Raw genomic sequence first — 72,089 nt, forward strand, 5'->3', positions numbered from 1 at the left:
CTTCACTGTATTAGATCATAACACTATTCAAGGTTTACGGAGTGCACCAGCCTATCCACAGCCTTGCAAATTCATCCTTTTCAGTTTCAATGTTACCCATGTAAGCAACATATTTCACTGATCAGTGTTTAACTCTGCCAGGGATTCAATGGCCACAGCCAAAATAAAAAAAAGCTAATTTTCAGCAAAGATTTCCCAAGCAGTTGCTAGCACTTAAGTAATACATAGGTCTGCCTCAAACTCTCCTTTTTTTTTTTTTAGAAAAAGAACAAACTTTGGAGAGTTTCCTAAACTTCAACAGCACATTAAAAAGAATGAGTATAGCATAAGGGGAAAGTATAGCCAGTTGCTATGTTTTGCAAGATTTAATAGTATACATGCTGATATTATTGTTTTCACTAATGGAAACATTATATGTAACATAATATAGTTACATAGTTTTGATAGATTGAAATAAATTACCTGAGACAGCAAAACAAACAAAAACATGTGACTTGTTTTTGTATGTCCCTTTCCTCTTTCCTTTTCTTCCTTCCTCCTTCTCTTCCTCCTTTCTCCCTCTCTTCATCCCCTCTGTTTCTCCCTCTACCAGTCATTTCATCCTTCTTTTTTCTTTTCTTCCTTCCTTTCTTTGTAAAAAAAGGAATAAATCAATTTATTTTATGTATTTACTTCAGATCAATCAGCCATTTATAAACTGTTTGACTATTTATTCAAAATAACATATTTTTTTTATAAAGTCAAACTATACAATCATTAAAGTCCACTGTCTTATTGTCTTACAGAAATGTATTCATTTTTTCTGATTTGGTTGACTTTTTTGCCCATTTTTGTATTAAATTACAGAGACCGCAATTGAATATTAGAGACAAATATTGTTCCCACTGTCTCGAAGAATGGAAACTTGCTATTTCATTACCTGCAAGTTAACAACAGATTTTAAAATTGAAAAATTAGTTGCAATAATATTCTTATTCACAAACACAATGTGGAATATAATATAAGTATACACTAACAAAAATTTACTAAAACATAACTACTAATGTATTTACATACTGTTTATGATTGCTGCCATAGACAATCTAGATAAAAGCTGCCTAGTCCTCAAAACACACAGAAATTTGTTTGTTGTTGCTGATGTTGTTTTAATTTTTTTTATGTGTATGGGTATTTTGTCTGTGCACATGCCTGTACACGATGTGTATGCCTGGTACCCACAGACATAAGATGAGTTCATCAAGTTCCCTATAACTCGTGTTATAGACAGTTGTGAACCATTAGGTGGGTTCTGGGAACCAAGCCAGGTGCTCTGGAGGAGCAGTCAGCACTAAGTCTTCTCTCTAGCTTCATATAGCAGTTTTTTAAAAAATGTGTATAAGTGGTATATATTTTTTGTGAATGGACTATCTAGCACATATGAGTGTGTATGAGTGCATGTGTGTGTGTGTGTGTGTGTGTGTGTGTGTACATTTTGATGTGTAAGCAGGCATGTGTATACATTATGTGTATGTCTGTTTGTAGAGGCAGGGGGCATGTTGGATTTCTTGCTCAATTGTTCTCCACCTAATTTTTATTTGAATTTATCATGCCAACATATTTTCTGCAATAAACACATATTGAATATATGTGCAGAAACATTGTCAAAAATATAAACTTACTTTGTATAATAAATAAAATATGTACTCTCTAACAGTGCACAATTTTCTTAATAATTATTCATATATGTACATCTGTGTGGAGGGCACAAACAGGTACCCATACGCATTCAAAAATCATTATTAACCCTCCAATGACTATATTAAATACCAACTGATATGAGGATATCATAAATGAAGAAAATGTGATTTGGATATATATATAATTACCTTTTTTTAGAATTTATAAAATGTTGCACACTTTGCCTCAATTTTTCTATAAAGAACAGTTCTCTTAATTTTTCAATTTTATTTAATTTATTTGAGCATTTTTATATAAGGACACTGATTTTCATTTGTACACCCACTCTCATTTTGTGCCTTCCATTCACCCCTCTCAAATCCATGATTTCTTCTGTATCTATTTTGTATATATATATATGCACATATATATAAATAATGTTTTATATATTATATATAATATTAAATGTCAATATACATATATCATACAACAATTATATACATTATCATAAATAATAAATTAAATACATTATCATATGTAATGAATATGGCATATAATAATATATAATTATCATATATCTAATTATTATACTTATCCAAGTTAGAATTTCTCTTATCTGCATATATTTGGGCATGGCCCTGTATAATAAGGGTCTTGCCTCTGAAAAAAAAACAAAAAGAGAAAAGAATTAAAACTGCTTATTTTTTTCCAGCTGTCGATATCCTGTAGCTCTTCATTTAGGAGTAGAGTCTTTGTGAAATGTTTCTCCATCCATATTAGCATACCCATTTCCCAGTCCATTTTTTTCAGACACTCTTTTATTGAACCTGGAACTCACCGAATGTACTGGGGTTGGTGTAACAAGCAAAACCATGGGATTTGGTTTTTTATCTCCACCTCTTTAAAGCTGTGTTATAGGTATAATGCTATGCCAGCCTTTATGTTGATGCTGAGAGTCAAATTTGGGTTCTCATGTTTGCACAGAGAGGAGTTTAAAAAGTAAGATATTTCCTCAAAACCTCATCCACAAAACACTTTTTCTGACCTTTCATAGAAATTCTTTGCTAACACCTTCTATGAACTTTGGATGATTTTATGGGACATTATTAATTATACACTTTGCAGTAACAGTCTGATAGGAAAATTCTAGACTCCTCAGAAGGAAAAGACTGCTTTTTGACTCAGGATGACCTTATTTCTAGTACTAAATATAGGCACTAGGTAGAAATGTCATTTCAACTGAAGAAGAAAAACAAGTTTGCAAACCAAAAGACTTAAATATATTGATCTGTACTCTGTACATTCCAGCTGTAGAATTTTGAGTAATTCATTTAACTTCTCATTTGTAGCACACATGAGTCTAGATAACATCAGCAATTATGCCATCATGGTATTGAGACCCCTGCAATTAAAAATACCTGGATCTATAGGTCAAAATTCCAACATATTCTTCATTTTGTATCACAGGCAACCAATTCACCCTCATTTTCTATGAAAATTGTAATAACTATATAACATGAGGATTAAAATAAACAGATGTAATATGTGTGCAATAGTGCAATATGGAGGTTTCTTTTGAAGCATTTGACAAATTATACACATTATGTGAAGCACTGTAAAAAGTCCACTACTTAAAAGTCCTCTGTGATGCTGCTGGGTTACACTATCATGGTTGCTGTCATCTGTTCAAATACATCCTTCTAAAAAGATAAGTGAAGTCTTCAACTTTTGTAAGAATTGTTTAAAACGTAGCTTTTTCTAGAAACTGGGTAACTGTTGATGCGGATGGTCATGATGATGCTATTCTGGAATAGGAAGCTCCTCTTATCCAATAAAATATCCAATATGCTAACCTGTATGCCATCCTATATGCTATCCAATATGTTACATAATAAGACTGTTTTTCTTATAAGAAGATAATTATGTACTGGAATGATGCCATATGATCATGAAGAAAGAGATTGGAGATGTGTGCCTGTTACTCCTCTCTGGAATGCTAGAGATTGTCCATAAGCCACTAGGAGCTAATATCTAAGTAAAGAAGAATTTCCCTATAATTTCTTTTTTGTTGCTGTTGTCGTTTTTTGTTTTTCATTTTTATTTAATTTATTCAGATTACATACAAATTGTTATCCCCTCACATGTCTCTTCCTACTCTACCCTTCCTCCCTCTTTCACCTTATTCCCCCTCCCCTAGGCCTGTGACAGAAGGGGACCTCCTCCCACACCACATGATCACAGCCTATCAGGTCCATCCAGATAGCCTGCTTCCCCTTCCTCTGAGTACCACCAGACTTCTTCACTTCAAGGGGAAGTGGTCAAATAGGGGGCACCAGATTTCACGTCAGAGGCAGTCCCTGCTCTCTCCACAGCCGTGGAGAATGAGCAGTCCATTGGCCAGATCTGAATAGGAGGGTCTAGGTTTACTGCATACATTGTCCTAGGTTGGCACATAAGTTTTTTTCCAGCCACTCAGGGTCCAGATCTGCCAGCCATGATGGTCTTCTTGTGGGGTCTAAAAAAGTAAGATTATATGTTTCCTACCTTTACCAATGTGAGACAAAAATTTTATATTTTAGTTTTCAGTATATAGAATTTTTATGACAGACCTAGAAAGTGGTCACTCTCCACCATTAGTCCCACTAGTCTGTGAGAAGCTTGATTGACAGACAGACCATGTAAGAAGAATGAACAATATCATATGTAAACACTAATGACTGCAATGATTGAATACCACTCTCATGTAAAAGAGCTTTATTGAGTTCTTGCAGTTTTCGGTATGCAGCCTAATGCACTGTGTGGGGAAGAAGACAATCAGGTCAGAGCTGTTTTTCATACATTTGTATTTCAAATAGTTTAGACTTAAGACAACAAATAATAAGTACTTTATATAAAACAAAGAAGCTACAATCATATCTCACAACTCTCTCAAAATTACAGTATATAAAAAAACAAACATACTGCAATATCCTTTAATCATTACATTAGCATAGCAATTAATTTGCTTTAACTTGTAAAGCCTTTCAAAGTGCATAGTCTACAAGCAATTTGGGCTGCAATATTATCTATAAATAACTATGTACAGAGCAACTCTAATCCTATATTTTACAGCCTAGAATACTACCCTCATTCACAGTTGAGAATGTTGAGAGAGCCAGTGCAAACAATTTCTGTTATAGCAGATTTAGCACATTCCATGGAGGAAAATTAATCAGATCTACTTTCATAAAATGTATGGAAAATGATACTGATCGAAACTGTGAAAAAAAACCTTTATATTTACTTGCAGAAATGTTTTCAGTTCTGTTCTAGAAATACTTTTTTTTTTAACAAAAAAGCACGACATTCTCCTCAAAAAAGTTAGTCCCAACTTGTATTGAAATAAAGTTTGGGATTGGGATCCCTATATTTCTCTTCTTATGCCCTGTTAACAATAAACATTTTTCTATTAATACAAATTAAAAGTCAGTTCTTAGAGTAAACGCTAATAAAATGACTTTTATGCAACTTAAAATAATGTAATAGTGCTTCATGGAAGAAGCTCTGGGTAGGGATCCAAGATGGCAGCACCAACAATGCACAGGGAGCCTAGGGACTGGGCTGGGATCTACAGACCACAAGACCTGGAGAGCCCTAGGTGAGAGGGGCCTACATGGTGCAGAGCAAAGGAGGGTCTGGCCTCAGGCCACCCAGCTGGACCATGGAGGGTGGGTATCCAGTACCCAGAGACTGGCCACATACATGCCTGCAAGCAGCATTTGTATCTCTGACTCTATATCTTGGACTTAACTGTGGGCCGTGAAATGCAAGCATCTGGACCTGCTGGCCCAGGGGAGAACTCAGGAGAATGGGGGGATGTGACCTCAGAATGCCCTGCCAGTCCACAGAAAGCTCCATGGTCCTGTGGCCACAGGCAGGATCTCAAAAGCCCAATGCAGCCTATCAGACAGGATCTGCACTCTCTCTGACTGAACTGTGGACTGCAGAGCACTAGCTTCAGTGTCTGCTGGCCCAGAGAGGTGCCCAGAATGTGGATCTGAGATAAACCTGACTTCAGATCACCCCATTAGTCCATGGAGGGACCCAGGGCTCATGTGGGGGGGGGGTGCAGTTGCGGACACATTCTCCATCTACAACCCAGTTCCTGTACTCTCTGGCAGACTGAACCAAGATCCCATAGTCTGAGTGAGACCAGGCAGAAGCCTAAGCCAGCAGGCGGTTCTTGCACTCCCTGGTCATCTCAGCTAACATCCCCTGGTCTGAGCAACAATGGGCAGAGGCCTAGCAAACTACTACATTCCAGAAGGTGCTTTCCCCACTCTCTGGTAGACTGAACTGAGGCCTTAGGGCCCCGTGTCTGACGGCAGTGTCCCCAAAGCCCAGCCAAAGGCAGATAGTACCTACGTAATCCGGACTGAACTGGCAACATCCTCTGCTTGCCCAGTGAGGAGCACAGGGTGTGGAGCAAAGTCCCCCAAAGCTGAAACCAGGTTACCTGCCTGACCAAGGCAAGTGTTCCCTTGATCCCCAATGTGAGGAGTCTCAAACTATAGACACTTTCCAATGAACTATTTTCAATGACCTGTGAATGACACCAGATACTACCTCACAATGTCAGAAACAGCAAAATGACTAAAGGCCAGTGAAAAAAACCACAAACAACAAAAGCCAAAATAATATGGCGTCTTCAGAACTCAGTTATCCCAAAGATATAAACCCTGGGAATTCAAACACAACTGAAGCACAAGAAAATGACCTCAAATCCATAGTAATGAAGATGATAATGGAGGAAATGAATAAACTCTGTAAACAAATAGAGAAATATGCAGCCAAACAGCTTCAGGACCTTAGAAAGACCATAACAGAAACATGTAGAGAGGAAATGAAAATTCACTGGAAGAAATTCAGGAACATACTAACAAACAGATGAAGTAAACCAATAAAATGCTTCAAGATCTGAAGGTGAAAATGAAAACAAGGATAAAAGCACAGACAGAAGAAAGTTGGAACAGGAGAACTTAGATTAAAAAACAGGAAATGCATAGGTAAGCTTCGCTAACAGACTTCAAGAGATGGAGGAAGGAATTCCAGGTGTAGAAGATACAATAGAAGAATTTGCTGCAACCATTAAAAAAAAATGTTAAGTCTGAAATATTCTCGACACAAAACATCTAAGAAATCAAGGACACCATGAAAAGACAAGGCCTAAGGATAATAGGAATAGAGAAAAGAGAAGATGCCCAGCTCCAAGGCCCAGAAAATATTTTCAACAAAATCATAGGAGAAAATTCCCTCAATTTAAAGAAGGAGATGTATATAAACATAAAAGAGGCCTACAGAACACCAACTAGAACAGACCGGAAAAGAAAATCCTCCCACCACAAAATGATCAAAACACGAAATGTACAGAAGAAAGAAAAAATATTAAGATCAGCAAGGGAAAAAGAACAAATAACATATAATGGCAAACCGGTCAGAATTACATCCAACTTCTCAGCAGAGACCATAAAAGGCAGAAGGGCCTGGGCAGAGTCCTGCAAACCCTAAGAGCCCAAAGATGCCAGTCTAAGTTACTATACCCAGTAAATTTTTCAATTACTGTAGGTAGAGAAAACCAAATATTCCATGACAAAAACAAATTCAAACAGTACCTATCCACAAATATAGCCACACAGAAGTTATTAGAAGAAAAATTCCATCCCAAAGTGACAAACTACAACCAGGGTATGTATCAAAACATAACCACACAAACACGGTACTGCAACCAACATCAAAATCAAGGGAATTGGCAGTCACCACACATTAATATCTCTCAACATTAATGGTCTCAATTCTCAATAAAAACATACAGACTAATAGAGTGGATGCATAAACAAGACCCAATATTCTTCTGCATTCAAGAAACACATCTTAGCCACAATGATAGACATTGTGGGTAAAAGGCTAGGATAAGGTATTCCAAGCAAACAGAATATCTAGTAAAACAAACTTCCAACAAAAATTAATAAAGGGAGATGAAGAAGGGCACTTCATACTCATCAAAGGAAATTTCAACCAAGATGACATTATACATATGAACATCTATGCTCCCAATACCAGGGCACCCACATTTGTAAAAGAAATATTAATAAAGCTTAAACCACACATTAACCATGAAATATTAATAATAGGAGACTTCAACACCCACATTCAACCAAAGGATAGGTCAGTGAGACAGAAGCTAAACTGAGAAATAATAATACTATCCAATGTAATGAATCAAATGGATTTAACAGATATCTACAGAACTTTTCACTCAAACACAAAAGACTACCCCTAAGAAGGGATATCCCTAAGAAGACTCAGCACCTCATGGAATCTTCTCCAAAACTGAGCATATAATAGGTCACATAGAAAGTATCAAAAGATACAAAAAGATTGATATATTACCGTGTATACTATCAGACCAACTGTGGAATAATGCTAGACTTCAACAACAACAGAAATAACAAAAAGCTTAAACACACATGGAAACTGAACAACTCTCTACTCAATAACAACTGGATTAGAGAAGAAATAGATAGGTAAATTAAGGACTTACTACAATTCAATGAAATTGAAGGTACAACACATCCAAATTTACAACACACATTGAAATAGTGCTAAGGGGACAGTTCATAACATTAAGTGTTTTCATAAATAGATTGGAAACATGTCATATAGACAACTTATTGACACATCTTGAAGCCCTGGAAAAAAAGAAGCAGAAATACCAAAGAAGAGTAGATGACTAGAAATAATCAAACTCAGGCCTGAAATCAATAAATTAGAAACAATGAGAATGATTCAAAGAATTAACAAAAGCAAAAGTTGTTTCTTTGAGAAAACTAACAAGGTAGACAAACTGTTAGCCTAACTAACTAGAAGGCAGAGAGACACTATCCAAATCGACACATTCAGAAATGAAAAGGGAGACATAACAAGAAACACTGAAAAATATAAAGAATCACTAGGTCCTACATCAAAAGCTTATAAACCACAAAATTTGAAAATCTAAAGAAAATTGGCAACTTTCTTAATGAATTCCACTTGCCAAAGTTGAATCAACATAAGATAAAGAAATTAAATAGTCCTATTTCTCCTACAGAAATAGAAGCAGTCATTAAAAGTCTCCCAACTACAGAAGGCACAGGGTGAATTGGTTTCAGTGCAGAATTCTACCAAATCATCAAAGAAGAGCTAATACCAAAACTCTTGAAACTACTCCACAAAATAGAAATGGATGGAACATTACCAAGCTCCTTCTATGATGCCATAATAACATTGATACTAAACCTCACAAAGACCAACAAAGAAAGAGAATATCAGATTAATTTCTCTTATGAACATTGATGCAAAAATAATCAATAAAATCTTCACAAACCTAATACAAGAACACATTAAAAATATTGTTCACCATAGTAAAGTAGGCTTCATTCCAGACATGCAGGATTGGTTCAATATATAGAAATCCATCAATGTAATCCACCATATAAACAAACTAAAAGAAAAAACACATGATCATCTCTTTAGAGGCCAAAAAAAAGTATTTAACAAAATCCAACACTCCATTCCTGTTTAAAGTCTTGGAGAGACCACGAATTCAAGGCACATACATAAACATAAAAAAGGCTATATGGAGCAAGCCAATAGCCAACATCAAATTAAATGGAGAGAAACTCAAGGGAATTCCACTAAAATCAGGAGCTAGACAAGGCTGCCCACTGTCTCTATATCTCTTCAACATACTACTTGCTGTTCTTGCCAAAGCAATAAGACAAGAAAAGAATATCAAGGGGATCCACATTGGAAAGGAGGAAGTCAAGTTATCCCTATTCACAGATGATATGATAGTATATATAACTGACACCCAAAATTGCACCAGAGAACTCCTATAGTTGATAAAAACCTTCAGCAATGTGGCAGGATACTAAATCAACTAAAAAGTCATTAGCCCTCCTATATACAAATTACAATCATGCTGCGAAAGAAATAAGTGAGCCTATGTCCATCACAATAGCAACAAGTAATAGAAATTATCGAAGTGTAAGTCTAACGAACCCAGTGAAAGTCTTGTATGAAAACAACTTCTAGTCTCTGAATAAGGAAATTGAAGGTAATATCAGAAGGTGGAAAGATCTCCTATGTTCATGGATTGAGAGAATTAACATAGTAAAAATGGCCATCTTACCAAAAGCAATTTACAGATTCAATGCAATACCTATCAAAATACATACACAATTTTTTAAAGACCTTGAAAGATCAATTCTCAATTTCATATGGGAAAAGAATGCAAAGTAGCTAAAACAATACTGTACAATAAAAAATCCTCCAGAGGATTCTCCATACCTGATCTCAAGCTGTATAGAGCAACAGTATGGAGCATATAGTATAGAGCAACAGTAATTAAAACAGCATGCTACAGAAATAGCAATAGGCTGGTTGATCAATGGAATCATATCGAAGACCCAGAAGTAAATCCACACACTTATGGACATTTGATTTTTGACAAAGAAGCCAAATCTATGCTATGGAAAAAGGATATCACTTTCAACAAATGCTTCTGGTCTAGCTGGATGTCTACATGTGGAAAAATGCAAGTAAATCCATATTTATTAACATGTAACAAACTCACATCAATTGGATTAAAGACCTCAACATAAAACCAGAGACACTGAATCTGTTAGAAGAAAAAGTGGGGATGAGTCTGAAACTCCTAGAAGGTCAAATGGGACCTCATGAGGCTGAGAATATTCTGTAAGGCAAAAGATGCTGTCAAGAGAACAAAGCAGCAGACTACAGACTGTAAAAAGATCTTCACAAACCCTACTTCTGACAAAGGGCAAATTTCCAAAATATATAAACAGCTCAATAAAATTAAACACCACCAAACCAAATAACCCAATTAAGAAATGAGGTTCAAAGCTAAACAGAATTCTCAACAGAGGAATATTGAATTGCTGAGAAACACTAAAAGAAATGCTCAACGTCCTTAGTCATCAGAGAAATGCAAATCAAAATGACTCTGAGATTCCATCTTACACCCATCAGAATGGCTAAGATAAAAAACTCAAGTGATAGCACATGCTAACGAGAATGTGGAGCAAGGGGAACAGTCATTCATGGGGAGTGCAAACTTGTACAACCACTTTGGAAATCAATATGGAACTTTCTCAGACAACTGGGAATAGGGCTACCTCAAGACCCAGCTATTCTACTCCTTGGAATATACCCAAAAGATGCTCCACCATACAACAAGTACATATGCTCAACCATCTTCACAGCAGCATTATTTGTAATAGTCAGAATCTGGAAACAACCTAGATGTCCCTCAATCAAAGACTAGATAAAGAAACTGTGATACATTTACACTATGGGATACTACTCAGCTATTAAAAACAAAAAAATCTTGAAATTTGCAGGAAAATGGATTGAAGTAGAAATGATCATCCTGAGTGAGTTAGCCAAGACCCAGAGAGATGCAGATGGTATATACTCACTTATAATTGGAGATTAGGCCAACATGGATGTCCTCTGAGAGGGTTCACAAAAGAAGGGATTGAGACAAATGCTGGGACTTCCTATTGGATATCTAGGTGAGAGTAATATGGGAGCATGGGGATATAGAAGGACCCAGAGGGCCCTGGAACCTTACAAGAAGAAAATCAAATTTGGCAAATCTGAACCTAGGGGGACTCACAGAAACTACTCTACCAACCAAGGATAATGCATGCAGTGAACCTAGATCCTCCTATTCAGATCTAGCCAGTGAACAGCTCATTCTCCATGGCTATGTTGGGAGTGGGGACTGCCTCTGACATGAATTCTGGTGCCCCTATTTGACCACTTCCCCTTTGTCAGGAGGTCTGGTAGTGCCCAAAGCAAGAGTAAGCATGCTACCAGCATGAGACCTGATCGGCTGTGACCATATGGTCGGTAAGGAGGTCCCCTTCTGTCTCAAGCCTACAGGAGGGGAACAGGGTGAAAAAGGGAAGAGGAACCTGGAAGATACAATTGATAGGATAACAATGGAGATGAAATCTGAATAAATTATGCAAATAAGAATGAAGTAGTAGTGTTTTCTAAATCCCTACAATATTAATTGCAAAACATTTCAGAATGCTATTATTCTAAAAATTAATATTTTCTTCTGAATGAAAAATAAGCAGTTAAATACAATGGTTCTGGTTCTGAACAAATATGACAACTAGGCTGCATTCCTATACACACCTATTATCATATATTGCTATCAAATTTTCTTTAAGAATTAGAATTTTAGAGCTATGAGTTCAATTACTTATTCATTAGACTAAAACATTAAGTAATAAAAAAATCAATGAATTAATTTATCATTGATTTAGTACACATTTGCTATTCTTTGTTTAGATTTTTCTAATAGAAGGGTCCATTATCTATCCATGAATTACACAATGCATAATTTTTAAGGTAGTAAGCACAATGCATTTTGATTAATTTATGTCTGTATGAATTACAGCGTGGACAAAGTCCAAATTAAACCGTATAATATGAGAAATTACTCAGCAAGAGTCAAGTTGACAAAACATAGAGTTAATTATAACCTATCATAATATTACATAGCATTTTCTTGCAGAATGAGCTAATTTGAAGTACAGGGACCCTATACATTAGCCCTAATCACAAAAGTCAGAATTTTTATCCTGTTTTATAAAATTTCATACCTATATATGTATGCCCTGACTAAATGATGATAAGTCTAATGCTTACATGAAAGAAATTAAAATATCATCTTGAGAAATATCATTTAATTTCACTTCTTAACATTTGGTTAAAGTAACATTTTCTTGAAAATTTATAGATATTTTCATAGATTCTGTAAGTATAAATAAAACTTATAAGAGAAAAGAAAACCAAGTGTGTCCTACAGGCTACACTTTTAGAAGCCTCAAAAGCACATGAATTGTTTCTTGAAACATGAGGTTGAAATCAAAGGTGACAGGAAAGAGATACTCAATAATGTCCTCTTTCTTATTTTTATCTCATTCAATGGAGTGTGAAGAGCACAATTCCCAGCAAGAAATATATGTTCATGATATTTGGCTTCTGAAATGCTTTTCTTTTAAATTAATATTCTAATCCCTGGTTGTCCTTAATCTTAATACTGTATATCTGAACACACACACACACATATACACACACATACATACATATAATGTGTGTAAGGTATATATGTATATATACACATATATTGTATCATGTATGTGTGTGTGTATTGTGTGAAATTTCCTTAAAACTATAAAGTAATTTTATCTATGTTTTCATTTTTTCACTTTTATTTTACTAGAATTAACCATGATCACATTTACACAAAATAACTATTTTTTTGGAAGAAAAAAAAGAGGGAACTAACCAAGTGTCTTACCCAACTATGATGCCTATAAACCACACCAATGACCAGACAGGCATGGTGCCAGGGAAGTAGGGAAGCTCATTTTTTACAGTACCGAGTCCTCTTTAATTGGACTTAAGACTTGTTATAAAAGAAGGGAACCAGGAATGTTAGTGGAATCCTACCTAAATCCTCCGTGAAGTCACAGTTGTTGTAGGGAAATTTAAGTCCTAATTCACTAAAGGAGCAGAAGCTCTAATAACAACTTATAACCATTTGTCCCTAGATCCACAGGTAAGTGTGATCTTCTCTCCTCATCAAGGGAACTTCCTTTTGACACAAATTGAGACCACTACAGAAGACCACACTAACCAAATTGCAGAGTTGTGGAGCACAGTCCCCATAGAGCCATCTACAGTGCAACTCCTGCATCTAAGGGTCACAGTACATTGCAGAATGGGGCAGGGAGGAGCAGGAAGAGTTTAAAAGACAGAAGATCAAGGAGTTTGCTGTGAGATTGGGTCTCTTAGAGATATCAGAAGATACACATGAAAATCACAACAACATGTGTGCCTAAATGTGGGCTGAACAAAGAGAACATGTCAAAGTAGATGAAGAAAAGCCTAGGAGGCATTACCTCTCCACAAAGAATTTAGGCAACTGAAACAAGCTGGTAGCTGGAGAAGTGGGCTTCCTCAGAGGAAAGCACATCAATTGGCTATCCAGTGACAAACGGTCAGCACTGAAAACATATATACAAGTAACATTACACAAGCAGAACAGATTATACTCAGGAATATATACGTATAACAGACTATATGATGCATAATGTGTAATATGCATTACGCAATATCCATTTCAACATATACCATCTGACATAATGTATTATGTATGTAACACAACACACAACACATATAAGATTTAATATAATATATATGCATGTAATAACAAAAAATGGTCTTTGATTTAAAGAGAGGCAGGAGTGGGGAGAGGTATGTGGAAAGGGTTTAAGAATGGCCACTGATGGAGACTGATTTACATTCAGAATTGTAGACACACCAAGATAGGAAAGATGTTTTCTTCAAGGCTGTCAAATACAATAGCCAAAACACTAAGAATGTAACATTTATATAATTCCTGATTGTGTATGGTTCTTCTTGCTATAGGTAGTATATATGTGTTATAATATAAATGTATATGTAAAAAATTAAAATGTTTAATTAATTTGCAGAAATGGACATGAAAGAAAAATGTAATTATGTTATAATCTCAAATTTAAAATATTTTATATTAAAAGTTATATTTCTTTTAGTTTGTTCAAAATTTTGTATAATGTGTTTTGATCATATTTACGTATGCTTTCCAATTCTTCCCAGACAACCTTCTCTTCCTATCTACCTAATTTTGAGGCTTTTGTTTTCCCAACTAAAACAACTTTTTAAATTATTGATTAATATTCATTGAGAAAATATATAAATACTTGAAAAGCATACAGGAGAAAATAAAACAATATGAAATACCTCCATATGGAAACCAGCACTGTTGGAAAGTTTGCATACCAGACTTTTCAAAAGTCTGTGGACCCGTGGACCAATGCACATATAAACTCATAGACTGTGGTTTGGGCCAGATGGAGTCTTAGCACTAAGAAGGGAAGTGGTCTCAAGACTCCCATCTCTAAACAAAAAGCTAAATCAAATTAATAAACCACTTGTAAATGAAAACTTAATTTTCTCCACTGAAGTCTCTGAAACTGTGAGTCAAAAATACCTTTTCATATTATAGAAGTATAGAAATACACCAAGTATTTTGTCTTCGTCTCAGAAAGTTAATTAACAAAAGTCCCTTTAAATATCTTCTTAAAATTCTTAGTAAATGTAACTAAGTTATATTTATATTAATTTTTATATTATAGTATTATAGTAACCTCATAAATTAATATGTGTGAATATATAAAGGTTCTACAATCTTTATATTTACAATTTATTACTTATGTGGCTACAAGGCTCCTGTGATTTATACCTGTCTCTGCACAGTGTCAGTTGCAATACTGGAATAGGAGTTGCTGAATCATACTGTAGGAGGACACTCTTCATAAAACCCAAATGATTCTGTTAGGGAACCTTGGCTTAGAAAACTGTGTGCTCTGATTCTCATTTAGATACATTATGGATATCAAACTGTATTTTGTTAACTGAATGCAGTAGGATACAAGTTCTATTTTCTAATTCCATATGGATATTTGATTATCATAGCACTATTATTTGTAAAGAAACTCCTTTGCTAACTTCTCTGAAATATTAATTTTACTTAAACAAGTAACTAAATAGGCATGACGCTTGACTGTTTTTCATATTCATATTTTAATAGTATGAGCCTTGTAGTTCCTCAATCACTGGGCTTCTTAGATGAATGCCAGCATATGCTCCCTCTCTCTTGGGAATGATGGCTTAATTTGGCCACTTGTATTTCCATACAAATTTTGCAATCACATGTATTTAGTTTTACTTTTTAAGAAAGCTAATATAATAAATACATGTGGTACTTTTTATTAATATACTTTCCCATATATCTATGTTTAAATTTTTTATGCTTTTTCTTTTATTGATTTTTTCCACCTATGTGGAAGATAAATTGCTTTTCCAAGTATAATCTGTGTTAAATTCTCTGTTTAATACATTTACTGCCTATCCTTAAGCCAGCACACAATACATGTAAGATTTACAGGCACTCTAACTACTCTACAATCATTATTATTCAGGTGATTTTGACTGTATCTAATACTGCACATTCTCAGATGCATTTGATTATGCTCAAACTAAACTTATTTTTAGACAATTTGGTATTTCAACAATGTTGGTTTTTCTCAACATGTATATGTATCTGTACTTTAAATTAGACTAAAATGTTTTCAGCAATAGCTTTCAGTTGTTACTGTAGCTTCACAAATTAGTGTTCACTTTCTTTTAAGACATGCTTTGTTACAAATGGAAAACTATAAATTTAATTTTTAATCATAGTTCATAGTAAAGAAATGATATATTTGATTTGTATTGCCTTTATACACTCAGACATTACTAAATTCATTAATTGAAGTAAGTTGAGGGTTCGTTAATATCTTAGAATTTTCTATAGATATCATCATGCTATTTGTGAATGCTTCCTTTGTACATGGTAACTATTTGCTCTTTTCACTGTTCATACTTCCATTTATAGTGTCTCCAATACATTGTTACTTAGAATGAGTGAAAACCAGGATCCCCACTCTATTTGTGATGTTAGATTTAAAAAAAAAAAAAAAGAACATTCAGCATGCAATATTCAGTGTAATGTATAGATAAGATTTCAGGACTTTCCATGAAATATTTGCATATTGTGTTGTTGAGTTTTATCATAAATGAGTGTTATATTTTTATGTGTGTCGATGCTGTATTCATAAAATGAGTGGCACATGAGAGTTGTCTTCTTATTTTGTTCTGTAATTGTTTTATACAATATTATTATGATTATTTAAATAGGTGATACAATTTTCAAATAAAAATACCTTGGTCTAGTTTTGAAGGTTAGGGGATGACATATTGATAATGTGGAGGAAGGTGACTTACTGTTACTTTTAGGTAGGAGAAAGATATTAAGGTTCCTAATTGGAATGTCCTTGGATTAGGAGAGCCTCATTTCTGCCACTCACATATCTTCTAATAATGCCATGGAAGTTTGGGGTGGTTTTGTTATTTCTAGACAGTGATGAGAACCTGTCTACTCATCCATGCTGACACCCCATAGTCAGGAGAAAGCTGAACACCCCTTTATTGTTCTTGCTGATGGAGGTTGTGAGTCCTTCCTATGCTCTCTGATGACTCTGAAATGGGGTCATGTCACAGGAAACAATAAAGGTCTGAGACCCTTGTCACTTGCCACAATACAGCTTCAGTGGGAAAGCTGGCTCTTTGCTGTCTGTTGCATCAGACAGAAGTATAATCTTTCTGGAATATTTTGCCTAAGTGACAAGTCTACTGTTCTGTTTTACTTTATGTTACAATAAGTTGTTACTGTCTTCTTTTATTAGTTAGAAGAACTAGATTTAGCTGGAATTTTTCTATGTTTATCTATTGGTTTTTCTAAGCATTCAATTTTATCTAAGCACAATGATTAGAGAACTACAAATCTCTTGAACTGATCATATTCATCAAAAAATTGTTTGGAGAAACACTGTATTTTAGATAAAAATAAAATTAATTTTAAACATGTTTTTCCATTCAAGTAAAAGTTTTATTAGTTATACTATGAAAGACATTCAACATTTTACTTTTCTTTTTAGTTCTGGGGATGTAAAGTCCTGGGCCTAGTATACACAAAGCAATTACTTTCTCCAGTGAGCTAAGTTCCCACCCTAGTGTTTCATTTGAAGCTATAAACCTCCCTTTCTTGATAGTATGCTAGATAGGACATTGATAGTTAAATCTGAATAGTGCACCATTTTTCCCCTGGAAGAGAGGGTAGACAATCTACTAAAATAACATCATCTTTGTATTTCTCAAGATTTCTTGTTAATATGAATGGCTTTATAGGTTCTCAAAGCTACAAAATCTTACACTCATTATGGTGAGCTATTAAGCCAATTTAAATTTTGGTACAACCAAGGAGGAAATATAAGAAGAAAATATCTTCCCAGTGAGACTCTTTTGCAAGAACCCTTAAATGACTGTTCCAAGAATCATTTGGCAGTGTGATAACACACTGTTCAAAGGAAGGGAAAGCAAAGTGAATAATAACCACTGTTACTACTGCAAATATGGTGGCATGGCCTCTACACTGTCCAGGAGACCATGTGTTAGAGACTAGCTTGAATATTTCACAGCTTAAATGAAATTTTGCTAGCTTGGTAATTTTAGTCCAGACTTCTGCATCAGACAGCTGCTGCATTTCAGACGATGCCAAGCCACATGAACATGCCAATGTTTGGATTCGTTCAGACCTAGTAAATTCAACCGACTGTCCCTCTAATTGCTAAGATTTCTCATCTGGAACATATCTGGGAGAAGTCCAAAGAGGGAAGAGATGCTGATAAATCAGTTTTTCTACAAAGTTTTTATATTAAGTCAATACTCTATACTCAAGATTTTTTGTCATATTTATGTTTCAGATCTATTTATTTTCTAAACTGAAAATCAAAAGCAAATCTCAATACAGCTACAAGAAGATCAATATAGATCAAACTCACTCAAAAAGGAAGTTGTTGCTTATGAAATGGTTCTGTTCCTCCAGGTGGTGCACAGCTCTCTGATAAACTGTGTAAAATGTACACTTCTAATTTTATTATTTTCACTTATATTATTTTAATACTCTTGGCTGTATTAGGACATTTTAATGTTTATATAAAAATTGAACTTGGCAATATCCCTCCATCGATCCTGCCACTTCCTTTCTCTCTGTTCTCTTAGTCTCTTCTGTTCCTCTAGAAAAATTCACTTCTACTTTCATTCCATCTGTGCACAGATTAATTATGAATGTACACACTATCTAGAATCTACAAATCAGAAAAATATAATGTTTTCCAGAGATCTATTTAATTCATATTTAATATGAATATCTTTAATTGTATCCATTGTTCTCCAAATGACATATCTTCACGTGTTTTTAAATGACAGTTCCTTTCTACCATGCCATTGTGTATATAAACCAGGTTTCCCTCATGTACTCTTCCGTTACCAAATACCTTACCTGGTTCCATAATTTAACTCATAAACATAAACATTTATGTGCAAGTACCTCTATGACACGATGATTTTGAGTCTTCAGGGTCATATGGTGTGCTCACTTGATTTTTTTTATGGGAAGGTACTTTGCATGCTACCAAAAGAGAAACATAAGCACCAACCCAGGCACAGCTTGCATGATATGCCTGAGCTATGGTGGCACAGAACTTGTGGGAATAGCTAACCAGTGTCAGATTTGATTTGAGGCCCGCTTCACAAGACACAACCCATTCCCAACACTGCTTGGGTAAGTAGGAATTGGAGACTGGATAGCTCAGAGACCTGGGGTAAAAGTAAACATTACTGCTCTAAAAAAATAAGTTTTAATTAAATGACTCCTAATGGTATTCAGCTCATAGATCAGTGCCTTACTGAGTCATCATCCACAAAGCTTCCACTTGAATCAGACAAAAACAGGTGCAAAAACACATAGCCAGACAATCTGTGGGGAGGGAGAGAGAGACAGAAAGAGAGAGAGAGAGAGAGAGAGAGAGAGAGAGAGAGAGAGAGAGAGAGAGAGAGTCCTTGGAGCACACAGCTATAGATGGAATGTCTCTATCAAATTCTTCCCCCTCATAGCTCAGGGAACTCTACAGAGTAGGAGGCAGAGAAAGTGTAAGAGCCAGAAGGGATGGAGGACAACAGGAGAACAAAGTCTTCTGAATCAGCTGAGCAAGGCTCATATTAATTCATAAGGACTAAAGTAGTAAGCACATGGGCTACAGGAGTCTGTACCAGTTCATTCATATACATTAGCTTACAACTTAGTATTTTGGGGACCCCTGAGTTTCTGAATGAATGGGTCTCTAATTCCTGTGCCTGCCTTTGGTGCACTTCTCCTTCTGTTGGGCTGCCTTGTCCAAACTCAATGCTATGGTTTTTGTTTTATCTTGCTATATTTTATTTTGTCATGTTTGGTTGTTATCTCTTAAAAGCCAGTTTATTTCTAATGAGAGACAAAAAAGGAGTGGATCTGGAACAGTGGGAAAGTGGGGGCAATGGGGAGGAGGAGTACAAGGAGAGAAAACTATAATCAAGACATATTGTATGAGGAAAGGATCTATTTTCAGTAATTGGAAAATTGAAATTTTGAATGGTTTACTTTTATTAAAAACTAATGGGGAAGGGTAGGATGTAATTTCATCAACAGTATGTTGATACAAAGTAGCATTCTCATCTAGGTCATTTGTAGATCTGTTTCTGTGTAAAATTATCATTTTCTGCCATGTTTTTCTCAGGTAAAATGTTTGTTGATAACCTGATTTTAGTTTGAAGTATGGACACTGTTTTAATAAAAACCGTTTCGTGGTTAACTATTGTCAAAAAGAATAATTTAAAATCCAAATAGCTCACTTTTGCCAGCTTTTTGTTCAATTACTTATGGATCAGACAGAGGTAGTAAAGCAGTTAAGATACTTAGAGATGCTTTCTTAGAAACTATTGTTATTTTAAAATTTTTAACCTGTTGGTACAATGTTAACATTTTAATACAATATTTTGATTATCATTTAGTATACTTTTTCATATATTATGGCTAATATACTTGTATGATACTGCATAGTCTTAAATATTGAGGTTTAATGACTACTTCATGCAATATATAACCAGCTTAAAAGTGAATTTTGAGAAAGGCTGTTCCTGTTGGTAGACACGCACTTGTCTCACTTGGAACACTAAGGTGAATTTTCTAGTAAGGCTATGTAACTTGATTAGAGAACCTTATTTTCATCAGCATTCAGTGTGAATTTTGTACCATCCATTTGCCAAGGAAAACACATGAGGCCTTTATTTTTAGCTTAGATGTTCTGTAATAATGTGCCCCAGAAAATTGCCTACAGAAAAAGCAATCTATTAGTTCCAGGCATTTAAATTTTTACCACTAACTTAAATTATGTTGTTAACAAGCTACAGTATTGACCTACACAGTTTAGGTGTTCTGTATAATTATTAATAAAACATTTATTTGTTGTTTATTAAAATACAATGAGAGTATATGCTAAATACAGTACAGATGTTATCATTCTCCACTGCCCCATGATTACAGAGTATAAACTGACATACATTTCAAGTTTCCATAACCTTAAAGCATAGCAGCAGACTGCTCAGCCTCCTGCAAGCATCATATCTTCAGTCTACACCTTACAACTCAGATCCCTGATGAAATATCCCAACAATGTCTGACATAATAACTGTAGTTAGTCTATTACAACGGGACCTATCAGCTGCCAGCCTTGACCTTTAGCATGTCTTACTTTATTTGCCACATCAAGCATAGCTTAATAGCAGAATCAAGTTTTCCATATGATCCATCCTCCTCTGTGGGTGTTCTGGGCCTTTTAATGCTGGGTCTAATAAGACATCTATAATAGCTCAAGAGAAAAATAAGCCTCTTTTTATCATTTACATTTGGAGGAATTTTAAAATAGCACTTCTTGAATTGTTATGTGTTATCTAAACAAATATTTCATCTTTATACTTTTGCTTTTCCACTCTTAATATCTAAACATATATTGGAGTAGAGGGAAACATGGTAGATCATACTTTTTTTTAAGTTAGCCACCTTGACAACGTTAGTCCTGTCTGGCTACTATCTGAGTGATTTCTAGCTTCCACAGCAATTTCTTAGACAGTGGAAACAAGGCTTTTGCTTCGACACTAAAAACTATATTTATATCTCTGAATTTTCCCTGTAGTCTGATGAACCATGAGTGGGAGAAGGGGAGAGCTGAATGACTATTTCCTCATGTACTTAAAGCTCTATAGAACCTGGATATGCTAACACTTGTCTCAGAACTGAATGAAGTCATTATGAGCTTAGATCATTTTTGCAGTACTAATGCATCTCCTAATCAAGTCAGGAATTAGGTAGACCTTCATTGCCTTTGTTGGCCTGGTGTTTCCCCCCAGGAAAACAAATTTTTTAACTAGGAGAACAAAAGCAGCCAGGCAGAGCATCAGATGCAAGGTTACAAGCTTCACAGTTGAGAATTCATGCTAGCCTCAGTTAGAAGGGCACTACTGAAGGAGGCCGTCCACCCTGTAAGTGAAGGGGAATGCAGAACACAGATTCTTCAGCACCATGTTTCCAGTTTCTCCCCAGCTGCTGCCCTTGCCTCACTGACCTCCAGTTTGTTATAATCTCCTAATTATTTGTGAGACCAACTGATTTACTTTCTCCTCTCTTGCTTAACATTCAGCCTAAAGCTTTGAATTATGCCGAGGGGCTTTGATCTCGAACTCCCTCTTAATGGTTACAGGATGGCATTACTGTGTGTATGTCTGGCCTTGTGACCAAATCTGTAGTGGCAGACACCACAGTAGCATGTAGTAGTATCTTGATGAATGTTTACTGATGATTCTGGATTCAGTACCAGTAATAAGTTACATTTTTTATTACAGAATTTCACTGTTCTACATCTGTTTCTCATCCATTTCTGTCACACTAAATCACTGAGCCACATTCCTCCAGGCTTTAGTTAAACCACATCCTGATTATAAATTAGACATCTTTGGAAAATTGTGTTAAACTTTTTCATGATAATAGTCATCTGGGGATGGAGAGGAGGAAGAATTGTGTTGCTGATGTTATGTGACGGTGAATACAGCTTTGTCAATACAAATCCAAGTTATGTAGCTGGAAATGCCGTACTCAGTTGGTAGAAAAGGCTGAGCCAGCACTGCACATAGCTAAAGGCTTTCCTAGACCTAGCTAAGTACCAAAAAAATTGTTGGATTGGAAGAACTGTAGAAATATGAATTAAATATTTTCTAGTTCCAGTTGAATATATGGAAAGTAATCCTATTCATGTTTTCAAATAGAAATGGCACATTTCTTCTTATAATAACTGACAATCAGTTAAAATGATCAAAAGTTAAGTTTCAAAGAATACTATAGTTTGGAAAACACCAGGAGAGCTGATGAGAGTATCTGTAGTCACAAGCACACTTTAGCAACTGTCTCTGTTTATGCTATGATATTAAAACCATACCACTTACAGGACAGTGAAAGTCAGCCACCTCTATTCTCCCGACTCATGCTTTACACATGCTTTGAACATCTGTCCTTCTTACTCCAAGCCCGAATTCATATCAGTTGACAATATTACCCAGTATCAGGGTGAGATGCATTACTACTTCATTGCAAACTCCTTAGGGGTGAAGGTTTGATTCCTCCCTTGGCTCCATTGACTGGGATATCTATCCACAGTGGGACTGTTCAGTCAGATGCTCCCAAATAAACAGCATTGACTTCACCCATGAAATAAAACTCTTCCTATTTTTGTGTCAAACCTTATAAATCATCAGGTCTAAGAACTCAAGGAAATATTTGCTGAATTGGGAGTCACAAACATTTTTCATTTCCACAAAGCTCTATTGAGATTTACCATCTCATTCTAGTGTTAATGTAGGCACAGCACAAAGCTGTGTCAATGGTATCTATGATTTTGCAGCTGTAGAAGAAGTACTGACATTTCATTCACAATGTAGTTATACTTGCTCTTTAGTTACTCTTACAACAATAGTGGCTTGAAATATCTTGGGGATTGTTACAGTTACAAGACACCACGTTTTCTATACATACCCTTTTACCAATGTTATTAAACATTGGATGACTACTCGTAGGCAGCTCTACCCACAGACACATTAAGTAGCTCACATTAAAGCTTCATGTGTTTACAGAAGTGATTTAGATGTCTATGTTGTTTCCCAGCATTTGCAGACTACAAATACTTGATTAATTTGTAAAATGAGGGAAGAAAAAAAATCAACCCATAGTCAATGCTATTTCATTAGCTAAGCCAAAAATGCACTATATGGATGGATGTGTTTGTCATAAAACTTTTGAACATTTTGTCAACTTTTTGATATGATAGAAAATTTCAATGGATAGAAATTTTCTGATGCTAGAAAGTAATAAATATGAAAAGATCAAGTTCAGATTACTCATCTGAAAACACTCAGGATCATTGTTAAACATATTTTTATTTATATTCTCTAATCTGCTAGTTTCTTGAGCTATGTTTCAGTAAGGGGTCAAATAAGTCTGTGATGACTGCTTTATGTTGTGACTTAAGAGATTGCCCACCTTGAAAACAGAGAATTGTCCTTTGTAGCCTTCAAAAACAAGAGGGTTTGGGAAATGATGAGAATAGATAATTGTACTCAAGGCCAGTTTGGCTTATTGACAAAAGAAATGTTCTTTGCCTAAATGAGACAAGTAATTTCAATTTTGAGGTAGAGATGGAGTTTTTATGATCATTTATATTGATTACACATTTAGGAGTACTTATACTTGGAGATTCACTTTCAAGGTGTCTGTACTATAATTATATCATGAATATTCCCAGTAAAAATTACTTATTCAAGCTGAGTCCTTTGAATGAACATCATGTTCTAAGAGACTATGCTATACTTTGTTTATGAGGCCATTGATAGTTTTCTGTCTTGACTGGACAGCAAAGAATACAGAATACTTCATAAGTAGATTTTGTCATACAATCTAGACATGATAGTCCTACATAGTTGTTGTCTTGATAAGAAACTTTGCCATAAATAAACATAAGGATAATCAATCTGAGACACTAAAATTTATCCTAGGGACATAATTGCTTTCATAAGCTCAGAAATCTATTATGGACTGTTTTTTTTATAACACTGAACTATCATAAGTTTACATAAAAGGTAATGTTACCTATACCTTTCTTATAAACCCCTGAAGAAAACGTTTAGGTTACCAAGAATTTCATTAAGCCTTTCATTATATGTCATAGACAATAAATTAAACTTATTGAAAATTTTAAATTCTAGGCTTAGTTTCTGCTGTACTAACTGGTCATGTTCACAAAGTTCTGTAGCTTCACAAGAGAGCACCAGAAACTGGGGACCAAGTGTTTGAACACAGAGCCCATGAGGTGTGTTTTTCATCAGACTTTTTTTGTTTGTTTTTTTGTTTGTTTTTGTTTTTGTTTTTTTCCCAAGATATATATTATTTTATTAATTTGTTCTTTTTACATCTCAATGGTTATCCCATCCCTTGTATCCTCCCATTCTTCCCTCCCTCCCATTTTCCCCTTATTCCCCTCCCCTATGTCTGTTCCTGAGGGGGATTACCTCCCCTTGTATATGCTCATAGGGTATCAAGTCTCTTCTTGGTGACCTGCTGTCCTTCCTCTGAGTGCCACCAGGTCTCCCCGACCAGGGGACATGGTCAAATGTGAGGCACCAGAGTACGTGAGAAAGTCATATCCAACTCTCCACTCTACTGTGGAGAATGTTCTGACCATTGGCTAGATCTGGGTAGGGGTTTAAAGTTTACCACCTGTATTGTCCTTGGCTGGTGCCTTAGTTTGAGTGGGACCCCTGGGCCCAAAACTGCCTACCATAATGTTCTACTTGTAGGTTTCTAGGACCCTCTGGATCCTTCTACTTTGCTATTCTCCCATGCTTGTCTCATCTAGAGTCCCAATAGGATGTCCATTATTAAGTGTAGATTAAGTGACAATAATTAGCTCAATTAGTTCAATTTCACAATTAAGAGAATGCATGATTATAAATCATAATAGCACTTGTCACCAGACTGGAGTTTACATTTTAAGCCATATTTTTGCTTGTCTTGCCCCCACAGACCTTAGAAACTAACAGGATGTGGATATAGTCTGATTTTTGAAGACTGGATTCACAGAAATCCTTAATAGCTTGTACAAAAGATCTAACCAAATTTTTAGAATTTAAAGTGACTTTGGATTTTGGTTGGAGAAAATTGAATGTCTAATGAGCAAGATTCAGGAAGGAAATTAAAGAAACGATTATAATTTTAGATAGTTGAGATTTGGGTATCCATTAGACATGTAAGAAAAGATATAAATGTGGTCATAATAGTTAGAGAGTAATTGGGACTGAAAGTCTGTCCTAAATGTCAGCATAACAGTTAAACTTAAAGCCAAATCAAAAGATAGAATGTGTTATCTTGATTAGTCAGATTGAAAAACATGAACTCCAACCCTAAAACAAACTGTTATAAAATTGAAGAGCAGATGTGGTAAAGTAGTGCTAGGAAAAGAAAATGATAATAAATAATTATTAACTTAGTGAAAAAAATCCATAATGGTTCTTCTCCTGAGGGACACTTAGGCTGTTTCCATGTTCTGGCTATTATGAATAAGGCTGCTATGAACATGGTTGAGCAAATTTTCTTGTTGTGTGCTGGAGCATCTTCTGGGTATATTCCAACGAGTGGGATAGCTGGGTCTTGAGGAAGCCCTATTTCCATTTTTCTGAGATAGCACCAGATAGATTTCCAAAGTGGCTGTACTAGTTTGCATTCCCACCAGCAATGAAGGAGTGTTCCTCTGTTTCCACATCCTTGCCAACATGTGGTGTCACTTGAGTTTTTTATCTTAGCCATTCTGATGGCTTCTCAGACACTACATATGTATGCTGGGCATGGATATAAATTCAGGCAGACATGCGTATACATAAGAATAAAATAAACAAACAAAATATAGGATGCATTAGAATATATTGTTGAAGAAAATGGAGGGGAAGACCATTACATATATGATCAGGAATATCACAAGTCAGTATTAAATTTCTAGTGTATGTGAAATTGAAATTGTAAAGGTTCACAATGGAGAATTGATAAAGGGAAAGATTTAAAAATATTTGTATTTCATCATTAATTAAGATAAGTGGATGTTAGAACCGAAGAAGACTGGAATAAAGGAACAGGGGGTAAAAGGACAGGTTCTGGAGAGAGTGGTAAGAAAAGAGACACCTACAATATCTCTAGAGATCTCATAAGGGTCATAAAGAGAAACCTAAAAGATGGCCACCAATTCTAAGTCTATCTTGTCCCATTTAGAAAAAAATTAAAGACTATTTATAGATCTCACATTTCTATACAAAAAATATGGGGAGTGAATTGCTTATGAGTCCTGGGCTTCTTTTGGTAGCAAACATAACCAGATATGGATGAGATGGTGGCACTGTAACACTCTCTGAATACAAAATTATGGATGCCCGAGGAGCATGCTCAGTGGGAAAACTTGTGCTTTGTAAACCTCATGACCTGAATCCAAATACTCAGGCCCCACTCTTAATAACAGGTACAGTAGCTTGTATTTGTAGTCCTGGTGCTCCTATGGTGATATTGGAGACAGAGAAAGGAAATCCCCAATGATAGTGGGCCAGCCAACCCAGGCTACGCAGTCATAAACAATACAACTCTATTTCAAATTAAGTGGTTGGAGAGAGCTGATACCTGAAGTCACCTCTGATCTCACAAGCTCTGAGAGATTTACCTGCCCACATTAGCAACTATGCATTCACAGGCATGTACATGTATGCATAATACACATAAATCATATACACAGAAAAATAAAATTGATTTTCTACTTTATTCCTTCTTGAGAAAGTTCTCAAATTGGAGAATGTATGTAGCAATAGTCACCAAGGGTGATGTCACCAAAAACATAGAAAAAATATATTTCTCCTCAGTTTTGTACATAGGGATAGTTAATACTTCAGGAACATCCTTGTTTCACAAGCATTAAAAGTCAAAGGTTAAATAATAAAGCAGATATATCTTATAACTCACCAGGGTTTTGCAATGGGGTTTAATGCGTTAACAGAACACGATGAGGGTCCGTTATTGAGATTTCAAAGAGAACTCTGCGTTTTAGATAAAAGTCTTTCTTCTATAGAAAAAAAATAATAGATTTCTCAGGAAGGCGAAATCTGTTTCTCAGAAAGGAGGCTTAAAATCAGTTAGTAAAATTCCTGCTTTTCACTAATGTACTTTGCGGTTCAACTGAATATGTAGTGGTGATGGTGAGCGATAACAGGTGACCCATGAGGGCGGAGAAAAGGCAAAGCGAATTTATTATCTGAGGAATCATGAATTTCAGGTATATAGATTAGTTTCTGAAAATTTTCACACTAACATTAAAATAAGTACAGTAAATAGTATGTGAAATTAAAATAATCTTTGCAAGAATAATTCCAGACAGTTTTCTCTGCAGTGCGGTACCTATCTGCAGAAAGGTTGTCTAACGTTGAATAGATCATGAGAGATAAGCTGTAGATGATCAATCAATTTGGATTTTTTTTCTTTATGAAACTAAGCCTATTATTCCAGAAGTAGGATTTCCATTTCCATTTTTGTTTTTCTGCCTGCAGGTCTGCAGTGCCCAGAATACAAGATGCTCAGCAGAGGGAAACGGCCTGTTTAGAGAAATTGCATCATCTGTTCTAACTGTTATCAACAGGTCATAACTCTGTTGTACATATAGCCCCAGCATCAAACGGAGACGTCTACGCTTGTCTTCTATCATCTTTATTAGAAAGGGTAAAAATTGTTTCCTAGGCAATTTTTGTGACTTTATTTATATTTATCAATATTTTATTAGTATTTATTTTTTCACAGATTTACTGGATGCTAGGAATATTCAGTGAATATCCTTGTCACACTTTTCTTCTACTTTGTTTTATTCATAGGGAATACATAAGGGATTTGACATCACAATTAACATGGAGACAACTAGCAAATCCGCTTGGAGAAAGTAATTTCCTAATGATCTATGCTTTATTGTAAAACCAACAACGCCAAACTTAATCTCTGGCCTACTATAAGAAACTAACATTGATCAAGTGCTTCAGAAACAACAGAAATTTCTCACAGTTCTAGAGGATGAGAAGTGCAAAATCAAAGCATACTGGCATCTTGTAAAGCCTCACTTCCTGTTACATAGTCCACAGTTTTCCAGGCATGTTTTTGTGTAGTAAAAGTGGCATAGAAGAAAAAGACAATAAGCCCATATAAGAAACTTTCACTTTATAACCCAAGATCTTTCCAAAGTTCTCCTTTCAATGTCATTATATTAAATGTAAGCATATCAAGGCATATACAATGTGTACTGTATTACATAAAGCTATTTGTCACTCAAAAATCATTTAGGTTCATTTGGTAAACATCATAAAATCTAATGAGTATCTCCATACTAGTTAATTAACTTTACCAAATAGGAAACGAAGAATATGATCTGCTAAAAATGCACATCTCTTATGGAAAAATGTAAATACCACTACCAGGAAATCATTGTAGGAATATGGGAAAATAATAAATTGCCTCAATCATTTGTAATGTGTTACTGTCTTAAATTAGAAAGTAACTTGAAAGACTATGTCAGCCAAAGACAACTGAAAAAAAATGTGTGATGGAAGCATCTAAACTGGAACATGATGGATAAATTCAATTGCTATGAAGAACATGTATAAAATAGGAAATTGTGATTGTGGAATATATTCAGTGATATAATTTTATTAATATGATTGCCCCTTAATTTTATGATTGTACTGCACTTATGTAGATTGTCCATGTCTTTAGAAGGGATGTGCCTACTCATTCAGGAATAAAGTATCATAGTATCTATAGTCTATCAATAAATAGTTTTACAGAAATAGATGAAGATGCATAGACAGTTGATTGATAGACAGATGATAGAGTGGCAGAGAATGGCTCTATGTAGTGACATATTTGCAAGTCATAAATCTAACTGGAGACCGACTCTGTAAGCAGTCATTCTTCTCATAGATTTCCTGTTTACATTTTTTGTATATTGGGTTAAAATAATTGAATTTTGTATGTCATATACAGAAGAATGGCTATTATCAACAGGCAGATTGTTTCAGGCAAATTGAGAACACTGTTGCCAGGTACAATAGTGCATACCTACTTCCTAGAAATTCTAAAGCTGTTGCTGGAGGAATGTATTAGGCCAGCCTCTGTTACAGAGTGAGACCCTGTCTCATATAATGCAAGGCAAAACAAGGCAAAAACCTACCGAACCAAACAGCCAAAGAGGAGGAAGGGCTGAGACTCCAGTCTAAGACACACTAAAGAAGACAAAATGTTGATGAAGTTGCCATAACCCTTTTAAAAATATTAGCAGAATATATTTTATTGAAAATAATACTGTATTCTTAGTACCGGCAACAGGTAAACATATGTATATAAATGGTGAGAGGGTCACTAATGGATAATTTTAACTCCATTGAGTTCCCTACATTCCTCAGCATAACTCTTAAGGCCTTATGCCTCCCTCAGTTCAAAGAGACTTTTGATCACTCTAAACAACCAAGTGCGTATGAATTCTACAGATGCCAGAATGTATTCTGCTACAAGTAGAATTAGATGAGTATTTTGATCTCAGCATAGACAATAGTCCAAGCTGACAGCTTGTCAGCAGCTCGCTGTGTCCTGAGCACAAATCTCCCAGAGCCGTGCCTAAACTTCTGACCCACAGAAAGTAAAAGATAAGGTGATGACAACAACAGAAAACTAGCACAGTACACTAATGTAACGGGAAAGATACTTGTCTAAAAATTAGATAAATGGAAGGTTTTAGAATATTCTCATTACTTATCTCTTTGCTATGATGAAATAACTTCACAAAAGCAACATAAGGAAGAGAAGTGAGTATAGTCTATCATGTTGGGGAAAGCATGCTTACAGGAGCAAGAAGTGGTGGCTCACATTGTGGCACAGGAAGTGGAGCATAGGTACAAAACCTCAGTCCTGTCACAGAGACTCACTTCCTCCACCATGACTACATGCCACCACTACCCTACACTGCCCACATGTTCTCAACCTTCCCAAACAGTGCCACCAGCTGAGGACCAAGTGTTCAAACACATGAGCCTATGGGTGACATTCAAACCACAGCAGAGGACTCTCCCTATCTGACTCTAAGAGTTTCCATAAAGGTCCAGTAACCAGGAGAGTGTAACAGAAAGAGAAACAAAGGAAGGAGTTCCAAAATCATCTTCCAGAAGTGAACTGACTTGAGTAGTCCTCTAGTTATTTCACTAAGGAAATAAATGTTTTTTCAAGCACAAATATGAGCTGAAAGAGGACACAATGGATATGCCAAAGTAGACAGGGAAAAGCATACAAGGAAGGCCTCAACCCTACACAAAGAGTGATGGGCTTTTCAATGGAAGAGCACACTATTGGTTTTTCAGTGCCAGTTAGGCCTGAAAAATATATACATATATAAATATTGTACAGACTGTGTAGATTACACTAAAGAATGCATATATACTTAAATATTATATATTTATATATTGTATAATTAATAAATGAATAGATATTTAATAAATATATAGAGATGAGATAAAGATATATATGATATAAATATAGAGATTCACAAGTGCATAAGTTCATGAAATAAACATGACCAATTGGTGAATAAAGAAGCTATGAATTTGAAGTAGAGCGGGGAGTGGTACATGGAAGATTTTGGAGGGAGAAAAGAGGGAAATGTAATAATAATCTCAAAAATAAGAAAAGAGAAGGAAAGAAGGCAAGGAAAGATAGAGGAGAGAGAGAGAGAGAATACCAGGAGAAATAAAGATGTCAATAGGAGAATTTAGCCTCAAAACCTATATCCAAAATGCCCAAAATTAATTCAGCACAGATTGTATTTCTATAATGTAGAAATTAATTTATAAAGCATTTTTTTAAAATAGAGCATTTTGATGTCCTCATTCCTGCCTAAAAATGGGCAAGCTTGTGTGCCAAGATAGAGTAAGCAAGTCCTCAAGAGGAGACTCACAAATATATTTGTCAGATACACTGGGACAAAAGGCTGAAGATGATACTCCAACATTTTAGAGAGAGTTTTGGGTGACTGTTCAGGCAATAAACCATTTCTGTCATTTTTTTCATTTTGGAAGCAGCTAACCTACACTTCTGGTTTACTCAGGTAATTAAATTTTATTCCTTCTCAAGTTTATGATGGGGTTGAAGACCAGAGAATTTAGTTTTACAGTTAAGGTTAGTTGTTTAGGGGGTAGGATGCTTTTAGGTCTAGATAGATGTTTTAAGTTGACAATGATGAGACATGATAGATATTGATTTATATTCAGAATTTTAGATGCACCAAGACAGGAAAGATGTTTTCTTCATGGTTGGCAAATACAAATAACCAAAACACTATGAATGTAACACTTATATAATTACTGATTGTTTAGTGGTTCTTCATGTTGTATGTAGTGTATTATATTTATGCATAACAAAAACTAAAAATAGTTGAACATTTTATAGCATTCAAAAATTGCTTTTTAGACAGTTGTAGAAAATACACAACACTGAAAACTTTAACAGGACTATGTCATTAAATGTTAAGCTTACTAAGGCACTACAACTATAAAATGAAAGGAAAAATTACAACATGAAAGGATATAATCTCATATATGTATTTTGTAATCTAAAAAGAATTCAAGTAACAGGAATAATATATATTCCTGTTACTTATAACCAACTTATAAACTGGGCAAAGTGACAGACATTTACCAAATAACCATGGTGTTTTATAAAAGGATTCTCTTCATCATAAGCCATAAAGAAAATGAATGGCGAGTTCTTCATATAATCATAGTTGTTAAAATTGTTATTAAAAAAAACCACCACCGGGTGATAAGATGTGGAATTTAAAATATTTTGATTTCACTAAACTTCCCTGGTAAAATTTCTTTAATTTTTAAGTTAACTTTAAGTATTTAGAAACATTTCATTCTTTAAAAAATAGTATACCTAATATACCAAACAAGTTTTTTACAAACTCACACTCACACAGGGTTCTATAAGAACTGATTCTTCAAGAATGTCAGTGAGTATTCTATCAATATCCAGGTAGTGTGGAACAAAAATAAAACTATATGGAAGATTTAGAAAGTGTAAATAAAGCACAAGGTTTTACACTGAGACATTTTAGCTGTGCCCCACTTGCCACAGCAGTTCACACTGAAATCACTGATTGGCTGCCTCCACTTGATAGTTAGATTCTAGCCAAGATGGCTTCTAGCTTCTTTCATCCCACAGACCACAGTCTTGCATTATCAGACATTTGAGCAAGTATGGCATTAGCTTTTTATTTTCTATTTCCTATTTTAATTGTGTAGTGTACAGGTGTGTATGCATATGTGCATGTGTGTATGTGAGTGCACATGCATGTGTGTGTGTACGCAGATGTGAAGCCTTGAGACTGATATTCTATACTTCATCCACAAACACATGTTTTCCACTTAAGCACAGGGCTTGCTGATATGACCATTCTTGAGAGTCCCCTTTGATCTGGGCATTCCTTGCTCTGCTGCCAGAGGCGAGAATTACAGGTAGGCAGCCGCATCCACCAAGCATTTATGTGATCTCTGGAGAACTGGAATTTGAATTGGTCTTGCATGGATCACCATTAACTACCAACTCAACTGGATTTAGTTCTATTGTTTGTTTGTTCCTTATGAAAGACATCATGTTTCCTTTTGGATTTCTATCTCTGTGTACAAACATAAGAATTTGTATTGTTGATTCTTTCCTCAAATTCTCTTCCATGTTTTCTTGTCCTTCAGGCCTTAGAGATAAGAAATAGATACACTAGTGACAACGGAATGGAGATCATCAGGCATTCATAGTTTAAAGATCAATTCTCACATTAAATCACATATTATGTGTTATTACACAGACAGATTTTTTTAAACTTTGACTTAATCTAGGCTCCACAATTTTATTTCCCAAGTATATGACCAAAGAAAGGAAATATATTATCATTAATAGCTCTAAGATATGGTAAACTATTATTTACAAAATGGAATAATAAGATGAGGTGTATATATAAAATGAAGCATTGCTTAGTTATAAAGAAGAATAAAGTCATTTGCAGGAAAATGGATGTAACTGGAGATCAACACATTAAGCAAAATACATCAAACTCTGAGAGAAAAATATTAAAGGTTTGTTCTCAAAGGTATATGGATTTTATTTTTTTATTTTTTATATTGTTTTATATTTTTCCAAGATATATATTATTTTATTAATTTGTTCTTGTTACATCTCAATGGTTATCCCATCTCTTGTCTCCTCCCATTCTTCCCTCCCTCCCATTTTCCCCTTAATCCCCTCCCCTATGACAGTTCCTGAGGGGGATTTCCTCCCCCTGTATATGTTCATAGGGTATCAAGTCTCTTCTTGGTAACCTGCTGTCCTTCCTCTGAGTGCCACCAGGTTTCCCCGTCCAGGGAAAATGGTCAAATATGAGGCACCAGAGTATGTGAGAAAGTCATATCCAACTCTCCACTCTACTGTGGAGAAAGAAAGAGATTCTTTGAAAACAGGAACCATAAAAGTGGCTAAGGGCCATTGTGACTGGAGTACACTGTGTACATGTGAACCTATCATAATAAAATCTATTATTTGATTCAATTAACATATAACTATTAATAAGATTTTTGTGCAAAAATGTCTAGCTAAAAACATTGTAATTAAGCTAATTAAAATTCCCCTTTATCTTTAATGCATAACCAAAAACTGTCTTTGGCTTTTGAAACCTTCTTACTAACAGATGAATGGCCAAACCATCTGAGCACCCATTTACTGAGCTAGACTATAAATGTACTAAAGTAGACATTAAGGTGAATATTCACTGAACATTTTCTATGGGTTTTAAGTTAACATTTTTACATAAGTCAAAACTCTTTTATAATATGGTCTAATTAAAAACTAATACTGTTCCTTATACATTTGTTCCTAAAAAGACAAAGCTTTATTTCTATTTTCACCCCTCCCTCATCAAAACTTAATTGAATCCTAGAGTATACTTCCCATGTCATGAGGACACCACAAGAGTCCCTGAACTCAACCAATGGTTAGTTATATAAGTGAGAGCCAACTGAGAAGAATAGAATAAGTTTACGTACATGAAATCACATTCCAGTTTGGTTTTAAATGGTTTTAACAATAGTTTAAAATACAACCATCTGGCAAATATTAGTTGGAATAATATTTCAATAACTTTTGACATTAGACGTGCAGGTTTCTTTGTATCAGAACTACTACTTCAGTCTCTCTCTGTCTCTCTGTCTCTGTCTCTGTCTCTCTGTCTCTGTCTCTCTGTCTCTCTCTCTCCTTTTCTCTCTCCTTTTACTGAAAATAGGCTTTTGCTCATGAAATATATAGCAATTATGGTTTCCCCTCCATCTCATCTTCAGTTCTTCCCCACTGCTCTCCTTTCTGGACCCACCCCATTTCTATCTTTCCTTATAAAACAAACAGGCTTCTGAAAGACAAAAATAAAATAATAACATAATGAGATAAAAAAAGAAATAAACACGTTATTAGACAAAACAAACAGACAGAAGAAAAGTACCCGAAACATGACACACAAAACAGAAACTCACTCATAAACTCAGGAATCCTATAAAAACACTAAACTGGAAATCTATCTGTCTGTCTATCTATTAAAATATATTAATAAATTAAATAAAATAATATTGTACATTTTTTGAACAGGGGAGGGAACCCTGACACAACATTGTGAAAAAAAAAAAGGAACCTCCAAATACTAAATTGAGTTCATTTACTATTGACCATCTACTACTGGGTGTACAGGCTACCCCACTTTTTTGTCTTTAAAATAACTTTTATTATATTTGCTAATTTTTAAATTCACTTTACAGCCTGACCACAGCACCCTCTCTCCTCTCCTCCCAGTCCCATCTTTATACCCCTCCCTATCCCTCCATCCCCTTATCCTCAGGCTACCATTGAGAATAATTTGTCTTCCAAGTTAGACTCCCTAGGAGAAAATTAAATTTCATGGGTAAGTGGTTATCAATTGGCAATAGCTTCTGGGTTAGAGATGGTAGCATGTGTTCACTTCAAAGTTCTAGAACTCGGCTGGTGCCATAGTTCGAGCACAACCCCAGGACCCAGATCTGCCCATCATAATGTTCTTCTTGTGGGTTTCCAGGACCCTCTGAATCCTTCTATTTCCCCCTTCTCCCATGCTTCTCTCACCTAAAGTCCCAATAGGATGTCCTTCCCTCTGACCCACTTTCCTGGTAAGTAAAGTCTTTCATGGGACATAACCCTTGGGCTAGTGTCTCGATATAAGTGAGTATATACCATTTGTTTCTTTTTGCTTCTGGGTGAACTCACTCGTTATGATCATTTCTAGTTCAATCCATTTGTCCACAAATTTCGGGGATTCCTTGTTTTTAATAGCTGAATTGTATTTCATAGTGTAAATGTACCACAGTTTCTTTATTCATTATTCTACTGAGGGACACCTAGGCTGTTTCCATGTTCTGGGTATTATGAATAAGGCAGCTATGAACATGGATGAGCATATGTCCTTGTGTGGTAGAGCACTTTCTGGGTATATTCCAAGGAGTGGAATAGCTGGGTCTTGAGGAAACCCTATTCCCATTTTTCTGAGAAAGCGCCAGATAGATTTCCAAAGTGGCTGTACTAATTTGCATTCCCAACAGCAATGAAGGAGTGTTCCTCTCTCTCCACATCCTCACCAGCATGTGGTGTCACTTGAGTTTTTGATCTTAGCCATTCTGATGGGCGTAAGCGGAATCTCAGAGTTGTTTTGATGTGCATTTCCCTGATAACTAACGAGTATTTCTTTAAGTGTTTCTCAGCCATTTGATATTCCTCTGTTGAGAACTCTCTTTTTAGTTCTGAGCCCCATTTTTCAATTGGGTTATTTGGTTTGGTGGTGTTTAATTTCTTGAGTTCTTTATAAAGTTTGGATAGTAGACCTTTGTTAGATGAAGGGTTGGTGAAGATCTTTTCCCAGTCTGTAAGCAATCGCTTTGTTCTGTTGACAGTGTCTCCTGCCTTACAGAAGCTTCTCAGCCTCATGAGGTCCCATTTATTAATTGTTGACCTTAAGGCCTGGGCTGTTGGTGTTCTGTTCAGGAAGATGTCTCCTGTGCCAATGTGTTCCGGGCTCTTCCCCACTTTTTCCTTTGAACCCCTACACAGACCTAGCTGATGTACAGGACATTCTCCACCATTCAGTGGAGAGTGAGGTCTGATTTTCATACAAACTCTGGTGCCCCATTTCTGACCACGGCCCCTTGATGGGGAGGCCTGGTAGCACTCAGAGGAAGGATAACAGATCACCAAAAAGAGACTCAATATCCTATGAGCATAGATGGGGGAGGAGGTCCCCTTCAGTCACAGACATAGAGGAGAGGAGTAGGGGGTAAGCGGGAGGGAGGGAGGAATGGGAGCATACAAGGGATGGGCTAACAATTGAGATGTAATATGAATACATTAATAAAAAAAGAATAGTAAAAAAAATAAAGTTCTAGAGCTCTGTCTGGTGCAAACATGTGGCGAGCCTTGAATGTTGCTTCAGTTTCTGTGAATTCATATGAGATCTGACCATGTTGGTTTATAAGGCGTTATTTTCCTCATTTACTTCATCTCATATTTCTGACCCAAGTGAAGAAGGATTTTATGGAGATAACCCACTTTGGGATGAATATTCTAATGCATCTCCATATCTGTATAATTTTTGGCTATGGGTCTCTATTGATCCCGTCTGATGTAGGAGGAAGCTTCTCTGATGGTGACTGAACAAAACACTCATCTACGAGTATAGAGCAATGCAATTAGGAATCATTTTATTGCTACCTTATTGTTATTATTTTGAACAGTAGTATGGTTTTACCATAGAAACTTGGACTCTATAGTCTCAGGTTCTTGGTTATCCAGGCAGCATTGGATATGGTTTCCATTTCATAGAGTGGGTCTTTGGTCAAAGCACATATTGGTTGTTACTACCACAAGCTTTGTGCCATCACTGCCCTAGCAAACCTTCAGGCAGGACAATATTATAGGTCAAAGGCTGGGTTGGTATTTACCTTACCTTGATACAGAGTACCTTCCTGTATCAAATATGCTAGCCTGTAGGCGTGAAGGCTCAAAATTGTTACCAACTCAACTTCGGTGAGTTCAATGAGTTATGTAGACGTTGTGTTCAACAATAAGTCACTGCCATCAGTTTGTAGAGAACAATCTATATTCTTAGCAGCAGCCTGGGTTATTTAGGATTTTCCATGGGACCCCTTGAGCTAATAATTTAATTAGATGTAACCCAATCCCCATCTCAAAGATTCATTTAGTAATAAGACATAGCCTGATTGGCTAGATATAATTCGGCAGTTTCATATAGATTGTTTAATATGTGTATATATTTTAGGAAGCTTCTAGTATATTATGTTTCACTACTAACCCTTAAGTGCCCCTTAATTTTAACCATCTCTTCCTGTATTCTGTCCTTTGATCCACTCACTCATGGGTCCCATCCATAACTTTCTATTCTGCCTTTATTTTTTTAGGAAGACTTTATTTTAGGGAGCTATTTCTCTTCTAACTTATTATTCTATATCTAACTTCTGTTGTTCTATCGACTGTAGCTTGGGTATCATTGATATAGCAGGTAATATCCACAGATAAGCAAATACTTCCCATATTCAACTTTCTGGGTTTAGGTTACCACATTAAGGATGATTTTCTTGTAGTTTAATCAATTTACTTGCAATTTCCATGCCTTCAATTTTTAAGGCCAGGTAATACTCCATTGTGTATATCTTCCACATTTTTATTATAAATTACTCTATTGAAGAACATCTAGGCTATTTCCATGCTCTGGATATTATGAATAGAGAATAAATGCATATGGTTGAGAGTGGCTCAGTGATAGGAAGAAGCAACCTTTGGGTGTATTCCAAAGAGTGATATAGCTGAATATTGAGCTAAATTGTCATCATTCTGAGGAACTGCCACATTTATTTCCATGGTGCCTGTACAACTTTTCACTGCGTGCAACAAAAGATCATCCCCCTTATTCTTCACCTCTAAGTCATGAGCTTTCACTCCTTTGTTTCATCTTATCCATTCTAGGAAGAATAAGATGAAATTTCAAAATACTTCCGATTTGCATTTCCCTGATAATTAAGGATGTTGACATTTTTACAGTTTTTCTTAGTTATTTTAGTTTGCTCTTATGAGAACATTTTTAGAACTGTACCTCATTTATAAGGTTTTTTGTTTTTGGTTTTGGTTTTGGTTTTTTTGGTGTCTAGGTTGTTTTGAGTTTTTTATATATTTTGGATAGTAACCCTCTACTGGATGTGCAGTTGGTATAAATCTTTTCCCATTCTGTATGCTGCTGTTTTGTTCAAATGAGGCACCCTCCGTTCATCATACAGAAGCTTTTCTGTTTCATGTGGACCCATTTGTTAATTGTTTTTTTAGTGCCTGAGCTAACATTGTTCTGTTTGGAATGTCTTTTCTGGTGACAATGTGTTCAAAACTACTCCTCACTTTCTCTTCTATCAGGTTCATTATATCTTGTTTTATGTTGAGATCTTTGATCATTGAAGTTGAGTTTTGTGTACAGTAAGAAGCATGAATCCCTGTGGATTCTTCTACATGCTGCCATCATTTGGCCAGCACCATTTGTTGAAGATACTGTCTTTTTTCAGTGTGTATTTATCCTTTATTATAAAAAAAATCAAGTACCCATAAGTGTGCCCATTTAAGTCTTAAGTATTCAATTCTATTGCATGGCCTATGTGTCTGTTTTTCTGCCAATCCCTTGCTGTTTTTATGACTGTAGCTTTGTAGTAAAATTTCAAATTGAGGATGATCATATCTCTAGCAGGCCAACAGGTCTTTTCTTATTCAGTATTGTTTCAATATTATTTAGTAATAATTTTATTATTATTGTTTTAGCTATCCTCTGTTTTTGTAATTCTATATGAAGATTAAGATTGTTTTGCCAAGATCCATAAAGAACTGTGTTGTAATTATGATGGGGATAGCATTGAATCTGTAGATTTCTTTTGATAGGATGGTCATTTTTACTATGGTAATTCTACTGATCCTTGAGCATTAGAGATCTTTCCATCTTCTCATATCTTCTTTATTTTCTTTCTTTAATGTCTGAAATTTTTAGTATATAAGGTTTTCACTTGTTTTATTTTTGTTACCCCAAAATATTTTTATGTTATTTAAAGCTATTAAAAAATGTACTGTTTCCCCTGATTTCTTTCCCAGCCCATTTGTGATTTGTATATAGGCCAGGTACTGATTTTTGTGAATTAATACTGTAATTCAGATACTTTGCTGAAACTTTTTATCAGCTGTAGAAATTTCCTGATGGAAACTTTTATGGTCATTGATGTATACTATCACATCACACATCATCTGTAAATAAAGTTTCTTTAACTTCTTCCTTTCCAAATTGTATCACTTTGTCTCAGTTGTCAGATAGCTCTATCTAGGACTTCATGTACTATATTGAATAAGTATGGAGATAATGGACAGTCTTGTCCTGCTCCTGATTTTAGTGGAATTTCTTTGAGTTTCTCTCTATTTAATTTGATGCAGTCTGTGGGCTTTCTGTAAACTGATTTTACTATTATTGAGTTATATGAATTCTATCTCTAATTTCTCCAGAAATTTTATTATAAAGGGGTACTAGATTTTGACAATGGCCCTTTGTGAATGTCATGAAGTGATAATGTGTTTTTTGTCTTTCAGCCTGTTTATACAGTCTATTACATAAATTGATTTGTGTATGCTGAGCCATCTCTGCATCTCTGTGATGAAACCTACTGAATAATGGTAGATGATCTTTTGAATGTGTTCTTGGATTGATTTACAAGTGTTTTATTGAGAAATTTTGGATCTATATTCATAAGGATATTTGGTTTGTTTCTTTGTTTCTTTCTTTCTTTCTTTGTTGGGCCGTTATGGCCTCATAAAAATTAATTGGACAGTGTTCCCTCTCATTTTATTTTGTGTAATAGTAGGATGACTATTGGCATCAATTGTTCTTTGAAAGTTTGGTACTATTTTGTGCTGAAACCACCTGGCCTTGGACCTTTTGTTCTTGTTGTTGAAAGACTTTTAATGACTGCTTCTATTTCACTAGAATGTATGCGTAAGCTTAAATTGTTTATCTGATTCTTATTTAACTTTGGTAAGTGATATGTATCAAACGATTATCTTCTTCTTTTAGATTTTCCAATTTGGTGGAGTACAGGTTGGTAACGTATGTCCTTATGGTTCCTTGAATTCCTTCAAGGCCTATTGTTATGTTCTCCTGTTCATTTTAAATTTTGCTAATTTGCATATTCTCTCTCCACTTTTTAGTTAATTTGGATATGGTTTGTCAATCTTATTGGTTTTTTTTCAATAATTAATAATTTGATTTATTGTTTCTTTGCATTTCCTCCATTTTGGGGGGGTTGGCTTTGAGTTTATTTGTTTTTATCTAGTCCCTATAGATGTCATTTCTTCCTTTTGTTCTATAATTTTTATATGGGCTGTTACTATGCTAGTATGATATTTTTCCAAGTTTCTTTTTATGTAACTATTTAGTGCTTTGAATTTGTCTATTTATAACCACTGTGCCACATAAGTTTGGGTATGTTGTGTATTAACTTCCTTTCAATTATAGAGTCTTTAATTTCCTTCTTAATTTGTGTCTTGACCCATTTTTCATTTAGTAGTGAACTGTTCAGTTTCCATAGATTTGTAACTGTTTTGTTGTTTCTGTTGTTGTTGATATCTAGCTTTAATAATTAGTGGTCAGACGGAATTTAGGGTGGCATTTTAATTTCCTTGTATCTGTTGAGACTTGCTTGGAGTCTGAGTAGGTGGCCAGTTTTAGAGAAAGTTCCAAAAGGCACTGAAAAGAAGATATATTATTTTGTGTTTGGATGAAATATTATATAAATACTGAGCAGGTTCATTTTGTTTATAATGTCAGTTATATCCAGAATCTTCCTGCTTAGATTTTGTCTGAATGACCTGGCTATTGATGAGAGTGGGATATTGATATCTCCCACTATCAATGTTGTAAGGGTCAATGTATGATTTTCAGCTGTTGTAGTGTGTCTTTTATGCACTTGTTATACTTTGGATTTGGTGCATATATGTTAAGAATTTTTTATCTTCCTGGTGTTGTTTGTCCTTTGGTGAGTATGCAGTGCCCTTTCCTATTTCTTCTGATTAGTTTTGGTGTGAAGTCTATTTTTTTTGTGAAGTCTATTTTTATCAGGTATTAAAATGGCTTCACCCCCTTGCACCTTAGGTTTCTTTGTTTGTAATTGGTAGTGACATGTTTTCCTTTTCTTTTTCTTTTTTTCTGGAGAAAAAAAATTATTCTGAGATCTAAAATCTGAACAAAACATTGAACATTAGAAAAAATGCATATAGAATTTTCCTTTCTTCCAATATTTTAACAATCTAACAAGAAAACCACACACACACACACACACACACACACACACACACACACACACACACACACCAAAATATGACCCTTGAACAGTGCTATCCAGTCTGCTGACAGTTACATGGTTCAGATTTCATGATCTACTGCGGTACAGCCTGCACACTTTGGTAAAGCTACAAGTTATAAAAGGAAACAAAAAATAACCAATAAAAGCAAAGCATGAAAACATCTTCCTGGGCACATGCTATAACAATAAAAGAAATTCACAGAAACCATTCTTTCCATTAAAACAAAACAAAATCAAAACAAAAAACCAGAAACTCTCAGTTATTGAGTTAAAAACAAGATCGGTTGGGGAGGCCTGGTGGCACTCAGAGAAAAGATAAGCAGGCTACCAAGATGAGACTTGACAGATAGCCTATGACCATATAGTGGCGGGGGAGGTCCCCCTTGGTCATAGACCTAAGCAAGGGGAATAGGGTGAAAGCGGGAGGGGTGGAGGAACAGATGGATACAAGTGAGGGGAAAACAAGTTAGGTGTAATCTGAATAAATTAATTAAATAAAAAATAAAGTAAAGTAAAAACAAGATGAGGACTGGAAGAATATGTCACACACTTCACATAGCACCTACTTCTCGGTAGCCTCACTCCTGACACACACATGGGCAGGCACACTTGTGACACGGTTTGTTCTTGTCATCCTTGCAGTACTGGCAGGACAGGATGCTCTTCTTGTGTTCTGGAATGAAGGAGGGGGTTGTGAGGGGCTCCCTTCATTAGAGAGTGCAATCCTGAAGGCTTCATCGATTAACATGACCCAGCAGCCCTTGAGCTAAGAATCGTTCAGGAGCATGACTTTGCCATACAGCTCATGTGTGGTCCTGGTCTGGTGCTTCCTGCAGATTTTACCATCATATCAGAAGCCACGTCTCCTGGGATAGTAGTCTACACTGCAGTTGACCATTACCACCTGGCCCACCTCCAGGTCCTTCCATGGGATCACAGTTCGAGCATGAGCTTTGGCTTTGACAACCTCCACTCCGTGTTCTGGGTAGTCATCGTATTTGATGTGGTACATGATGTCATCCTCCAGGATCAAAATGGTCCTGGAGAGCCATTTTGGCTGCAAGGCTCTTCCTGAGACAAGGCTCTCTTCTGTACCTGGACAACCTGAGCCTCAAACCACGCACCCAAAGTGTTGTCACACATATTCACGTATTCATTAACCTTGTACAGCCCCAGGTCCGTGTCTTCCCACACAATCTTGTCATCCCCCTTGGTAGGCTCTACACCATTTACGGATGACTTGTCTGACTCTGTGTAACCCACACCGCAGCCAGAGTCAGAGTCTGAGAGCTCCAAGTCCTGTTCCTTCATACTGAAAGGCAGTGGCAGACTCTGGCGCACCAACAGTTGGATTGTGTCATTGGGGTGCAGGTCATAATCGAAGAGTGTGTGATCACCCTCTGTCTTTTTGCACCTGTAAAAAAGTCTCTGTAGCTGAAGATCCATGTGAAGTAGCTCCTCAATCTCTTTCCTCAACTCCTGCCCCTTGGTCATCCTGGACACAGTCCACAGTATGGTTCTCCTTCCCATCCATGGCGCAAACCTGGATCCACAATATGCTGAGTCCTACACACAGCTGATTGCTCTGAGCTACCCCCCAGGACACCTCCAGGGACATGTTTTCAGTGTGTTTGACATACTGTCATAGGAAATGCTCAGTGGATATTTCCTAAACAAATGACTTAGCTTTAAAATAAAGTAGAATTAGGAGTACCAGGAGGAGAGAACACTTTTTTTTAAATGCCTGGTTCTTACTCTCCAATTTTTCATATTATCAAGAAACAGAAGATATTGGCCAAATCCAGTATGATTATGGTATTTATATAGTAAGCTGCCATTGAACGATTAGTCAGGATGAACAGACTAGGAAAAGACAAACCAGTAGAACTCCTAATCCGTGCTCTAGCTCTCTGTAACCAGAGTTTGGGGGTATTTCAGGCTTGTTATAGCCTCCGGCTTTCAGATATACTCATCTCTAAGCTCTCCAGAGCTTCATACCTTGATTTGACAAGCTATCTTCTTCTAAATTGCCAACCTAAACCCTGTTGTCTAGCTATTATTTATCTAATGATCCATTAAAACATTTCTGTCACAGTAATAGGTGACGTGCCGTATAATAGACTTATTCTGAGAGTGCCCTTGGAAATTTAGAAATTCAGATAGTAACAATTCAAGTACATGTCAAAGACAATAATCAAAAGAGTGAGTAGTTAAGACAGGAAATCAAATTTAATCTGTCCATCCAGCTGTAAGGACAATAGATGGTGTCATAAAAAAAGAACAGAGTCACAGTCACCATAGATTTGTCAAGAACCCAAATGCCAAATCATCTGGGAGCTCCTGGAATTAAATCCAAACTCATTAGTTACCTATATATTACTGTTAGAGTTTTGACTAAAGTTTTGATTCATCTTTTTCTGAATTCCTGACTGAAGTGGTAGGAAAATTTTTAAAGGATATGCCCCCGAGACACAAAGTTTTAGACCAGAGAGTAGATATAAAACAGAAGTTCTTAAAACAAAAGCAGTATAACACAAGAGGAATATTGAGATAAATAGCCAACACCCTTAAATTAACAATTTAAATTAAATGAGTTAAGAGTCCAGTGTATCTACACACATTGTCAGCAAGTAAAATTAATGAACATGTTGAAATGGCCCAAGAATATTTGTTACTCATGATGCAACATAGGGAAGGAAAAAAAGAAAGTTTAAATAATGAGGAGCATATGAAAACAAAGAAAAGAAATGAAATCTCAAAAAGGAAAAAGAAAGTTCAATTGGAGAGAAAAATTTCCGGGTAGAGTGTTCGCACTCTGGAAGTATGTACTATCACCAACCATCTCAGCTAACTGTAATTGAACAGACTTTTCTCTATTCCTTCCTAAGTCTTAAGTGTCAGAGGTCAGTATCTTTTAATTCCCTCCATTGTGTCTAGTACAAGCAATTATTTTCCTGTCCGTTCTTCCTATATCACTTTGAACATGTTTTTAGAAGAGGTGTATTCACTTCTCCTGTATTGACAAACATTCCCTGCAGCTGATGACATGGAAGATACAAAAGTAGTGCTATAAAGTTTTGAAATAAAATATTTAACATAGAAAATAAATCTTTGAGAGAGTTGTCACTGCTTTCTGATGAGCTGGTTGGGGACCTGCACAGCCCAACTGTACAACAGGAAGGCAGGTCACACACTGGCTTTTCTGTGGATCAGGCCATGTGTAGAATTTCTATTTTTCTGTCTTCCAGATTTATGGTTGATGGTCTTCTCTTCTCCTGCCTCTGTGCTCATTATGTGAAATGTTTTCTTACTGATCAAAATAGCATATTACTTTGACTCTGGAAAGCAGATGAGACTCAAGATTTAGAAAAGCTGAAACAAAACTTAAGGCAATCCTCCCCAAAAAATAGGTATGGAAAATAATATGGCAACAATGAGATGTTACCAGATAGCTGCAGACCTACCTCGAGATAGAGAACAAAAAGGTTAATATCACACTCATCCTGACATAATAGTGGAAGGAGAGACCTGTTGGCATCAGGGATCATGGAAGATGGATGGCCAGTCCTATCCATCAACCTACACAGACCTCTCTTTGTCATCAAGAGTTGGAAAGTTGACTTTGAAAGAATAATCTCCACCCATATAAGACCTATAAATGATTGGATCTACCACTATTTGATTATTCATGGATCTGCAGCTTATGACGGTAAACCAATCCCTTAGGGACTATGGGCAGCTAATAGGTGACAGAGAGAGGTGACATGGTCTGCACTTGAGCAGTCACTGATAAGTTGTTCATGTTCTAATAAATTACCTCCTAATGCCACTAATGCCAATGCAAGCAACCACATTAAACATACTGAGTCAAAACACAAGACATCCAAGTAGGAGAAAACTCAATGGAAAAAGAAGAGTTTCAGTGGGAGGAAAAAAAGTTGATGTGCATCTCTTCAACAAAATGCTTCAAAATCAGCATATGAATATGTGAATTTTTCAAGGAATAAAAGGGAATTAACATATAACTCATAGACAATACTATGTATATTTTACATTTATTTTTAAGCATATTACAAATAAATGTTTATTTATATTACTGTACAATGAGTGAAAATATTAATAATTATGTATCTTCATATATGTGGATGTATCTTATTCTTTTACATTTTATTTTATAAATCTAACTTTCATTGATTTTTACTAATATAAATATAATTTTCATATTATAAAGGTTGGTAAAATTCAGTGTAAAAAATTTTTAGAGTAAAGAAAAGAACTATGTCATTACTGGTCAAATATTAAAAGGAGACTAATAATAAATTCTTATAACAAACAGAAAAAAAGAAAAAAACTATAGAAAAATAAAGAATCCAAAACATAATCTTTGTGTTTGTGTATGTGTGTATTTACATGTTTGTTTGTGTGTGTGTGTGTGTGTGTGTGTGTGTGTGTGTGTGAGTGAGTATGTGTGTGCATGTACATGTGCATGTATGAATAAGCTAGTGAGGAAGAGAGTGAAAGAGAGAGGATTGGTGAAGCATGCATGTAATCAAAGTACATCAGAGATGAAAAGAGGAAGAATCCAAAAACATCATCCTACACTATAAAATGACTTTCAGATCAATCTAAGAAACAGAAGATTCCATTTCAAACAAAGGAACACATCACTTCAAAATATGATGGCGCTCTCAACAGAGATTATACCATGGGATTAGGACATATATGAAAGGAAAGCATAACAACAATATCCTAAGGATGTGAATGAAAAATTGCAGTAGTAATATCAAGACTTAGATGTTAGAAGAATTGTGTTGATATCACTGAAAGTATGCTATAGGCTCTAATAGAATTAGCTATTCTCAAAAACAAGAAACTATATGATAATGTGAATGTTAAAATAAATCAAAAGATGTGACACACATAAAAGTATGAAATAAAGCCAAGCATAGTGGCACATGCCTGTAATCCCAGCACTCAGGGAGACAGAGGCAGGTGGATCGCTAAATTTTAGGCCAGTCTGGTTTACAAAGTGAGTCCAAGGACAGCTAAGGCTTCACAGAAAAACCTTGTCTCAAATTTAAAAAAGAAAGAAAAAGAGCCACAAACATCACAGAAAGCAGATAGCAACTAAGTAATAAAATGACAAGCTAACAAAACAATGATTAAAACCCATATTCAAAAAACAGTACTTGCCATACTAAATTTAAAAACAAGGGCTAACAATATGTTTTATAAAAAGTAATATACTTTCAAATACAAAGAGAAAAATATATAAAGTATAGGATAAATCAAATACATAAATATATATTATAATAAGCATCCTTAGGATAAGGACTATTACCAGAAATAAGCAATGTCAACCACAATGACAACTGGTTCATAGCAGAACAATGGCTCTATAAGAAAATATAGATATATTTCAATCAGATTTCAATATCCATTTTTTAATGATTGAGAGAAAGGATTTCGTGGATATCTCAATGGCTAGCATTTGCTATACAAAAATGAGGATCAGTGTTCAGACGTCTTGAACCCATGTAAATCACTAGGTGAAGTGAAGTGCACCTCTAACTCTATTTTTGGTGTCATTAGAAATAGGCCAAGCATCTCCCTGTCAGCCAGTGCAGATTAAGTGGGAAGCTCCAGGTTCAATAAGAAACCTTGCCTCATTAAATAAGGTGAAGAGTAACAGAGTAGACCCAGTATCAAATCTGGCTTCAATATACACAAACAAGTGCTCATGTCTACTCACCATACACACAAAACATTTATGAATAGTATCAGTAATAAATTATGCAACAAGTAGTTAGGAAAATTAACAATAGTATAATAAAACAGTTGACAGTGTCATAGTCTTGCACCACTGCCCTGGAGAGCCACTGAGGGCAGGCAATGTATGGCATATTCAGAATCCCTGCAAAGAAAAACTGAGAAGCTATGCAAGTTGAAACCTAAGTTATAACAGAGTCTCCATAATGTTGAAAATCCCAGGGACATCGGTAATGTTAAGAAGGTTGTTGACTAGATTGCTGAATTACAGATAATCTTTCTTGTGTGTTACAGGCATTTGATGATACCAATTTCCCCTTTATAACTACTTTAATGGTGTTTCACACAAATGCTCGTAAATATACTTTCATTTGTATTTCTTGTGTGTGTGTGTGTGTGTGTGTGTGTGTGTGTGTGTGTGTGTGTGTGTGTGTTATATTGAATGCTTCTATTTCACATTTTGCTTTCTGTCATTATAAACCTGATTCAGACCAGTTAAGAGTAGCCATGCCACAGCAAGAATACTACTCAGTCTTAGAATTTCATACACCAAATAAATTAGACCATTATCTTTAAATTCAGATCCATTGTAGATCTCAGAACATAGCAGAATACATCCAGGTTCCTTGTCAGAATACTAAAGGCATGGGCCCTCGCCCAGTTCTTGACAGAGTCCTGGTTCTCCTCTGAGCACCCTTGAGCTGCGCCTCCAACATTCAATTTCTCCTTAGCGTTTCTGTTTCCTATGGTGCTCTGTTTGCAATATTCAAAGGACTTTTCTAGCCCAAAGTTCCAAATTCTTCCACATCCTCTCAGAAAAACAATTCTAAAGGCATAACATCGATACAGTCATGTTTATAATACCAATTACGCCACTGCTGGTGCCATTTTCTATAGTTGTGACTTGTATCGTTGCTGCAATGAATATCCTAAGTAAAGTAACTTAAGGACGAATTGACTGGGTTCATTCTGGCTTGGAGTTCTTGGGCACAGTTTATTAACGTAGGCCACACCTGGCAGAAGGAGCCTAAGGGTTGCTCTCCACGTTGTATCTATAATCAGGAACCAAGGAATGACACATGCTTGTGTTAACCTTGCTTTCTCCCTTTTATTAAGTCTGGGACCCCAGCCGATGGCATGGTACTTTCCACACTGAGCCACTCATCACATCTCAATTAAACAATCAAGATAATCCCAGACAGTTATGGCAAAACAATAAGCTAACTTAAATATTCACTCAAAAGTATGACCAGAGCTTTATTTCTTATTTGACTGGAGATCATATCAAGTTGATAACAACATATTGACTGTAATTATCTATTCCTATAATTATTATTAACTATCATAATACATTAACAATGACTTGCACATGATATTTAGAACAACTTTACTTGCATTTAGTAAGATGGAAGAAAACAAAGTATTAACAGTCAAGGAATCGGTAAATAATTCTGGGATACCTATGGGGAAAAGTAGTACTAAATAATAAAAGAAATAAACCACTTCCATGTATCAACAATATGGATGATTCCCACAACCAGAGGGATGATTTCCTCTGAGTAAAGAGGACCAGAAAACGAGTACTGCATGATTCCATTTACATAAAATACTAAAAATACAATACAAACCAACCTATAATGAGAAGTGGAGAATAAATTCCTTCCTAATGAATGGGTCAGGAAATGAGAGCTGACCAAAGACCAGGGAAACTTTAGGAAGGAGGTGTTTTGTATCTTGAGGGTGGTCATTTCTCTTTTTAATTTTTATTTTTTACATATACATTTATATTATTCCACATATAAACAATAAACTACCTACAGCAAAAATAACCATGACAGAATAAGGAATTATATAAATGTTACATTCTTAGTGTTTTGGCTACTTGTATTTGACAGCCTTGAAGAAAACATCTTTCCTATCTTGATGCATCTAAAATTCTGAATGTAAATCCATCTCCAACACATCTTGTCATTATCAAATTAAAATATAGACCTAAAATATCATTTATTAAGCATAAACATACATTAAACCCTATCTAACTGTGTGCTCTACAAAGAGAATTTATGGTTTAATTAATATTATACATATTAATTATATGCTGAAGTCAGTGCATTTACACCATAATCTATCCCAGGAACTCCAAAGAGAAGACAACTGGTGTCCATTCCATGCTTCTTCTCAAAGCCACTGGATGCTTCTCAATAGCAGTAGAATGGGTATCTTGAAACGTAGAGTTGTAGAAATGAGTGATATGGCTTCAGCTACCACCGAAGAGGAAATACTATGTGTTTAAAGATAGTATGCTAGGCAGGTTTTCAACTGACAATACGGAGTTTTTACTAGTGTACAAGCTTCAAAAATTACCTATGAATAAGTAAAATGCAACAGTAACAAATGGAAGAAAATTATAGTAGTGGACACAGTATCCTAAAATGGAGATGTCTGTCTAGGGAAAAAAATAACAAAGCCTTGAGTGTAACCATCATGATAATAACATGCACATTAAAAATGGAATATTTTCACTAAAGAAGTACATTTTTAGAGACTTGCTTCAATATTCTTTCATATTCTTACATAGATTTGAAATATTTCATGATGGGGAATATATTCTGAAGTGGGAACTTCATCTTTCCTGGTTTACAACTTAATTAGAAACTTTACATTTTCTGTATCACCTAAAAATTGATCATTGAATCAAAGAGTAACTAAATTTCTTGTGTCTATTTAAGAGTTACTTCATATTGTAATAGAGTTGATTAGCTGATGTTACTCATATATATATATATATAAAATCAGAATACTGTTGTACATTAAAGATACACCAAATGCTAAAACATATACTGAAGATTTAAAGTCATGTACGGTCTAAGATTTGTGGAACAAAAACATCTGCTATCTAGGAAGAAGTTAGAAGTTAATTAGAAAAAAAGACATGACAACAGCTATGGTAAAATGAATGAACAATGTACTTACGAAACACATCCAGGTATTACAATGAGCTAATAAGTGGGCGCAATATTCATGAAGTGAGATTGGAGCATTTAAGAGCAGAATAGAAGTTGTAGCATCTGCAAAGGCCAAAAACTGAGTGAACACTATTTTTTAGCATTAAAATATTACTGACCTTCTATTAATTTTTGTGTATTGCTTACTGGTACACTGCTGAATCAATGATACTGAACTTCTAACAAAATATAATGCTGAGTGCTTGACCATTCAGCCAAGTGTTCATTCCCTAACAAATCAATAGACAATATATCTGAGAGTGGACATGTGACTGCACGGTGTTGGGCGGTGAAAGAGCCTGGGCAAGAGAGAAATGAGGAATAACTACCAATGATTATATAGATTTTTTTAGCTGAAAAAAGTAGCCTCTAGATTTGATTATGATGATGGTGTACAAATCTATTAGTAAGCTAAAACCACTGAAGTTTATGTTTTAAATGCATGAATTATATGATATGAGAATTGTATCTCAAATGTGCTTTTGAAGATATTGTGTCATTTTTATTTAAGCTGATCTACAGATTCGCATTTATTGCATGCATAGATATGCACTAGAGGTTAGTGCATATGGCATTCTGAAATCTTTTATCTACTACTCCTTTTAATAAGAATGTAATAATAGTCCCTTCAAAGAAGTCTTGAATTCTGGACTTTTTAAATATATTTTATTAATTTATTCATAATACATCTCAATTGTTATCCCATCTCTTGTATCCTCCCATTCCTCCCTCCCTCTCATTTTCCCCTTACCCCCCTCCCCTATGACTGTGACTAGGGGGACCTCTGAATTCTGGGCTTTAAAGTTTAAAAAAAAATCTTTGATTTGCTCCCAATTGTCATTTGTGTGTGTGTATGTGTGTATGTGTGTGTGTGTGTATGTGTGTATGTGTGTGTGTGTGTTATGAGTGTATGTGTGTTATGTATATGGGAACACATGGGTGTATACAGGTTACTCATTAGGAAGGACAAGAGTGGATGTCGCATTATCTTCCTCAACCACTTCATTGAAAAGGAGTCCTGCTGTTGAACTCAGAACATTCTGACACAGCTTGCTCCAGGAATCCCCTGACTCTGCTGCCAAGTGGAAAGGGTACAGGAAGCATTTGTGTGGGTTCTAGGGATCTAAATTCTAGTGCCCTTGCTTGCTGTTTGTTCATCAACCAATTTATGTGATGAGCCTTCTTCCGAGACTGACACTATCAATTTCTTCAGATCAATTTAATATTCATTGACTTCAGCATTATCAGCTGCATTGAAACATGAGCTCAAATACTCTCTGCTTCCTAAAGACATTGAAGAACCAAACACGAGTGAGTGCTGGGTATGTTTACGTCAATCTCATCCAAGATAGAGTCATTTGGGGAAAGGGCCTCTCAATTGAGCAAATACTTGCATAAGTTTACCTTCAGGTAAGTATATACTACATTTTCCTAATTAATGATTGGTATGAGAGGGCTCAGCCCCTTGTGTGTAGTGTGACCCCCGGGCTTCTGGTCCTGATAGCTATGAGACAGTGAGCTGAGCAAGCCAGTAGCAGCATTTCTTCATGGCTTCTGCTTCAGTTCTGCCACCTAGTTCCTGTCTTAAATTCCTTCCCAGGTTTTATTCCCTGATCAACTGTTATCTAGAAGTGTTAAGAAGAAATGAACTCTTTCTTTCCCAAGCTCCTTCTGGTCGTGCCATGTTAGCACCTCAGAAGGCAATGAGATCATAAACTCTATAGAAGGCATTACCAGGAGCACGCTAAGCTACTTGCTTTGCTCTACTCAGAGCCCAGATATGATAGACAGAAGCCTGAACATCTTTTCCTAGGAAGAAGCCTGACGAGTTTGCTGCTTTGCAAGGGCATTCAGAAACTTATTTAAATCAGATGACGTTCCACAGGGTCTGAAATAATATAGAACAAGAATATAAAGTAAATTTTTTACCTTCCAAAGGGCAGTCAGGACACCAGTTAGAAAGTGCATTTGCTGTGTTGTGGTTATGCACATCGTATAAAAGCCACAAACAACACTTTGTGATAACCAGATGCAGTAATGCCAAAATCTGTCCTTTCACTCTTCCCAGCACATTTTCTGGTGTCATGGCTGTGTGCCCCATACATAGATTCCTTCATTACAAGGAATCTGTAAAAGAAAGTATAGTTCTGCAACTAGAGTAATAATTTTATAAGGTGTCAAAATTTTAACTCACATAACAAAGTAGGTATTTAAATAAAAGTAGAATTCCTTTATCTGTGTTCTATTCAACCCATAATTGTATACATCTTCCAACCCGCTCCCTAGGGAAGAGATAACTTAAATGCCCAGTGACATTTACATTTATAATAACTTAAATTGTGTTTTAATGATATAATATCAGATTTCAGATTTTCTATGATTGGCTCATTTTCTAGGGTAACTCTTTCATTCCATTGCCTTTGAAGCAAGGTCCAGGAGTAAGATATAGAGAATAGAGAGTGCATTTACTTGTTCACTGAACAGTGATTTATTTAGTTAGTTAGTCATTTACTTATTTGCTGAAGAGTACCTGGGCTCTGTTTGCAGTGTTCTTTGGTGTTTAATATGTCTTACGGATGCTCTCTAAACTCAATATTTTTACATTAGTCTCACTAATTTGTCATTTTACCAAGCTTTCTAATCAGCATAATAAAGTTTCCAAAACAAAACATCTTTTCCTAGGAAGAAGCCTGACGAGCTTTATCTCACTATGAATCTTCCCGCTAATGTAAGTGCCCCAAACACCTAGTTTCTCAAACCAAACCCTGTGGCCCCATTTCCCATGTGAAGTGATTTAAAACAAACACTTGAGTTGGTCTAACACCTGCCAGCTCTTTCCTCTTCACTCTGTTCTTCTTGCCATGGTTCATGATTCCTGCCCCCATGATATTATATCTCTTTCATCTTTCTTTCCTTCTTCTTTCCTTCTTTTCTCTCCCATCTTTCTGTTTCTGTGCTGTCACATTGTTCAAGCTGGCTTCAAACTCACTAAGTAGTTAACACTGACCTTGAACTCTTGACCTTCCTTACTTTACCTTCCACATATATCACTTTCCCCCTTTACCAGCTTTAATGGAAACAGGAAATGTTTTTCTTATTTTGTTCTCATCCTATGTTTAGCGCTAGAGTTCACTGAATGGAATTAAGATTATTGACCTAATGTAGGATAAATTTGATATATATTCAGTTGTGTTTAAAATGTGTTTTTCAAGTTACATAATTCTCCTAATCAATGGCATGTTGTGGTTTTAATAAACAAAAACTACAGCTAAGGTGTGGCTCTTGGTAGATTACTTGGGCTCCATGATGGCCCAATATCCAAGAGCATATGGATTGAATTGAGTGGCATAACAGATGCTATGCTGGAAAAGATGCTTCAATAACTCAGCAGAGCTAGTAAGAAGTACTGAGATTGAAATCTCACTGACCACTGCCAATAAGACTATGGCAGTAGCATTTTAAAGCCCTTGTGAACATGATTGTCTTTCAGGTTCAGAAAGTTGAGATAACCTACATTCGCCTTGAAATGTATAAGTTCTAAGCAGGCTACCATTATGAGACTTGATAGCCTATGACCATATAGTGGGGGAGAAGGTCCCCCTCGGTCATAGACCTAGGGGAGGGGAGTAGGGTGAAAGGGGAAGGGTGGGAGGAATGGGAGGATACAAGTGATGGGATAACAATTGAGTTGTAATCTGAATAAATTAAGAAAAAATAGTAGTCACAAAAAATAAACAAAGAAATAAAATGTATAACTTATATACATAAACCAGTATCTTCTGTGTAGTTTGAATGTTCTGTAACCATGCCAATAGGTTTTCTTCTGCTCGGAGCACTGAAAAATTGGAGAGTCTGAACATTGTCCTTTCTGTGGCACGAAGAGTGTATTTATTGCTTCAGAAGAGTGCTATTCAAAACTTTTGCTTATCTTGAGTCCCAATGAAATTTAATTTGCTTTCTGAGACTGTTACTAAATTAAACATCTTGAATCCACTCCTGACTACTTGAATTTTTAAAAATACCACTACACCCTATTTTGTATCATTGTAGTTATTATTAATGTCAGCAGAGATTACTCAAAATTGAACCTGAGGGTTGAAAATTTATATTCGACTTTCAAATATACAGATGTCTCAAATTTATGCACTGAAAGAGAATTCAAGAAAGTGTGTCTCCCAGGAAGCTTTCTTAGGGAACAATTTTATGTTAAGTGATGAGGGAATATCTCTTCTCTTATTAAAAAATTCTTCAGAATTAATTTTCACAGTCACTTTTTTACCCTTACACCTTCTGCTGAAACTGTCTTCAAGGATGATAAATGTGTCAAAATTCAAACTAGCTGATAATGTGAAAATGGACACCTGTAATTTCCAACTTCTACATTTACAGTCAGTGTGCATTCAACCACGTTATCTAACCAAGCTGAGTCTGTTTTTCGATTTTAAATAAAAAATACCCATAAACTCAGCAGGAAACAAATGATTCCTATTTATGATAGACACCTCTTATCTTTGTTTTAGTGTTTCTGCCTGTGTTCAGGGAAGAGTGTGCCCTAATCCATGGGACTTACAGGAATTATCAAACCTCAAGAGACAAGAGTTTCCATAGGCAGAGGATGGGGAGAAGGCACCTTCTGGCTGTACCTCAAATTAAGAAGTTCATATGGGAGGCAGAGACAGGCAGATCACTGTGAGTTCGAGGCCAGCCTGGTCTACAAAGTGAGCCCAGGACAGCCAAGGCTACACAGAGAAACCCTGTCTTGAAAAACCAAAAAAAAGAAAAAAGAAAAAAAAAAGAAGTTCATATGAATGGTCATTGTTCAGTATGATTAATATCCTTTCATGGACATGTTTGAAATAGCAAAGGTGAGTCAGAGCCTGAAATACTGCAGAGACTAAAGCTTCATCCTCATTTGTCATATTAATTCCAGTAACAGTTTGGTACATTCAACACAGTGGGTTGTTGTTGTTGTTGTTGTTGTTGTTGTTGTTGTTGTTGTTGTTGTTTCATTTTTGAGGGTGTTGTTTGACTTTTTGGTTTTTGTTTTGTTTTGTTTTGTTTTTGTTTTTGTTTTTGTTTTTTGAGACAGGGTTTCTCTGTGTATCCTTGGCTGTCCTAGATTTACTTGGTAAACCAGGTTGGCCTGGAACACACAGCAATCTGCCTGCCTCTGCCTCCTGAGTGCTGGGATTAAAGGTATGCACCACCATGCCTGGCCCTTTAACACAGAGTTTTAAAAAGAGAAAATAGGGCTGGCAAAATGACTTAGCAAGTCAGGAGCTTGACACCAAGGCTAGTTGTTTGAGTTATCTCCAAAGCTTGAGAACCCCCTCCCATATGTTGTCCTCTGACTGCCACATCCATCATGGCCCATGTGTACACTCCTCCACACAAACAGAAATAATTAAATGTAAAAAATATTTAAAGATGACATAGTCATTTTTTTAATCACGAAAAGCATTCACTGAATAGCTTTGTCATTGCACATTAAGCCTCCTGAATTCCACCTGGAAAAGAATCTCACGGTACAAATCTTTCTGAAAAGAGAGAGTCTCCAAATTGGGATGGAACAGAAGGCAGTTCTAAATATAACCTTCATGTTCTGTAGACATGCAGCCATACTCTCCTGAAGAACCCAGACATGTAGTGTGACCACTGCTTAATGTCACTGGGACTTGCAGGCTCTATTTTTATAAACTGACATACACTGATACAGTTTCAGATCAATTTTGAACACTCCATTCCTCTCCTGTGTGGTGGAACTTCTCAGTTTTATTGAGAAAAATAAAAATCAATTTTAATTTTGAAATTAAACTTGAAGAAAACAACAAGCCTTAAAACACTAACCAAAACATTTGACTTGGAGTTTGCTCACAGACCTGCATCAGATATACCATGAAAAAGCTATTTTTCAACCAAAGCAGATGGAGAACAAATACCATTTCAATGAAATCTGATGGTGAAGGGTCTAAGATCAGAGTCACAGGTTCTGGAGCGAAACAGAACTGACTTTGGGTCTTGGCTGATTGAACTCTGACTGCTTACACAATAGCTAAGCTTTCTTCAGTTTCAATAGGTTGAAAATCCCTTCCTTGTGTCAGCAATAAAGTTGTTAAGCTTATAGGACTGTGCCTAGCATACAGCAAAGGTTGAGAAAGGCCAGTGATCCAATATATTAAGTGCCTGGTGAATCAATGTTAATCGATAAATTCCCAATAAAATTAGTACACTGATGAATATTTCTATTTTCATTTCAAAGCCCTTTTCAATGATGGGTGAACAATCTGTGAAAAACATTTTCAATTTTTATAAAATAATATAGTGATAATGTCCTTAGGTATTTATTTGGATATGTTGCAATAAGGAATGACATTAAGGTCCTGATTTATTTTGCAGGTTCAGTGTCTTTTCCTTTGTTTTAAAGCTCTGTTTAATCAATCTTCCTAAAGAGCACTTACCATATGCTTACTCTGTTGTTCAAAATTCTATCAATTTTCATTTACCCACTGAATAGTGTCCAACTTCTTATCTTGATTTTCAAAGCCATTCATAAATCTTTCCCTAATCTGTGCCTCAAAAATTATCACTCACTCATTTCACTTATGAGACTTATGCCCCAGTCAAACAAAATTAGTTCACAAGTTTCTCTCATTTATTTGACTTTATAGCTCTCGTATCTTTCACAAGCCATCATGAGATTTGTGCTTCTCCACACTGGTGGACTCTGTGTTCATCCATTTTGGTTTTGTATCCTTGAAATCTTAATTTTTCATTATCATTTTGAAAACGGGTTTTGATCTTTTAAAGATTACTGATTCACAAATGACTTTACTATAAAACACTGCAACCACATCACCAAAGAACTATAAAACTAGCACTATTTTAGAGGAAACATCTTGGTATCACCTCCAATGTAATAATGCTGATGACCCCTTCATCTACAACAGAGTGAATCCAAACTTAACCTACACCATTTCTACCTGAATATGCAGATATGAAAGTCCCTAAAAGCATAGTGTAGCCCAGCATGGTGGGACTAAAAATTTTGGGGGGTAATGTCATATATGAGAACTGTATTTTCATCATTTCTCCTCTTCTCTCCAACTCCTTCCATGACCTCCACATTCCTGCTAAACATATGGCATCATTCACATCACAGAAAATTGGGTAGAACAATAATAAGAGTCAAAGAACCAAAATGTCCACTGTTAAAAAATGTCTTTTATATAAGACAGGAAGGTCACACCTTCGGGAACTCAACAATGTATTTTTCTAAGAAGATCTGAACAGAAACAAACCCCCGTTGACATGACAGCATATACTGGTAAATCTTATAAGACATTACCTACATGAATAAAGAGCTTTGGAAATTAATGTATCTAATAATGAAAGAATCCTTTTCGGCCAGGGATAAGACCCCTAATTTTTTATTCAATACAAGTGAATGGCCTTAAATTTATAGTTCATTTGTTCATTTTTAAAATTAGATTCAATAGACACTTTAATGTTGAGTAATTTGTGGTCTCTACATATTTGAAATATTGACCACTTGTTGTTTGAATAATTTGCTAATATTTTCTTCTATTCTTTAGGCTGCCTCATCAGTCTTTGCTGTAAGGGAGGGTTTTTTTTGTTTATTATAATACCATTTTCTAATTTTGCTTTTGTTTTCTGTGTTTGTTAGATCATATTGTCCTCATTGGAATGATATGAGGTACTGTGTTCTAGCTGACTCTAATTCGCTCTTTTTCCTTAGTTGAAAATGAATTTATATATTTCATGCCTGCACATGGGCAGTTAGATGAAAGCATCATGTTGCAGGCCTCTTGGAAGCTGGAGTGACAAATGGGATTTAAAAGTTATTGATGTCTATAGCATAGGCTGTTGCCTTAAAGAGAAAAAAGAAGGAGGTATTCTCCATCATCCTGCTATTACTACCTTGAAAAAAGAAACACTTGTACCCCCAAAATCAAAGATTCATATTAAAAATGCTATAACAAGAACCTTTAAAGTGTTCTGTTCTTATCAAAACCCAGAATGATGCGCTAAAAGCTTTGCTCTGCTTCCTCTCAACTTGACACACGAGGAATAAAATTCGTTTACACGGTGTCAGTCACTATTATTTTCTCTATTGACCTCTACAGAAGTCACAAAGTCATCCTGACAAATAGAAAGCGTTACAGTATTCTCATCCTGTAAGAATATTGTGTGTATGTGTATACATGTGGAACTTTACAAAATCTATAAATCATTTAAAACAAATGTGTTAAGATTTTTAGCTGTTTTCTTTTATTGTAAATTTACATCATTAGAATGGATTCTAGAAAGCTGGGAGAGGGAGCTGAGATACCAGTTAGGGGGATACTATAGTCATGGCTCAATATGAAAATAGCCACATTGGAAAGGAATCTGTCACTCATATTATAAGAATGCTGATTGGGAGAAAGAGAATTGAGTATGTTCTGAGCTCACCCCTAAGGCTCACTGAGTACAGGAAATGGGAGAAGGAAAGTACAAAGGCGTATTCAATGTTGACACTTATATAACAATGGGAAGTGATTTTTACTGAGGAGAAGAAAAATTTAGAAGGTTATTGGAAAAGCATGTGGGCACTGGGAAGTCAAGAGACTCTTGACAATATCACATTAGACATAATTGTGTGACTAATGGTATTAAAAAGACTTTCAACAACATGGTTAGCTCCAAGACTCAACTGTAATAGATAAAGAAGAGAAAGATGTTAAAAGAATGCTGGCCGCAATTACAGATGTATTTTTTGAAGAACTAGTATCAAATGATTTGTCTTCTTACTGAACAAATTGCTCTGCATGCATGTCTCAATAATATTGTTAGTCGCAACTTATAACACAAGTGCTTGAAATATGGAGAAGAACAAATGTAGCTGTCAACATATGAGAGAAAGAATCCTGGTCATTTCATTCCCTTTGCAATACTGGGGATAATGAGGCTACACATGATCACATTTGAACTATGTCAATAGCTGTCCAACTTATCTCCCTGGACAGGGCCTTGGCAATCCAATTCAGTCATCTAAGCTATGAGTGAGTGGTCTTTAAGAAAGCCCAAATCTCTATCTACTTACATTTTTCATAAGAAAATAAAATAGGCTTTTTAGTATGGCTTGGAACCTTACAGAGCACATCCTGTATAGGGCTAATATAGGCAAGTTTTCAGCTAATGCCTAAAGTTCTCTTAATGTATCTTGATGTTTCACTGTGCAGATGCTCTTTGCTCAGTGCAGAGAATGTTTCATGGTGTCCTTGGCAAATGTCTACATATCTTTGGACTTAGGACACACACACACACACACACATACACACACACACACACACACACACACACACACACACACACACACACACACACAAAAGATTGATTACCTTGGTTATATTTCTTTTGTATGCTACAATTTTTATTAACCTAAGTTAATATTTTGTTTTGGTTCAATTTTGACTATTTAGTTTACCTCATGCATTTATAAATTAGATATCTTAAAACGAGTAGCTGCAGCATGTCTTTCACACAGCACTGTTAGGTGCCACAGGAATTTTCTGGGCAGACTCATGAGCTACTTTTATCAGTGAAGCACCAGGGCCTAGCTAACACTGTCTGCTTCTAAATTGTGGGTTAGAATTGAAATGACAGATTTTGTTTAGAGTATATATAATAAGTCCTCATCATTTGATATTTGAGTATTGTCCTGATCTAGTGTCTCAGGTAACAAAGAAACAAAAATTCAATACTCCTCTTTTTCGAATATTAAGAGGCCCACTCTTGTCATATATTTTACTCAGTCTCAAAATTTCAACTGTGCCCTAACACCTCACCACACAGGTAGGAGATAAACTGAGAAGTCTGAGGTTCTCATGTCTTATGTTCAAGGAATCTTGTCTCTTTATTTCACATTACAAAAGGGTTATGGCTAGAACCCATAATGGTTCAGGCTGTACAGCAATTTTTTGAAAAATTTTCTCTTAATCCTCTATGTATTGCCATTTGTTGAAGTCTCTTTTAAGTGAAGGAACAGGGGAAGCTTAAAAATGGCCCAATAAAAATTATCCAAAGCTAAAGAAAAAAAAATCCATGCCATTAAAATGAAAATGAGGAGAGCCATGAGGCTGTTCCTTACCAGGCACATCCCTGCCCTGAATGTGTGACACTTTCTGTAAAATCTGAGGTCAGGAGATTGGAAACTCTTCCAGGACTGTTGAACTCCTCAGAGTTGACACTAACTTTTTTTTTTTATCACACACTTCATGATTAGTATAACTCCACTGCATTCTTGGCCTCCTGGTTCCCATGGTTTGCTGATGCTTTAATAACTGGGGAGATGACATACACGTGTAACAGAGGGACACTAATGAAGAGCCCAAGCCAATACAGACAAAAAGATTTTTAATGGTTTTTCAGCATCAGTCCAACTCAACTAGAGGAATTGTTTTACATCCTATAAACACCTTTTTAATCCATTTTCCCTAATGTCAATCATATTTTATTCCTCTGTGGAATCATCAGCTTCCATTAAATTAAGGAAGTGGGTATCTCTTTCTATATATTTTGCCACCTACAGTTCCGCTCTCATGACATATGCAACACAGAATTTTAAACGATTAGGGTACCACAAAGAGCAGGATCACTGTATTTGTCAGTGTTCGCTATGATCAAGTCTGTTTTAAGTGATGGACAGAGGACATCCTGTGCTTCTGGTATTTGGTTTTTCTTCTTCTTCTTCTTCTTCTTCTTCTTCTTCTTCTTCTTCTTCTTCTTCTTCTTCTTCTTCTTCTTCTTCTTTTTCTCAGCTGGTATTGGAAGAGAGAAGCTACAGGAAGTCAGTCTCGATCCCCCTAGGAGTGAAACCTTTACAGTACAGAATGCACTGACCTAAAACACTGACAAAGAAAAGGCAGTGGGAGAGAGGAAAGAAAGGAAACAAGACAAAGACACATGCACTAAAATGAGAGTCCCACTGCATTTATTCCCCAGAGCTGGAAACAATTTAAATGCTGTCCTTTTCACCGTTTTCTCATATGGAGCAGTCCTCTTTACCTGAATACCTGAAGTTAGAGTTTAATTCCTAACTTTCCTCAGAAAACAAAAACAAAAACAAAAACAAACAAAAAACAAAAACAATCAAAAAACAAAAAAAAATCTACTAGCAAATGAATTCTATCTAATCTTTGACAACAATGAAATTGTAATTTTGCTTTTCCACACTGAATTTGTGGATATGAAAAACTTTAACTCAGAAATGGGAGAATGGTAACAATCTTATGACGTCATTATGTCCTAAGCAGTAGCCTGCATTCTCCTGATGAAATCATAAGGAAAGAAATAAATGCAGGAACAGATGAAGAGGAATGGCTAACTTACTTGCACATCCTTAAGACAGATAAAGAGGTTAAGACCCACTATTTCCTATTTTAAAATGCTAACCTTATGAAAGGTCTAACCTCAGCTATTCACTTTTTGATATGAGCTGAGCTGGCAACACTGCTTTGGCTGTGTCTCCAGAGCTGCGAGAGCGATGCTGCTGCCTGTGCCTAATTAATGCACTTCTCTGTTGGACTTCTGTCCAATCCTCGACAATGCCAACAGTGATAACGGACTGTTACAGTCTAATGAGCTAGGAAAGACTGGAAACCCAAGTCTCCAGCAGGAATGTTAAAGCCAATCTGCTTGTGTGGGGGAAGTAAAGGTCCTGAGTCATTCACTCTATTCATTAAAAATGTCTTTCTGTATTAGTAAGAAAATGTTCTTATCACTGTGCAGCTGTTTATATCAGTATGCTTTTTTCATTTTTAAAATTGCAAATTGTGTTGACAAGCCACATTGAGGAGGAACAAATAAGTTTTAATCTTCTTTTTATTACAGAGAGAAACTGATGGTTCTAAACAAAATATTTCTGTCAGCTTTAAGGAGATAAATATAAATAGTGCATATTTAAGGTACAGAATGTTATGTTTTGATATGATTTTACATTGTGAAATAATTGCCACAGTCAAGCTAATGAACATTTCAATCACTTCCTATACTCAGCTATTGTCTCTAGCTCCACATGAGAAGAATTCTGTTTCTAGAATGCCTTCTTGCAAAACATTTTGTGTAAATTCATGCAATAAGTACACTGAAGTCTACTGTTATTCACACTTGGACGTAGGCATTACATAAGTGGAGCAAAGGATGATGACTATGCTTAAGTCCATGATAAAATGAATACTGTTGTAGTGAAATCCCTGTTTACTATTAGATGGTATCACATTTCTACTGAAAAAAAAAAAAGGAATCATTGCTTAAGCGCACATCAAGCAATGCATTGTAAATTAACCATTGTTTTTGCATCCTGTTATAATTCTTTACTACTTAAGGAATTGAGATACAGATGACCAGGCTCTACAAATTGTGCACATGACATTCAAGAGACAGTGACTACACTAATTAGCAATTTTGTTCATCAGCAACAATCAATAAGAACATACTGCCAAGATGCTTCTGTACAAAGTTATGAGGGTTTTTGTTTTCTGAGTCATTTCCCCTGAGCCAGCGTCTACCGACAGAGTCTGTCTCCTTGTATTAGTGACAGGAGGAAATAATTAACTGCAAGTTGTCACTTGTGATCGGATGATCCATGAAGTAGCAACGCACTAAGTGGGGCAGAAGAAATCCAGGCTCTTCTTCCTACATGTGCTCGAATAGAGTTAGGAATGATCTGTTGAACATTTCCACTTCGCATTTTCTAAGTTTCTGTGGATGAAATTTTATAATAACCTCATTTTTAAAAGATCCTTCAGAGACATTTTTAATTCTAAATAATATATCCCCTGAGAAATACACTACTCCATTATCTAAGTGTTCCGAAACTATGGAAAATCTCTGTAATTGTATGTAGATGAAATATTAATAATTGCTAAATGTTAGATTGCTTAATTGGGAAAATAAATTTTGTACATGTAAAAGTATTAGTTATTTGTCTCCTTATTCACTGAGAAAGTATTTCAAAAGTGCCCTCTTTCTGCCAAAAATACTTAAAAGTAGTTGAATAAGTGAAGATGAAGATATGATTATTCTTCTTAAAGTTTTCCTAGTTTAAAGGAAAATGGATGCATAAGATTAGAAAACTATTGTGTGTTCTATTGTATGATCATTGTTATAGAGATAAAAACCAGTGGGCACAGGATCAGGGTTAGTCAACATGAGTCAAGAACTCTGTCTCTCAAACACACACACACACACACACACACACACACTCTCTCTCTCTCTCTCTCTCTCTCTCTCTCTCTCTCTCTCTCTCTCTCTCTCTCTCTCTCTCTCTCTTTCTCCTAGGAAGATGCTTGTGTTGTACAGCCTCACAGAATGTGATAGTAGCCCTGTGGAGTCACCTGAAGGTACAGAATATATGGAGATGGGTAAAATATGACAGCTGCTATGTATATAATTGCAGGAAAGGACTGCTGTCTCAGCCATTTAGGCTAGGATAAAAAGTACTATGAACTGGCCTTGTGAGGAACATCTATTTCAGGCAGATTTTGAAGCATGGCATCCAAGAGGGAGATCTGTTGTCTGATAGGGACCTATTCCTTATAGTACCTCTTTGATGTTTCTTCTCCAGCTGGAAGGGATAAAGGAGATTCCTGAGTCTCTTTTTATAAATGAACTGAACCCCCTTCCTAAGAACTCTGAGCATTGGTTTTACAATCCAACCAAAGGCATCTTCATGGCACAACCTTGGAGTGTAGAATTTAAAAATATGAACCTGTGAACTAGGCACAAACATTTCAAAAATATTTTCAAAATATTTTTTAAAACAGGCATAGAATAGAAACTGCAAAGGCAATTCCATCTGAAGTTGTACCACCTTTGGGAAGCAGGAGACAATTTGGAAAGAAAGGTAGAAAATGATAAAGTGGGAGCAGAGGCCATAAGGTGAAAAGCCAGGAACAAGTTGTTTTTTGAAGGCTCATAAATATTGGAGACAGAAAAGCAGGTAGAAAATGTGAAGCAGGAACTGAGTAACTGCTGCCTCGTTATCTATAACACAAATGAAGACATGGATGTGTTTCTAACTATAGATGAAAACAATGAGTGGGCAGTCTGTACCTTTGAAATCTTCTAGAAGACCAGAAATGCTAAGTGCAAGACAGATCGTCTACTTAAAAAGCATGTATGTGCAAATGAAGTGGTGAAGTAGAAATGAAACTGGAACTTAGAGAAAAGGTGTGATTTAAGTATGCCCTGGATATCAAGGTCATAAGAGTTCGATCACATTGGTTGTTGGGATCTCCCCTACCAAAAGGTGTTGAGTGTTCTACCATAGAGCTTTGCCCTTTTTCATGAACATCTAAGGTGTTCATTTAGAGAAAGTTAGACAAAAAGAAAGACAGAAAATATATTCTCAGTTCTTTACCTATAGAACTGGACCAGAATGTTGAAGAAAATCATTAGGGATCTATCTGTCTCAATTTGTTTTCCAAAATAATATAATGTTATGGATAGTTACAGGAACCTACACAAGACTACACCGGTCAACACTCCAGTGTGGATGGGAGAAAGGGCTTACAAGGCCTTATTCCTAGCTAAGGAATAACTGGCAGTAGAAGGATGCTGAGGGAGGAAGAGTAGGTTTTATTTTTAGAGATTTGTCCCCTGACAAGTTGACCAGGCCAACCCTACACTCATGAGCACATGGGAAACACTATGTGGGGACACAGCAGAGATGAGAATGTAAATTTGAGGAGGAGTTGTATGGGGAACACAGAAGAAATTACAGGGTAAGGGAGGGGGATATAAGTAAAATACATTTTACTTATGAACAAAAGTTCTTGTGATAATAAATTTTAAAAATATAAAAATATGATACTTTCAGATGATTCAAAGCAGAAGGTGGTTCTGAGGTCTTCTTGAGGAGTAGTATGAAGAATGCTAAGTTTCCTGCACGTACAAATCATGCCTTACAACAAACAATAAATCATTCATTCCTTATTAATCCTACTTAGGCATGAGAAAACTGATGCCTGCAGTCTTGCTCAAGGTCTTAAAGCTAATAAATAGAAATAATAACTCGGACTGATTGTAGTATTTCATTCTGGGCATTGGTTCACTCTGTATTAAAGAATGACTAGCATGACCCATAAGGAAGTATTTTTCTTAGTAAAGAATACATTACGTTGTGGAGGAAGTGGGAAAGATCAATATGCCATGGTGTGCCTACTACAACTGGGCCACCGTTTGTACTGACAATCCCTACCTCACCTCTCCTTCTCATCAATTCTCTAACATATCTGACAGTGCTAAGAAGCAGCAGTGTCCTGGGGAACATTGCTTCAAACCTTTAAACAGTCCCCTACTATTTTTATCTTTTACTTCTCATCTCTTTTTCTCTTCCTTCTCTTGCCTGAAGCGAGCAGCCAATGCTCACAGGATTCTGGCCAAGTTAGAGCCAAAGATGACAGAGCAAAATGAGGTGCTAAGATGATGGGTTACTGAAAGATGAACAGCAAGGGGAAAATGAGTGCTGTCTAAATTTAGAGCCATATTGCAATAAATTCAAGGACTTACTGTTTTCAAAGTCACCATAAAATGAAGATATAAAATACTTGCTTGTGTTGTACTTCAGTTTTAACTCCTTTTGCTTACGTGAATCCTTTGCAAGTAAAACACAGTTTCTCACTACTGGTAACTTGCTAACAATTAGGCTTCTTAACTAATAGTCAGCATATTCACATCCAAAATAAGACACATTATAAGTTCATTTAATTTTTTTATTTCATTTATTTATTTACTTTTTGTTTTATCATGATTTTGGTCAGGGGACAAACTAAAGGAGTAGTTTCTTTTCCTTTCACTACATCTGCTCAGATTGCTGTAACAGAGTATCAGAAAGGTAGATTAAAATGAATTTTATGTATTCTGGTACTTAAGAAGTCCAAAGTTGATGTACCAGCAGAATCCGTGTCTAGTGATGCCCTGATTTCTAATGCTGTTTTCTCTTTGAAATCTCAAATACAAGAATGACTAGAGCACACTGTAGAGATTTATTCATAGGGCAGGGGGACCACTCCTGAGAGACACACTCTTACAGACCAATCACCTACCAAAGCCCCACTCTAAATCCATCAATACTGCGAGTTATTATTTTAAAATCACTACTATAAGGTTGCAGACATTCAGCCTAAAAGAACCACTGGGAACTAGCACTAGTTGAGAAAGTTAGTGTAGTTAGTGATAAGACTTTGACCTAGCTTCACGGTAAGATACCACAAGATGTTCATTAATTACAAAGAGAAAACCAGAAACTTTTCATATTGCACCTTTACTAAGTGATCAAAATTATTGACAATAAGACAAAACAGCATACTTAACTCCTTGATGGCCATTCTGGGAGCAAAATTATACTTGTTTGGTATCATTTAAAAAAAAAAAAGAAAAATAGAGTAATCTGGAAACAGCAGTTAAACACCAAGAAACATTTACTGTAAAACACATCTGTGATTTTTGGTTGTGAGCCTAGCCTTTAATGACAGAGCCATTGTTGTTAGGGGTTAAGATGATTTTAAGTCTGGATATATCTTTTAAGTTGATAATCATGAGATATGATAGATATTGATTTGTATTTGACTGCCAAATACCAATAGCCAAAACACTAAGAATGTAACATTTATATAATTCCTGATTGATTGTGTCATGGTTCTTCTTTCTATATGCAGTTTATTGTGTATATGTATAATAACATAATAATATTTGTAATAATATAATTATATAAATATGTACATAAAATATAAAAAATTTAAAAGAAATTAGAAATGAAAAAAACATAATTGTGAATTCTTAAAAGCCAAGATGTTGTCAAAGAAAACACTAGAATTGTTCCAGATTTAAACATACTAACAACCATAAATGTTGAATCAAAAAGAATTACCATTTTATACTTTTCCTTTTATTATAAATAAAAATTCTCTTACATAATATACCCTGATTATTGTTTCTCCTCCCTCTACTCCTCCCCATCTCTCTTCCCGTCTGGTTCCACATTCTTTCTGTGTCTCATTAGAAGACAAACAGGCTTCTATGTGATGATAATAAAATAAAATAAAATAAAATGAGATAAAACATCGGAATCAGACAAAAACAAACAGAAAGAAAAGAGTCTAAGAGAAGGTACAAGAAACAGAGACCCACTCATTCGCACACTCAGGAATCCCATAAAAATATTAAAGTATTCTGACTTGCCTTGGGCTAGAACCTCTGGCTGCAGTGCTGAAGTCAGTGTCAAGGAGGTCACAGTATCCCAGGGCTGTGCAGATTGATGACAGTGGAGGTTAAAAGTAAAGTTGGGAGGAGACCATGTGGGGCAAGTAAAGACGTCCAGAGACTGTCTTGCCACTGCAGTGCTCGGGGCGAGGCATAGACACACAAAGACCCACCTGGCGCCGCCATGCCACATAGGCAGAGTGTAGAGACCTAGAGGCCTGCTTGCAGCCATATCACAATGTCGTGGACAGAGGAGGTCACCCAGAGGCCCTCCAGCCATGTAGTCAGCCTACTGCTGGAGCCACTACAGTGTGAAAGTGTGTGGTACACAGATAAGAGAGAGAGAAGCAGAATAATTTGGGCATTATGAAAAGAGATGGAACTGGAGATGCCAGGGTGTAAAGGAACATCTGCTCCCACCTCTCATTGGCTGTTGCACTCTGAGGGCTGGCCCCACCTCTCTCCTGCAGCAGCACTCAGGAGAGTGAGTACTTGGCCTCGGTGCCTTGGGAACAACCGGAAGAGCTGGCCATGGGGATACGAGACCCAGTGAGCTAGCCAGCTACAACACTGGGGAGCCCTGCCCTGCATCTTCCCTGGCCAACACAGTGGAGCTGGCTCTGGAGGCATGGGTGAGAGTGAGCCGGCCTTAAGATCATGAGGGTGGGAGAGATGATCTTGCTGCCTGTCCACGGTGACATTGCATGATCTAACAGGAACAGTGCTGGAGAGCTTGGCCTGGTGGAGGGAATAACGGATAGCTGGAGGCCTGACCAGCTCAGCTAACACCCAGGCACAGATTCAGCTCCTTTGAGTTGGCTTACCTCAAAATCTACATCATCTGTGAACTGTTGGCGTGTATGAGTGGACCAGTCCTGCTGATCCAAAGCTGCAGGTTCTCCATGACAACAACATGGCAACAACAGGATATCTGACAGGAGTCCCAGAGCCAATACTGATGATGTCCCAGAAGCCAAAGACCTCAAGCCAGACCAATGACTCATTGCAATGAACATTCACATTTGAAGATTTGTAGACACAGGGGTACACTGTGGGACACACGGTGACACACTACAGCTTCCACAATGAGTTGTTTTCTATGCTTTGTTTTGTTTTGTTTATTTGTGTGTTTTTAATTTTGGTGGGGAGGTTGCAAGGCTGGAGGATGATAGGAGGGGATGGAAAGATGAGTGAGACTGTAGTGCATGATGTGAAACTCACAAAGAATCGTTAAAAAGTTTATTTAAAAATAACAAAGTAGAAGCCATTAGACTTATGCAAAGAACCTATAGGGTAAAATGAAAGGGTATATATTTAATTTAATATATATTAAAAGCGATATATAATTATATATAATAAAATAAAATATAATTGAAAAAGCAAAAACAAACAAAATCAGAGGAGCCTTAAAGAGATATTATGAGAACAGTACCCTCAAAGATGCTGCAGAGTTCATTTCCTGTTGACTGTCTACTTCTGGACATGCACCCCACTCTTAGAAGCAGTTTGCTTTCCCAGTGAGACTCCTGTGGAGAAAACAGAATTTCAATTTTAAGTGATTATAATTCAAGAGATTCCTTCTAAGTCAGGGATAGGAGCATGTGTCCTCTTCCCTTTTCATCTCTAGGACCCCAAATGTACAAACCCCTGCAGCCTCTGTGCGTGCTGCATCAGTCTCTGTGGGCTCAGATGTGCATCCATCTTGTTGATTTAGAGAGCCTTGTGTTCTTGTTGTACTCCATCCATTCTGGCTTTCATACTCTTTCTGTCTCCTCTTCTTTGGGGTACTCTAATTCAGTAGGTGGAGGGATTTGATGGAGACACCTCATTTAGGGTTGTGTGTTCCAATGTCTCTTACTCTTTGAATACTATCTGGATTTCAGTCTCTATTTGTTCCCATCTGCTGCAGGATGAAGCTTTTCTGATGATAGTGTGAAGATTCTGCCCTGTAAGTACAGTAGAATGTTATTATGAGTTCTTTTGGTCTACAGTTTGTTTGTTTGTTTAACAGAAGTATTAGGGTTTTTTTAAATAATAAAATCTGTATTTTGTTGCTTTGGGCAGATGTTCCCACCTTATTTGTAGTTTAATTACACATTTTTATTGCAAGCGACTTTTTTATTAATTTATTCTCAATGGTTATCCCATCCCTTGTATCCTCCCATTCTTCCCTCCCTCCTATTTTCCCCTTATTCCCCTCCCCTATGACTGTTCCTGAGGGGGGTTTCCTCTCCCTGTATATGCTCATAGGATATCAAGTCTCTTCTTGGTAACCTCCTGTCCTTCCTTTGAGTGCCACCAGGTCTCCCCTTCCAGGGGACATGGTCAAATATGGGGCACCAGAGTTCATGTGAAAGTCATATCCCACTCTCCACTCAACTGTGGAGAATGAGAAGTATTAGTTTTTAAGCCAAGTCTCTGAGCTATGTAATCTCAGGTTCTTGGTCAGCCAAGCAGTGTCTGGTCTACCTTGGAGTGAACTTTCAGTCAAATTGATATTGGTTGTTTATTCCCACAAAATTTGTGTCACTATTACTCTATCATATCTTACAGAAAGGACACCACTATATAACAAAGGCTTTGTGGCTGGATTAATGTTTATATTTTTGCCTTGGGTAGCATGCAGAAGACCTTCCTGTACCAAATATACAAACATGGAAAAAATGAAGGCTTTGTGTAGGAATGAGCTCAATTTCTCCATGTTCCCTGAGTTGTGCAAGTGTTATTATCAATGGAGCCTTGCTGTCACTTTGTGGAGAGCAATCTTTCATCTTGGCTGTAGCTTATGTTGTTTGAAGGTTCCCGTAGACTAACAGTTTTGGTCAATAACTCAATTAGATTCAACCCAATTCCAGTCCTAGAAACTTCATTTAGTGACAAGACATGGACAATTGGGGCTCTTTCTCCCCCATTATTTGGTAATTTACTTTAGATTGACCCCATATATTTTGGGAAACTTCTACTGTATTAGGTTACTGTACACCTCCTCAAGTAGCCCTTAATTTTAGCTGTCTGCCCCATGCTCCCTCCTAATACCCATGAAGTCACCCCTCCTCATATACTCCTTCTGTTTCACCACCATCCCAATCCATCCATAACTAATGTATTCCCCTTTTATAATAAGACCTATATAGCCACATCAAGTCAGTTACTCTATCCCTAATCTCTTTGCTTCTACAGTTTGAAGATGGGTTATCATTGATTTTACAGTTAATATCCACATGTGAGTGCATACAATATTTGTCTTTCTGGACCCGGGTGGAATTTTTTCTAGTTACATCCATCTATTTACCTACAAATTTCATTATTTCATTTTTTATCAGATGAGTATTACTCCACTGCAGAGATATACATGTTCATCATCTCTATTCTTTGGTTGAGAGACACCTAGGTTGTGTCCAGTTTCTGGCTGTTATGAATAGAGTGACAGTGAACACGATTGAGCAAGTGTCTTTGTGGTAAGATGCCCAACAGTGGTATAATTAGTTGGATAGTGAGGTAGATCAATTGCCATATTCCTAAGGAACCAACATATTTGACGCGACCTCCCGCCTGCAGGAAAGACGCTCGACACCAGGATCCTTCTCAATCACGCTTTATTGGGAGCGCCCTTGAAGTTGAAGCGAAAGACCCCAAACCCCCCTAGAGCTTGAACTTAAATACCATCTAAAGCGGCCTGTTAGCACCTCACAGGTTCAGGCAGAATGCCTAATTAACATATGAATGCAGATAGGTCAACAGCTTACACAAGCGTAGTTACAATTAGCATAATCCCCCTGATGGGAGGGGTGACTAGAGATAGCTCTAGCAAACGCATGCATACTGGCAATTGTTTACAGATAGCAGCACACAGACCAGCGCCATTATTGGGTGCTGCTGGCACGATCGTGGCTGGCTCCTTACACATATTGATTTCCACAGTGACTGTATGAGTTTGCACTCTGATCACCCATAGATGAGTGTTCCCCTTACTCTGCATCCTCTCACGCATGAACTATTACTTGTTACCATTCTGATGGGTATAAGATGAAATCTCAAAGTAGTTTTTATTTGCATTTCCCTGATGACTAAGCATATTAA

The sequence above is a fragment of the Acomys minous genome, assembly GCF_964271855.1.
Source record: "Acomys minous genome assembly, chromosome: 6".
NCBI lineage: Eukaryota > Metazoa > Chordata > Mammalia > Rodentia > Muridae > Acomys > Acomys minous.